The sequence below is a fragment of the Olea europaea genome, chromosome 1 (assembly GCF_002742605.1).
Source record: "Olea europaea var. sylvestris chromosome 1, O_europaea_v1, whole genome shotgun sequence".
In the NCBI taxonomy this organism is placed as follows: domain Eukaryota; kingdom Viridiplantae; phylum Streptophyta; class Magnoliopsida; order Lamiales; family Oleaceae; genus Olea; species Olea europaea.
Genome location: NC_036237.1, coordinates 17,161,933 through 17,234,021, shown reverse-complemented (window position 1 = coordinate 17,234,021; position 72,089 = coordinate 17,161,933). Strand labels below are relative to the sequence as shown.

General features: G+C 34.5%; 5 protein-coding genes and 1 pseudogene across 5 annotated transcripts; 3 read left to right on the top strand and 3 right to left on the bottom strand.

The window, feature by feature from the left end:
* The first annotated feature begins 4,751 nt into the window (after positions 1–4,751).
* On the top strand, positions 4,752–5,703 carry LOC111392490 (root meristem growth factor 2-like). The gene is made up of 3 exons (XM_023018137.1): positions 4,752–4,848; positions 4,968–5,014; positions 5,382–5,703. Exons 1-3 carry the CDS (start codon positions 4,767–4,769, stop codon positions 5,610–5,612), a joined length of 360 nt encoding a protein of 119 aa, XP_022873905.1. The 5' UTR covers positions 4,752–4,766; the 3' UTR covers positions 5,613–5,703.
* Positions 5,704–14,252: 8,549 nt separating this feature from the next.
* On the top strand, positions 14,253–15,128 carry LOC111391713 (root meristem growth factor 2-like). The gene is made up of 3 exons (XM_023017272.1): positions 14,253–14,351; positions 14,471–14,517; positions 14,887–15,128. The coding sequence occupies exons 1-3, from the start codon at positions 14,270–14,272 to the stop codon at positions 15,115–15,117; spliced, it is 360 nt and encodes a 119-aa protein (XP_022873040.1). The 5' UTR covers positions 14,253–14,269; the 3' UTR covers positions 15,118–15,128.
* Positions 15,129–35,410: 20,282 nt separating this feature from the next.
* Positions 35,411–36,091, bottom strand: LOC111405160. The gene has a single exon (XM_023033927.1). It carries the CDS (start codon positions 36,089–36,091, stop codon positions 35,411–35,413), a length of 681 nt encoding a protein of 226 aa, XP_022889695.1.
* A 9,450-nt stretch (positions 36,092–45,541) lies between these two features.
* On the top strand, positions 45,542–48,588 carry LOC111395922. The gene is made up of 5 exons (XM_023022153.1): positions 45,542–45,831; positions 46,756–47,387; positions 47,748–47,856; positions 47,933–48,253; positions 48,332–48,588. The coding sequence occupies exons 1-5, from the start codon at positions 45,679–45,681 to the stop codon at positions 48,395–48,397; spliced, it is 1,281 nt and encodes a 426-aa protein (XP_022877921.1). The 5' UTR covers positions 45,542–45,678; the 3' UTR covers positions 48,398–48,588.
* A 415-nt stretch (positions 48,589–49,003) lies between these two features.
* On the bottom strand, positions 49,004–54,567 carry LOC111395930 (annotated as a pseudogene).
* A 2,777-nt stretch (positions 54,568–57,344) lies between these two features.
* Positions 57,345–61,070, bottom strand: LOC111395916 (transcription factor bHLH49-like). The gene is made up of 8 exons (XM_023022141.1): positions 59,459–61,070; positions 59,143–59,352; positions 58,990–59,055; positions 58,832–58,900; positions 58,407–58,478; positions 58,103–58,297; positions 57,919–58,006; positions 57,345–57,842 (listed from the first exon to the last, which is right to left on the bottom strand). The coding sequence occupies exons 1-8, from the start codon at positions 60,281–60,283 to the stop codon at positions 57,820–57,822; spliced, it is 1,548 nt and encodes a 515-aa protein (XP_022877909.1). The 5' UTR covers positions 60,284–61,070; the 3' UTR covers positions 57,345–57,819.
* Between the last annotated feature and the right edge of the window lie 11,019 nt (positions 61,071–72,089).

Sequence of the window (72,089 nt, the reverse complement as noted above, 5' to 3'; positions counted from 1 at the left end):
ACACCACCACCCAATTGCCGCTTGCACACACCCAATCTCGATCCACCGCAACACTTGGTCACAAACACTATCCATCACCACCATTACACCCCTATCACGTCACAACAATCGGTCAACACCACAACACACTGCCCGAGCCACAACTGCACCACTGCACAGTACCACATCAATATTGCACGCACCCAACCACCGCACCATCACCTCCACCTTCACTACACACCTCACTGCACCATAGCACCACCAACGCACACAGTTAAATTCGACAGCGCGATGGATCTACTTCACCATCGTTAGCAGAGAGAAGAGGTGCTCACACGCCAAGCAAATGCAAAGGCTCTTGCCTATCACCTTGTACAGTAGCGCCAGGTCACTACTGCACATCGTGATAGCAGCGCCGTCGTTGTAATCAGCTTCGCTCGACGATGCTGTTGGGAAATCTCAGCCCTCACAGCACCACTTCTGTCACCGACGAACGTCTTCTCCTTGCGTACGACATTTGCTCGGCGATGCTAGAACAGAACCTCCACCACCGCAGTAGCACGCGCGACTGCCCAAAATCGGGGCCGGTGATGTCAAAGCGCCGCTTGTATCCGGGCCGCGCCACCACTGTAGAGGAGAGTTTAGGAAGAGAGTAGCGGCGCCACTACTACTGTCGTGTGTGTGTGTACTGTTTAGAGAGAGAGAGAAAGGAGAGTTAAGGGTTTGGCACACAGAATTTCCCTTAACATAATTTGGGGGTGGGGGGGAATATTTAATATTTAATAATTAAATGCAAACCTGAAATCTGAACAAAAAACTTCAGGCCTCACTTTTGCACTGCTATTTTTAAATGTCGGGAATTATGTAATTTCCACTAACTAAAACTTCTTGATTATCATTGTATTCTAAATTAGGTCAATTATGGCCCAAGCCCATCACAATTTTATTTACATTTAATTGGGCCAGTTCAACTATGGACCATTTATAATAGTGGCAAGGAAACATTACATAATTACGGGATTACAACATACTACCTCAAAATTAAGAAATTAATTTTATTATTTCAAAAATTATATATTAATTAAAATTTTAATTATTAAAAAATTAATTAATAATATCTTATTAACAAATATAATAAGGTCACAATATTATATAATTTATGATCATAATTAGATATTAGTTATGATTACACACGTTATAGTGACAAATAACAAATTTTATAGATCATAACTTATTTCTCAATCAAGAATTATCGAATTAGTTGGTTATGTATTATTTATCGATTATAAATCAAAAATTTCATAAGTCACAATTTCTATATTGATCACAATTTAGCAAATTAATAGGTCACGTATTGTTCTCCATTCACAAATCACAAATTTTATAAGTCATAATTTATTTATTGATATTTTTTAATTTAAGATTTGATTTGAACTCAAATTTCTCGTTGGTAAATTAATACAGACGAAAATTTTGAGAATAAGATATGAATTTGATAAAAATTTCATCTTTCAAATTTGAGAATAAGAATTTTTTTTTCTTTTTTTGGTCGTATTTAGATTATTTATTTATTAATTTTATACGACCCATAATAAATTTGATTTGGACAGGGTTTTTATGTTTCATGATAAGTTGGGCTTAAATGAAGTCCGATACTTACCTATTTATATAAATGCATTATGAGATTTGAAAGCAAACACGTTAAATCTTGCAAACAGAGGTAAAGAATTTTTTATTTTTTTTCTCTCTCGTTTTGGTGTCTCTCTCTCTCTCTCTTTTTTAATATAATATATTTTTTCTTTGTTTTCACCATGGCAGAAATGTGAAAACCGAAAAAAAAAAAAAAAAAAAAAAAAACAAACAAACAAACAAATGGACGAAAAGGGAACAAATTTAAAGTTTGGGGACTAAATTATAAGTTTTCAATAGTTGATTCAAACCACAAAACGTTGATTGAAGATCATAAGGAATCAATTGGATGAAAGTTGAAGCTAAAGGATGGAAATTGCACGAGAGAAGTACTTGAAAGGAATCAAGGATCGAATTATGGGAACCAAAACGCACACCACCAAATGTTACAAGTGGGGCGCATGCCTCCTATAACCTTGTGCGCACGGCTACCCTTTTCAAAAAAGCCCAATGCTTAAATACTTGTGTGACATGTGCATGAGGATTCAAGCGTACATGGGTATATTTCAGGTTTGACAAGAAGTTTTCCCTCGCAATCACATCTCTTTTGAAAACCAATTTTAATGTGATTTCTTGACATAAATTTGATCCTTATAAGTACTGAACGTGGGAAACATTTCAAAAGATCTGTCATCATATTTTCTCTCATTATTAAATCAAAGAGAGGCCAAATCATCAATCTCTTTGAGAATTAAGGGGCAATTACAATATTTCTATCAATTGAAGATTCAACATTGGTTTTTGGGCAAAGAAGAGAAGGCACAATTGGAGAATAATCAAGAAATTATTGAAAAAATTCAAGATTTCAATATTCATCTTCTTTTTCTCAATTTATCAATAATCAGGGTGATGTTCTGCCAAATGAATATGAGTTCAAGTAAATTTCTAATGTTAGGCTAAAATTTCATTTACTAAAATATAAATAAACCCTTGTTATAAAGTGTTAATATAATTTCAATAATTTAACATCCAATGTGCAAAATTTCTTGGATGATTGTATTATATTTAATGTCTTTCAATTAATTGATCACTATTTGGATTGAATTGTAAATTTTATTATTCATCAAGAGAGATAATATGATAAATAGTACTTATAATAAATAGGGCTTATATCAAGAGAGAGAATATGATAAATAACACTTATGAGGTCCAATAGAGGATAGTATATACCCATATGCATTGCATGATGTCAATAGATTTCTACTAATACATTTTTTCATGTTCATATCATTCATAGAGATATAAGAATATCACTTGAGAGGAAGATTTAATTTAACTCGAGAGACATTATTGAATAACTTAGGAATATTGATAAACAAACAGAAATATATTGACATGATATTAAACTTATTAAAATGAAGTGATAATGGGGATTCGAAGTCTTCGTAATCATTTCACATAATTTTACAATTTTTTTCATAATTTGCTCTTTAGAATAGTTAGTTAGTATAAATTCATTAAATAAATTTGGCTATTTGATTAAAGTTAACATTAATTGAAACTCAATTAAGTATATAGTTCTCGTGGAAATGATAATTCACCATTCAAGTACTTTTTCATGATACCATACACTTTTTCACGGACCACATATCTTGCATGTTTCCGCAACTCTCCTCCACGTTGACCGCTACGAAACTTTCTCTACAATTACAGTACCATCGCTGAATGGATAGACGTCTACAGTGCCCCCACATATCTTCCTGCAGTAATATGTACATAACACCTTCGACACCTAAGTTTATAGGATAGACTATTCCTTAACGCAGGCAGACGTTGAAGCACCCACTTAAATTTTCCTTCTGTGATTTTCACTACAATGCTCACCACTCCATGATACAAACGTACATGTAGGTAGGCTCAATCACCGGCATACCTTCAGCTTCCATCACCCCAAAGCAATCCACATTGATTATGCTTTCTTGCTCGCTCAATTTGCCACATCTCTTGTGGCTTTGATACATTTTCAACAGTCAAAATCGTTTTCATAGGAATGCATTGTTCGAATAGTCTCGTTTTGATACCACATGTGACAGATCGCCTGTCCAGGCCCCAAGGTTACTGAGGCCCCGAGGGCAGCGTCCCCAAAACACCAACCAACAAGCTCAAATGTTAGATATATCATACATGATATACTATTAGTGTACTTTTCAGTAATTTGGTTATAAATTAGCTGTCTTAAACTGTTTTTGTTTTTGTTATTTTTATATATATATTTGCCAACACGCAATGGTGTCGTAAAATCTATTGGTAATATTGTTGAATATTTTTATCAACGACAACAATTTAGCACATATAAATTGTCCCTATTAATTAAATTTCCTCTTTTAAAAATAATAAAATATTGTCAAAGATTCCATCCTTGATACAAACTAAAAAAGTCTTATCACTGATTGTTGATTGATGTTGCGTTTTCTAGTCGTGATATTCAAAGACAAAAAATATATTTTGTTGAATCTTTTTCTTGATGAGGTTACTAGTACAAACAAGCGAACTAGGATTAATACCTCATTTATTTATATGTTTATTACACATGTGCAACTATGAAATAGTTATTTTTAATGACAAAAACCCTAGTTGTTAGAAATGAACCTAATTATCAGCTAGACCACCTAATAAGGTAAATATTATCGAGTACTTATGTCATACAACCATCACAATATTTTCAATACCATGACCTGAGATTTCCTCTCCTTAAAAGTGACTAGAAGTATGAAGAATTTGGGAACCAAGGCTCTTTTTGAGAATTGAGTACAATGACTCAAGAATTTCAAATTCCCTGGCAATTAAGAAAAGGAGTCTCGAGATCCTAGTACTGGCACATGGATTAACACAGATGTTTATGCAAGTAACCCTATCATGGGAATGCATGCCACCAAAATTGGTCCCCTTAATTTTTGTGAAACGTGAATAGAATGTAATAATAATATTTAGGAACCCTAGTCTTTAGCTTCCACTTGGGAATGTAGAAGTATATTTAATATTTGAACCATATCTTTGACTTGTGTGCTTCATCTCTCTCTATAAATTGCAAGTTATATTTGATGGGATTCTCCTCTTGGACGCTCAACATGCAAGAAGAAGAAATTAACTTAAGAAGAATGATTTTGATTGGAAGAAGAACAAGCTTATTGCTACTGCTACTGATTTTGATTATTGGAAAGCTTTCAAATGCATATTCAGGTATATTCTTCTCATCACTTTTGGTAATATAAATTTAGTTCTTTGGGCTCGATAGATAGATCACATTGGATTATATATTCATGAGCGCCGTTGTTATTTATTCGCACAAAAATTTACAGGTGGAAGAACTGCTGTAGAAAGATGCAATACTGCTTCAAATAAAGAGGTATAGATTCATACGTAGATCGTACTTCGTTTTATTTCATAATGATTTATTAGTCATCAAATTTTATATTGTTGATTATGTTGGAAAATATGATAGTCATTTTTTTATAACCAATTCTTTTGCTTTGAAAACAATGTTTTTGTTATTATCTCGACTATACACACAGAAAAAAATCGTAAAAAGGTTGTTATTTGGTTGTTTCATTGAAAATTTTATCAAGGGACTTTTTCAGACAAAAATCATTAAAAGTGAAATTTCTTGTAGTTCGTATTCTGTTTGTTTTGTTAGGATCAATATAACTAGTGTTTCATGCGTGGGCGAAGGACACATGCAAGCTATATAATTATATGTAATTTACACTTGACAGGCAGTTTTGGCAAAAACTTCAACTGCTGCTAGAGAAAACACGATGACAGGAAGAAAAATGGTATTTGATCGGATAAAGATGGAGAAGGCAATGAAATATGGCGAAAGTGAAGGAAATATGAAAATTTCAGGTGCAGAAAAGGTGGCTACCCAAGATAAAGATGGGGCTGGATTTGTTGCCTTCAACGCAGATTACAAAGGACCTAGGCATCACCCACCTAAGAATAACTAACCATATAATTGAGAAAAATAAAGGCTTATCATTATGTAATGTCGTTCTAATCTTAATTTACTAAATTGTCTTCTATGAAAGAACTTTTGGTTGCTGCATGACACTCTTATTCCACTGAGTTCATCCTCTATTGTAATTCTCTGTTTTTGAAATATATATTTCCACAAGTGCATGTATGTGTAGTGCTGTTGATCGAACTAGGATTTTTTTGTAAGAATTTTCATAATTAGATTTTAATGATATATATTCTTTGTGTAATGACTAATGTGCATGTTATAAAAATTATAGTTATGGATGTTCATAATTTACAAGATTTATCCTCAATATAACTCTATTGATTCACTCTCGTATGTTAGAAATTATATATGAGACTCCTAACGAGGGTAATATTCAGATCCTTTTTTCATTCTACAATCATGTTGACTACATGTATAGATTTGATGTCATTGAAGTTGATATCACTGAAGATATTGGTGTTAGATTTTTTATACTCAATAAATCTGAGTGATGATGATAAAATGATGTCAGATATTTTATCGACAGCAAAGTGACGGCTCAACTTGGAAACAACTAATACACCTTTGGAGGGCCTAAGTTTGTGTCAAATTTAGTAGTGATATATGGTAGCCCATTTAGCCTTTGGGTAGTTGGTCCATGTTGTGGTTAGTTGAAGTTTTGTGTTGACCCAGTTAAGGTGAAGTTACTTGGCCCAAAGGAGTGGCCTAAACACCATGCCATATATACCATTTCCCTTTCCTCATTTTAGCCGTGGTGTGTGTCTTCTCCAATAGATGGAGAGAAAAACTTGTGGGTTCGACTTTAGAGGGTTTGAGAGATACAATCATTATTTCCTTTGATTTCTTCCTTCCTTCTAAAATATTGTAGTCACCACCTTAATATTTTTTGGGTTAGAAACTTGAGGCAACCAAGGTGTTAAGGGTTGTTGGGTCAGCTGGTTGATTTGTGTTCATTCGTTTGATTTTTCAAGCCCAGAATCAGGATTTTTTGAAGATAAAAAAATTGGAGTAGAATTTGCCTAGTTTTTTCCTTTACTTTGTAATTGCAATTTTCAACCAGACCATATGCCTGCTGGTCAATCTGAGAGCAAATTTGAGATCTGCAGGTTAAGGATTAGCTATGTGCCGACGCCTAGTAGACAATGACGGCGTATGGAGCTCATGTATAGAACACTGGTGAGGCTCATGACGATGCGTCCGAAGGTTTCAGTCGATGGTTCCAAAAGACAGTTTCTTTTCGATGATGTGACGGACCCTGCGGTATTGTCAGATCTTAGTTTTGAGTAATACAGATAAATTTGGATGATTTTTTCCCTTCGATGTTCTTGTGCCAGGCGCAATTTCGCTTTGCCATAGTTGCTATAAGCTGTGGGGTGAATTGTGATAACCCTAAGGTAGTCGTCTCTCATTATTTATGGACGCACATATGTGGTCTGTGTTGTATCTTGTCTTTCCTTATGACTATTACAGTTATGATTGTCGTACAGAGTAACAATTTACCTTTTGTATTAGAAGTCATCATGTGGGGTGACATTGGGATTGGGTTTACTGTGAAGGTGTAACCATTACCAATTGCTAGATCTAGGAATTACTTTTAATTTTTTGCCTTGAATTCTTTGTGAATTTGTTGCCAATTAATTTTTTCATTATTAGAATTGCATGTGATCTTAAGAAAGTTTATTTGACTATTCTATGTGAATTGCATCGGTATTTTGCATGTGGTCGTTGTTTGTTGCATTTTGTGTTTTGTACATTTTGTTGGTAAAATGACAACACACTTTGGTAAAACTATAGTAAATTTTGACATGATGAAATAGATTGTCCTAGGAATGATAATAAAAAGAAAGATAAGGAGAGTTGTGAGGTAAATTTTGTCCATTGAGAGTAAACATGGTTAGTGCATGTGCATCTGTGTGTATTTATTTCTACATGTGTGATCACTTATTTCTATTACAATGTTATATGTTAAACTTTTAATTTATTTGATGTGTGTAATTGTACTAATTGAGAGTGTTCTTATTACTTTGTGTAATTTGTTTGCATGCATAGTGGATTGAGATCTGTGGCGTACTCCTTTTACTCTATGAGTGGTATAAGATAGTGTAGTAGTGAGAAGAAAAAGGAGTAGGCATTTTCCCCTTTACCTTTATAACCCCATGTGGTTTGTGAGATAATGTGAAGCGGCCATATGTGAGTTATCTTATTTCTTTTTGTGGGCCTCTTTTGTAAGTATAATGAAGTAACCAACTCTTTCTTTTATTCTCTTTGTGAGTGTCTCCTTTAACCTTTTCTTTGTGGTAAAAAACCTTCGTAGATTTCTTCAACTTTGGTGTTGGAGTAACCTTGTGGTGCATGGATTTATTTAAATTGAACCTTAACCTTTGTGGTCACCAAAGGTATTGATTTGTCATATTGAGTTTGGAATGTATTAGCAGTAAGTGTGAGGATGTCTGTTGGTAATGTAGAGTCTAGGTGCTTAGGGGTACATTGTTGGTTTGTACCAGGAGATGCGGAGTGCGACATTTAGATCACAAGTCGAGAGGCAATTAAATGTTAGAATCCTTTTATCCGTGAACACCTATACAGGTGGAGTGTGAGAATGAGATTTTTATCACTTCTGGTTGGTGGAGACCCATTATTTGCTTAGGTTGGGAAGAAATGATGTGTTGATAGAGAATCATCAGTGGACTTAGGATTTATTGTAATCTACTAGTTAGATACAAGATTAGTGATTATCCTAGTAAGCATAGCGGGCAATGGAGGGGATATGTGTTCTCAAGGTATGAATAATAGAACTAGGATAGGATAAGCGAGGTGAGATCTTTTCTTGGGGCCATTAATGCGTTTGTTGCATATGTGTTAGTCATTTGATTGATTAACTTGGTGTTGACATAAAGGTTCTTCGTAAACATGTTTTGAAAAGATCTTTGTATTATCCTATGTTATATCTTTATCGCATTTTATATGTTCTTGATTAATTACCGTGATTACTTGCTTCTATTTAGGTGTTTCTTGATGTTAATCATGTTGATTATATAGAGCATGTATGATATGTGTTTCGATTTTAAGACACAAGGTAAGGTCTGTTATTCCATTTTTTTGGATTATCTTGATTATGTAAATATAAACATTGTGTTCTGTTTGCTTGCAGGTTGATTGGGTATCAATGTAGAGTTTTGTTGGGTTTTTGATACCCAATAAATCGAGAAAATGACGATATAATGATGTCGCATATTTTATCGACACCAAAGGGACGACTCGACTTGAAAATAATTAGTACACCTTTGGAGAGCCTAAGTTTGTGTTGGATTTAGTGGTGATACATAGTAGCCCATTTAGACTTTGGATAATTGGTCCATGTTGTGGTTAGTTGAGGTTTTGTGTTGGCCCATTTAAGGTGAAGCCCAAAGAAATGACCTAAACATCATGCCATAAGTACCGTTTCTCTTTCCTTATTTCAGCTGTAGTGTGTGTCTTCTACAATAGGAGGATAGAAAAACTTGTGGGAGCGACTTGGCAGGTTTTGAGAGATACAACCATTGCTTCCTTTGATTTCTTCCTTCCTTTGTGGTATTATAGTCACCAACCTAATCTTTTGTGGGTTAGAGATTTGAGGCAACCAGGGTGTCTAGGGTTGTTGGGTCAAGCCTATTAATTGGTGTTCGTTCGATTGATTTTCCAAGCTCGGAATCAAGATTTCCACAACAATTGACACAGGAGATATAAACAAGAAATTTTATTTATTTACATAGGAAGAATATCTGAGCTTTTTTCTTAACTCAATTTTTGTTCCAATGAATTATCCATAATAAGATATGTGAGTTAGCAATTTAATTACTCCAATTTTCATTCCACCTTTTTCCCTTAGTTTGGTATTTTTATCTCTCCAGATTTTCATCACACAAGGTGTTCAAAGAGGGCAGCATTGAATTACTCCAATTTTCATTTTACTCTTTTTCTTCCCACTGAAATTTTGTCAAACGAGATTTTTAATTAAGAAATTAATTTTATTATTTCAAAAATTATATATTAATTAAAATTTTAATTATTAAAAAATTAATTAATAATATCTTATTAACAAATATAATAAGGTCACAATATTATATAATTTATGATCATAATTATATATTAGTTACGATTACACACGTTATAGTGACAAATAACAAATTTTATAGATCATAACTTATTTCTCAATCAAGAATTATCAAATTAGTTGGTTATGTATTATTTATCGATTATAAATCACAAATTTAATATGTCACAATTTCTATATTGATCACAATTTAGCAAATTAATAGGTCACGTAATGTTCTCCATTCACAAATCACAAATTTTATAAGTCATAATTTACTTATTGGTTACAAATTATTAAATTAATAGGTCATGTATTATTTTTCTATTACAAATCACAAAATTTATCAGTAACAACCTGTTTCACGATCATAAGTTAGCAAATTAATTGGTCACAAGTTATTTTTCACAAATCATAAATTTTTTAGGTCAAGGTCTATTTATCGGTCACTAATTATCAAATTATTTGATCACAACTTAACACATTATGAGTTACAATTATAAATTTAGTCTTAATTTCATATTTTTTAAATCACATATTATTTATTTATCACAACTTACTATTTTATCAGTCACAAAATATTTATTAATTACACATTAACTATTTAATTGATCACAATTACTCAAATAATTGATTACAGAAACTTTTTATTCCACCCACCTTTCGGCACCTCACTACTAGCACTGCTACCATCGCAATCTCACCACCACCGTAGGGACTATCACTACCTACACATGCACCTCTAGCACCAGCACCACCTAACCATCACTACTAGCACTATCACTTTCACTGCCACCATCGCCACCACCTTCAAACACATCTAAAAATCTATTGCCACTTCTCCATAGTCAAACAGGTGAGAAGATTTAAACCTCCGCCACCACCTCCTCATCCACAGTCAAACCACCACCATCTTTACCTAGAAGTTACTTAGTTTAAGTAACCTTACCGTTAAAATACTATTTGAAGAAATGTGTAAGACTTGTACGGAAAGAGTGAAAAAACAAAAAATTCAAAAAAAGTGCCCTCGTCTCTCTCCATATATTGTTGTTGTTATCAATGCAAAAATTCTTGAAGTGGCCAACATTCATGTTCATAAAGGGAAGCAGAAAGGTTCAAATTATATAAAAACACACAGAAAAGTTAAAATTGATGCCATTTTGCACACCTCGGCAAAGTCAGCAAACCATTTTTTCTCGTTGAATGAATGACGGCAGACAGGCACGAAACACTTATATCTTCGTCTCAACGCTATATAGATATTGGAATTAACATGCATGTTCAGCCCACTGATTTACCACTCTCTTCACACAAAAATAAAAATCATATTCGTACCTCTCTTCAGCTCACAAGAAAATATTGGACAAGGAAACAAGCTTACTAATAAAACCCTAATAGAGCCTTTTTAGTGCCATGTTTGGTGACATGGGAGAGGTTGAAATAGAAAAATAGACTCATTTGTCATTTTGGAAACCGGAATGTTGAAGTCAATAGACAGTGGAAATGGAAATTTTCTTTTGGAAGATATACTTATCTACGTCTTTAAATATAGATATTTAGGAGTTTTATGATTAATTATGGCCTAATTTCTTGTATATTTTGATTGTTAGGTGCAACTCAATGACTGGAAGTGAAATTGAGAAAAAAAAAAAAAAAAAAAAAAAAAAAAGAGCAAAAATGGACGAAAAGGGAAGAAATTTAAAGTTTGGGGACTAAATTATAAGTTTTCAATAGTTGATTCAAACCACAAAACGTTGATTGAAGATCATAAGGAATCGATTGGATGAAAGTTGAAGCTAAAGGACGGAAATTGCACGAGAGAAGTACTTGAAAGGAATCAAGGATCGAATTATGGGAACCAAAACGCACACCACCAAATGTTACAAGTGGGGCGCGTGCCTCCTATAACCTTGCGCGCACAGCTACCCTTTTCTAAAAAGCCCAAGGCTTAAATACTTGTGTGACATGTGCATGAGGATTCAAGCGTACATGGGTATATTTCAGGTTTGACAAGAAGTTTTCCCTCGCAATCACAACTCTTTTGAAAACCAATTTTAATGTGATTTCTTGACATAAATTTGATCCTTATAAGTACTGAACGTGGGAAACATTTCAAAAGATCTGTCATCATATTTTCTCTCATTATTAAATCAAAGAGAGGCCAAATCATCAATCTCTTTGAGAATTAAGAGGCAATTACAAGATTTCTATCAATTGAAGATTCAACATTGGTTTTTGGGCAAAGAAGAGAAGGCACAAATGGAGAATAATCAAGAAATTATTGAAAAAATTCAAAATTTCAATATTCATCTTCTTTTTCTCAATTTATCAATAATCAGGGTGATCTTCTGCCAAATGAATATGAGTTCAAGTAATTTTGCAATGTTAGGCTAAAATTTCATTTACTAAAATATAAATAAACCCTTGTTATAAAGTGTTAATATAATTTCAATAATTTAACATCCAATGTGCAAAATTTCTTGGATGATTGTATTATATTTAATGTCTTTCAATTAATTGATCACTATTTGGATTGAATTGTAAATTTTATTATTTATCAAGAGAGAGAATATGATAAATAGCACTTATGAGGTCCAATAGAGGATAGTATATACCCATATGCTTTGCATGATGTCAATAGATTCCTAGTGTTATAATACTTTTGTTCATGTTCGTATCATTCATAGAGATATAAGAATATCAATTGAGAGGAAGATTTAATTTAACTCGAGAGACATTATTGAATAACTTACGAACATTGATAAATAAACAGAAATATATTGAAAACTGTATTAAAATGAAGTGATAATGGGGGTTCGAAGTCTTCGTAATCATTTCACATAATTTTACAATTTTTTTCATAATTTGCTCTTTAGAATAGTTAGTTAGTATAAATTCATTAAATAAATTTGGCTATTTGATTAAAGTAACATTAATTGAAACTCGATTAAATACACAGTTCTCGTGGAAATGATAATTCACCACTCTAGTACTTTTTCGCGATACCATACACTTTTTTGTGGACCACATACCTTATATCTTTGCGCAACTTTCACATTGCATTCTCCTCCACGTTGACGGGTACGAAACTTTCTCTACAATTACAGTACCATCGCTGAATAGATAGACGTCTACAGTGCCCCCTAAATATCTTCCTGCAGTAATATATACATACCACCTTCGACACCTAAGTTTATAGGATAGACAATTCCCTAACGCAGGCAGACGTTGAAGCACCTACTTAATTTTTCTTCTGGGATTTTCACTACAATGCTCACCACTCCATGATACAAACGTACATGTAGGTAGGCTCAATCACCCAACGCATACCTTCAGCTTCCATCACCCCAAAGCAATCCACATTGATTCTGCTTTCTTGCTCGCTCAATTTGCCACATCTCTTGTGGCTTTGATACATTTTCAACAGTCAAAATCGTTTTCATAGGAATGCATTGTTCGAATAGTCTCGTTTTGATACCACATGTGACAGATCGCCTGTCCGGGCCCCAAGGTTACGGAGGCCCCTAGGGTAGCGTCCCCAAAACACCAACCAACAAGCTCAAATGTTAGATATATCATGTATGATATACTATTACTGTACTTTCCAGTAATTTGGTCAAAAATTAGCTGTCATAAACTGTTTTTGTTGTTTTTATATATATTTGCCAACACGAAATGGTGTTGTAAAATCTATTGGTAATATATTTATGAATTTTATATATATTGTTGAATATTTTTATCAACGACAACAATTTAGCACGTATAAATTGTCCCTATTAATTAAATTTTCCTCTTTTAAAAATAATAAAATATTGTCAAAGATTCCATCCTTGATACTAACTAAAAAAGTCTTATCACTGATTGTTGATTGATGTTGCGTTTTCTAGTAGTGATATTCAAAGACAAAAAATATTTTTTGTTGAATCTTTTTCTTGATGAGGCATACTAGTACAAACAAGCCAACTAGAATTAAGACCTCATTTATTTACATGTTTATTACACATGCGCAGCTATGAAATAGTTATTTTTAATAATAAAACCCTAGTTGTTAGGATTGAACCTAATTATCAGCTAGACCACCTAATAAGGTAAATATTATCGAGTACTTATATCATACAACCATCACAATATTTTCAATACCATGACCTGAGATTTTCTCCCCTTAAAAGTGAGTTGAAGTATGAAGAATTTGGGAACCAAGGCTCTTTTTGAGAATTGAGTACAATGACTCAAGAATTTCAAATTCCGTGGCAATTAAGAAAGGAGTCTCGAGATCCTAGTACTGGCACATGGATTAACACAAATGTTTATGCAAGTAACCCTATCATGGGAATGCATGCCACCAAAATTGGTCCCCTTAATTTTTGTGAAACGTGAATAGAATGTAATAATAATATTTAGGAACCCTAGTCTTTAGCTTCCACTTGGGAATGTAGAAGTATATTTAATATTTGAACCATATCTTTGACTCGTGTGCTCCCTCTCTCTCTATAAATTGTAAGTTATATTTGATGGGATTCTCCTCTTTGATGCTCAACATGCAAGAAGAAGAAATTAACATAAGAAGAATGATTTTGAATGGAAGAAGAACAAGCTTATTGCTGCTTGTACTGATTTTGATTATTGGAAAGCTTTCAAATGCATATTCAGGTACATTCTTTTCATTACTTTTGGTAATATAAATTTAGTTCTTTGGGCTCAATAGATAGACTACATTGGATTATATATCCACGAGCGCCATTGTTATTTATTCGCACAAAAATTTACAGGTGGAAGAACTGCTGTAGAAAGATGCAGTGCTGCTTCAAATAAAGAGGTATAGATACATACGTAGATCCTACTTCGTTTTATTTCATAATGATTTATTAGTCATCAAATTTTATATTGTTGATTATGTTGGAAAATATGATGGTCATTTTTTATAACCACTTCTTTTGTTTTGTAAACAATGTTTTTGTTATTACCTCGACTATGCACAGAGAAAAAAAAAATCGTAAAAAGTTTGTTATTTGATTTTTTCATTGAAAAATTTATCAAGGGACTTTTTGAGACAAAAATCATTAAAAGTGAAATTTCTTGTAGTTCGTATTCTGTTTGTTTTGTTAGGATCAATATAACTAGTGTTTCACGTGTGGGCGAAGGACACTTGCAAGCTATATAATTATATGTAATTCATACTTGACAGGCAGTTTTGGCAAAAACTTCAACTGCTGCTAGAGAAAACATGATGACAGGAAGAAAAATGGTATTTGATCGGATAAAGATGGAGAAGGCAACGAAGTATCGCGAAAGTGAAGCAAATATGAAAATTTCAGGTGCAGAAAAGGTGGCTACCCAAGATAAAGATGGGGCTGGATTTGTTGCCTTCAACGCAGATTACAAAGGACCTAGGCATCACCCACCTAAGAATAACTAACCATATAATTGAGAAAAATAAAGGCTTATCATTATGTAATATCGTTCTAATCTTAATTTACTAAATTGTCTTCTATGAAAGAACTTTTGGTTGCTGCATGACCCTCTTGTTTCACTCAGTTCTTCTTCTACTATTGTAATTCTCTGTTTTCGAAATATATATTTCCACAAGTGCATGTATGTGTAGTGCTGTTGATCGAATAGTATTAGAGAAAATCTTTTGCCAAAAAAGGATTTTCATCTCTTTCTTGTCACAGTTGTTGATTTTTATCCTCCAAGTGAACGGATTGTGAGCAAGTAGTAAAGAGTAGACGAGAATCCAAGTATCGATCCCACGAATAATAAGCATTTATTCTCATTTTCAATTAACTCCAACTTTGATCGAACGTACGTGAGGTGTGGTGATATTAACAACCTAAGATCCTAATTAATTTAACACAGCTAAGTCATAAGAAGTGTTAGGACTGCTTGATTAAGTACTAGGATTCCATATCCCCTACGTTCACCCTTTTAGCATCAGAACAATTATATGATATGAAGATCAATATTCCTATCATGTGCAACAATGCCTTTCACGACAACTTATGCGAACCCCGTAGCAACGTTGACTACGAAACCCACAACGAGATTGACGGACCCAAGAAAGCCAAGTTAATCCAAAAGTTTAGAATTAATCCAAAGGAAAGTCGAACCAAAAAACTCAACAAAAACGACGCTTGAAAGACCTCTTGATCACGCAATCTAAGAATTAAATCCGGTTGTTTGAACGTCACAAGTTAACACTTGATAAGTTTGAAGTTGTTCAATGAAGAACGATGAAGAAAGACAATACGCCTCACACTTTTAATTCAATATCAAATATGTCAAAAGGTTTTTAACAATTGAATGGAAACTCCTATTTATACTAAACCTAAAAACTAAGTAAAAATCGTGCAAAAGTCGATCATAATCCCCAAAATATGGAAAAGAATAAAAAACTAACAAAATATGGAAAATTGCCAAAATTAGGAATTCGCCAAAAAAATGAACTATGTGACCGCATAGTGTATTTCCATGCGGTTGCATGATTCTACCAAAAATCACATTTTGAGTTTCGGTATGCCTCCATGCGGTCGCAAGCCCGATAAGCCTATGCGGTCACATAGGCTTAATTTCCTCCATCTTCGGCCTTCGATATTAAATTGATCCAAGTTGATTCGGTCTTCGACCCGAACATGAAAGTTGCTCCATTTTGAATCCCAAACATGTTTCCATCAATGGTTTCTTGAATGAGCAATCCCATCGCTTGTTTCACTTGTTTTGCCCTTGATCGCGTCATTGGTCCGTCATCGACTATCAATGGATCTCGTCTCGTACTCGCCTTCGTCGGGCTCGACTCCTGGATCATATCATCCCCTCCCTTTTCAAAAGGATTTGTCCTCAAATTTGAACCTGTATCAAACAGAGAGACATCAGATACATTAAAAGTAGCCGAAACATTGTACTCACCTGGAAGGTCCAACTTGTAAGCATTGTCATTTATCTTTTCAATCACTTGAAATGGATCATCGCCCCTCGGTTGCAACTTGGACTTCCTTTGCTTCGGAACTGCTCCTTCCTAAGGTGCACCCAAACCCAATCTCCTGACTCGAATGTCACGCACTTCCTACCTTCGTTCGCCTGCGACGCAGACAACTTACTTTTGTTTTCAATTTGCCCTTTTACCTTTTCATAGAGTGACTTAACCAATTCCGCCTTCTTTTTATCATCTAAACTACCACGTTCATTCACAGGTAAAGGAATTAAATCCAAAAGAGTTAGCGGATTAAAACCATATACAATTTCAAATGGAGAATATGACGTAGTAGAGTGAACAGCTCGATTGTATGCAAATTCAACAAATAGTAGACACTCCTCCCAACTCTTCAAATTTTTATTGATTATTGTGTGTAACAATTGTGTCATAGTCCTATTCACTACCTCGGTTTGTCCATCCGTTTGAGGGTGGCAGGTTGTGGAAAATAGTAACTTAGTGCCTAACTTACCTCACAAAACTCTCCAAAAGTGACTCAAAAATTTGACATCCCAATTCGACACTATGCTTCTAGGAACCCCATGTAAACGCACAATCTCTTTAAAGAATAAGTCAACAATGTTAGTGGCATCGTCAGTTTTGTGACATGGTATAAAATGTGTCATTTTGCTGAACCTATTTACAACCACAAAAATAGAATCCCGACCTCTCTTAGTCCTAGGTAAACCCAAAACAAAGTCCATTGAGATATCAATCTAAGGCTCACTAGGTGTAGGTAAATGTGTATACAAACCTTGTGGTAAAACCTTAGATTTAACCTTTCTACAACCTACGCATTGACTTTTGAACTCCAAAGTGCCCCATCAATCCACCACTATGTGCCTCCCTTACTAACAACTCCCGAATAGAATAATTAGGAACACATAACCTATTTTCCCGAAATAAATACCCCTCATGCCTAAAGAACGTATCAACCGCCCCTTTTATGCATGACAAATAAATATCCGAAAATTCAACATCTTTTTCATACAATTCCTTAATATGTTCAAACCCAAATAGTTTAGAATTCAGAGTAGTTAGTAATACGTACCTTCGCGACAACGCATCCGCCACTACATTTTTCTTACCTTGTTTATACCGAATGACGTATGGAAAGGTCTCAATGAATTCCATCCACCGTGCATGCCTCTTGTTCAATTTATCTTGTCCCCGCAAGTGCTTTAGTGACTCATGATCGGTGTGTATTACGAATTCCTTCGGCCGTAGATAATGTTGCCAAGTCTCCAAAGCTCGAACAAGTGCATAAAGTTCTTTGTCATATGTACGATAATTTAAAGCAGCTCCACTCAATTTCTCACTAAAGTATGTAATAGGCCTCCGATCCTGCATTAAAACTGCTCCAATCCCTATTATTGATGCATCACACTCAATCTCGAATATTTTGTCAAAATTAGGTAACGCCAAAACATGTGCTTCACACAATCTACCTTTAATAGTATTAAATGCAAGTTCATCTTCATCACCCCAATGAAAACCTACACTCTTTTTAACTACTTCCATGAGTGGTGCGGTGATAGTGCTAAAATTTTTCACAAAATGACGATAAAAACTAGTCAAACCATGAAAACTCCTAACTTCCGTTATGCTTTTAGGTGTCGGCCAATCTCTAATAGCTTTTATCTTTTCATCGTCTACTTCTACCCCATTAGCACTAACCACAAATCCAAAAAATATAACTCTATCAATACAAAATGTGCATTTCTTAAGATTAGTATAGAGTTGTTCTTTCCTTAAAACAATTAGCACACATTTTAAATGTTCCAAATGCTCCCCTAGGTTTTTGCTATAGATTAAGATGTCGTCAAAATACATTACAACAAATTTTTCTATAAAAGCACGTAAAACATGATTAATTAAACGCATAAAAGTGTTAGGTGCATTTGTAAGTCCAAACGGCATAACCAACCATTCATATAAACCATATTTAGTTTTAAAAGCCGTTTTTCATTCATCACCCTCCCGCATACGAATTTGATGATACCTGCTTTTTAAATCAATTTTAGAAAATATGCAAGAACCATGTAATTCATCAAGCATGTCATCTAACCTAGGTATAGGGTGATGATACTTTACCGTTATGTTGTTGATAGCCCTACAATCCACGCACATTCGCTATGTTCCATCTTTTTTTGGTATAAGCAAAATCAGTACCGCACAAGGACTCATATTTTCCCTTACGTATCCTTTGCTCATCAACTCCTCCACTTGCCTTTGAAGCTCCTTAGTCTCCTTGGGATTACTTCGATAAGTCGGTCATTTTGGAATGACAGCTCCGGGTATGAAGTCAATTTGATGTTCAATGCCTCGAATAGGCGGCAATCCACTTGGTGCATTCTCTAGAAATACATCGTCGAATTCCTGCAACAAAGACATAGCCAAACTAGGGAGGGGTGGGTTAATTTCCTCAAAATTGAGGAGCGGTTCCTTATAAACGAACAAGATCATCTCTTTTCTCTCAACTACCGCCCTCTTCAAATCACTCTCTTTTGGAAAGAAATTCACTTGTGTTTTCTCTCTTCTCTCGGGGCACTCTCTTTCTTTTCTCTCTTGTGATTGCTCTCTCTTTTTCTCTCTAAGATTATCTCAACATTTTCTCTCTTTTTCTCCAACTCACTATTTGCTCTCATTTTTTCTAACTCTTTTGCTCTCCTCTCTTCCTCACTTCTCAATTTTAATTGGTCTTCATAGACATGCGCAGGTGTTAATGGCACAAGAGAATGGTCCTTCCATCCTTAATGAAACTATATCGATTTTTGTACCCATCATGCATAGCCTTCCTATCATATTGTCATGGTCGCCCCAATAAAATATGTCCCACTTGTATTGGCACCACATCACACACTAACTCGTCCTTATAACTCCCAATTGACAAATTAAGTAACACCTTTCGATTCACCCTCACCTTGTCACTCTCATTCAACCATTGCAATTTATAAGGTCTCGGGTGTCTCAACAATGTTAAACCCAATTTTTCTACAACAGATACGCTAGCTACATTAGTGCAACTATCACCATCAATTATAACACTACATAACATGACGTGGCATCGAATGTGGAAAATGTTCTCCCGTTGCAAACTCCAAGTTATCCGCTTTGACGTGAGTAGTGAGAGCTCGCCTTGTGACTAGTAGATCCCTAACCGGCCCTTTAAATTTTTCTTCTTCATTAACACCCTCCAACGCCGGCATGTCATCAAACTCGCCATCACTATCGCTCACAATCTCTCCATTATCCCGCAACACCATCGTCCGTTTGTTTGGGCATTGAGAAGCAATATGCCCCGTTCCCAAACACCTAAAACATTTGATGTCCCGATTGCGCGACGGTTGTGCCTCCGATTTTAATATTGGTTTACTAGCATTTTCATCTTTGCCCTTTTACCAATCATTTTTACCTCTAGGTGTAGCCCCGTTTTTGTTGTTGTCATCCCACTTCAATTTCCATGTTGGATTAGGAGTCGAAGTACCTAACGGTTGCCTAGACATCTCCTTCCTCTTCAATTGCCTCTCGACCTTCATTGCTACATGTAACATGTCCTCGATTTCCACATAGTGTTGCAACTCTACAACATTTTCAATATCCCGATTTAACCCATTCAAGAACCATGTCATGGTAGCTTCCCGATCTTCCTCCACATTAGCCCGAATCATAAGAATTTCCATCTCCTTGTGATAATCCTCTACGCTTTTCGATCCTTGGTACAAACCTTGCAATTTTTGATGGATTTCCCTATAATAGTGACTCGGAACAAACCTCCTCCTCATCAACGTCTTCAACTCATCTCAAGTGCTAATTGGTCTTTCCCGACTCCTACGTTGTGACGTAAGTACTTGATCCCATCTAGATATCGCGTAATCCAAGATTCAAGCACTGCCAATTTTACCTTTTTCTCCTCCAAATAATTATAGCACTCAAAAATCATCTCAACCTTCCTTTCCCACTCTAAATATGCTTCTAGATCGCTTCTCCCCTTAAATTGCGGAATAGTTATTTTAATATTCCCCAAATTTCCATCTACTTCATCTCCCAAGTTATTTCTACCCCGTCTTTCCATCCTATCGCCCCTATGCCTCGCTCAACCCATATCAATGTCATTTTCATCAAAATCATCCTCATCACTACGATATTCATCCCGCCTTCCTCTCCTAAATTCACGCCTGCCCGGCCCCCTAGCATTAGACATCTCCACTTGTCCCCGGTTAAGATTAGCAATTGTAGTACCTATTTGCACCATCCATTCCCCTTGCCTATCCACCTTCTCCCTAACATCACCAAACACCCTTTCAAACCTCCTTATCATGTCCTCCGATACATTGTTGTCATTACTGTTTCGGTTTGAATTAGAACCTTCTCTTTCCGACATCATATCACACAATTTTTTTATGCCTCACAAAGATTTCACTCAGAAAACACTCACTATGGCTTTTTCCCTCTATTAAACTCACCACTCGACCTTTTACCACTCAAAGTCTCCCTCCAAGCACTTCAAAGAACCAAGTGAACTAAATCAATTGTTTTACCTGGAATTCAAACAAACCGAATATTAATCGAAGACCACGAGACTCAAATGACTTGAATCTCTTCAAGGCATAATATTGAGAATGTTCATTGAATGAGCAATTCAATAAGAGAGTTCGGATCGAATCGGTATTTTGCAATAGATGAATGTTTTGACACGAATATGTGAATAGACTCAAAAGAAGATTGAAAGAATCGAACCCAATTGAATATTCCAAAATCAAACACAATGTAGGAATTGTTGTTGGTAGAAAAACAAAATCAAACAATAATAATATCAATTTTTTTCTCCTTTTTTTTGTACTCTTTTTTTTTTTTTTACTCCTTGATGAAAGAAGATGAGTAAACTACCAACAACTCAACTCAACGACGAAAAGAAAACAAGAACGAAGAAGAACTAAGAAAGAACAATTAACGACCCAAACAAATAAAGAAAAGATATAACTTTCAATTAATTTGGAGCCAAAGCTCTGATAACAACTGATGCGAACCCCATAGCAACGTTGACTACGAAACTCACAACGAGATTGACGGACCCAAGAAAGCCAAATTAATCCAAGAGTTTAGAATTAATCCAAAAGAAAGTCGAACCAAAAAACCCAACAAGAACGACGCTTAAAAGACCCCTTGATCATGCAATCCAAGAATTAAATTCGGTTGTTTGAACGCCACAGTTAACACTTGATAAGTTTGAAATTGTTCAATGAAAAACGATGAAGAAAGACAATACGCCTCACTTTTAATTCAATATCAAATATGTCAAAAGGTTTTTAACAATTGAATGGAAACTCCTATTTATACTAAACCTAAAAACTAAGTAAAAATCATGCAAAAGTCGATTATAATCCCCAAATTATGGAAAAGAATAAAAAACTTACAAAATATGGAAAATTGCCAAAATTAGGAATTTCGCCAAAAAAATGAACTATGCGACCGCATAGTGTATTTCCATGCGGTTGCATGATTCAACCAAAAATCACATCTTGAGTTTCGGTATGCCTCCATGCAGTCGCAAGCCCGATAAGCCTATGCGGTCGCATAGGCTTAATTTCCTCCATCTTCGGCCTTCGATATTAAATTGATCCAAGTCGACTCGGCCTTCGATTCGAACACGAAAGTTGCTTCATTTTGAGTCCCGAACATGTTTCCATCAATGGTTTCTTGAATGAGCAATCTCATCGCTTGTTTCACTTGCTTTGCCCTTGATCGCGTCATTGGTCCGCCATCGACTATCAACGGGTTTCTTCTCGCACTCGCCTTCGTCGGGCTCGACTTCTGAATCATATCAACAATATTCCAATCTCGAATTCAAATATGCAAATATTCATTAGAAATTAATGAACATCAATTAGATCATGTACGAGTTGGACAATTATTTCTATCGCCTATTTAAGCTTACAATGAATATTATCACATGCTATCTTTCCTATAATTCTCCCCAACATCAATAGGAATCATACATCAATTTAGTTAGTGGACAATTAATTGAAATTAAGTAATATCAAAATATAGTTCAACATTAATCTAGCATCTAAACAAATTGCCAAGAATCATATTGATTACAATTACACCAATTAAAGGTATATGAAATCACCCAAAATTTAGAATCTGGCCGGGAAGAAAGAGGAAAAACTCTTGAATCTTGGATTCTTTCAATAGTTCTTGAATCTTTCTTCGATGTTCTATTTTTCTTCAATAATTCCAAGCAAGGATGTAGAATATGTAGTTAAGTTCCTTGTATCAAAAACTTCTTCAAAGCTTTCCAAGAAATAATCATTTAATCTTCAATTGACTCTCTTAATTGTGTAGAATATGTATATTTAAGCCTCCTAATTTTGCTTATAGGATGAGTTGGAGGAATGGGTTCATATGACAACTTAGAGTATCTCCAATTAAATGTGCTCTAAATTAAATTTAAATTGTGATTTTTTAGGTCTTCCAAGTGGTCGAAAACCTGTCTAATGGAGAGATGCAAAGAAAATGCTATGTGCATTTTTCTGATAAAAAAAATAAAGATCTAAATTTACATATTTTTTATATCTACTTATGGGACCAACAAAAGATAAAAAGTTACCAACCCACTTGCATCTAATTTTTTTTAGATCTTGTTGTTGAATAGGAATTTGAATTTTGATCAACCGAAATGTAAAAGTGGTTTTGGAGATGCAACTTTACACTCAATTTTACATCATTGGAGATGCTTTTATTACAAGCTAAGTGGAAGAGTGCAAGGTTTGTGCTGCTTCTCCATGCATGTCAACCATTGATATTAATCAAGAGTTGAGACGGAGTTTTGGTTCGATAATCGACTCTCTATTTGTCGTGTAGTCAATCAACATTTGAGATGGTGTTTTCGTTTGATAATCAACTCTCCATTTGTCGTGTAGTCTGGTTAGACCATTCTCATTCTCTTATCTCTCCTTTATATTCCTCTCTATTTTTTCTTTGGCTATTCTACAATCTCTTTTCAATTATTATTATTTTTTAGCTGATAGCAGTAGTGTTCTGTGTGTAGAGATATTTACAATTTAATTTTTGGGATTCATATGTTTTCATGGTGGTTTATTGTGATCTTAGGAATACTTACTGTCATTCCCTTTAAAGACCTAAGTTACTAAGTCAAAATGTTTGAGCCAAAAATCGCTTGGATGGTGCTGTTTTTTTATGCATGACAAAGTATCAAACTAATTGTTATTTTGCAACCCAAAGTTCGTTTGATGATTATGAATTGGTTGAAATAGGAAAGAGGCATGAGATGTTTTGAGGTAGTAATTGGGCACTTGCGCCATTTAATGTGGTTGAAATCAGTTTGAACCCTAAACGAAATGTCTAAGCGCCATACATGCAGCGTCAGAGGTCTATCGCTACCACTGATGCCCGCTTGCCGCTCGACTACTGCTCAAGCGTTGTCATCGCTTGTGTTTCGTTTGGTTGCAGCTCGAGCAGTTTATATATTCAGGAAAAAATTGTTTCCTTCTTTTGATGCAGTTTATCCTCTTTTCATCCAAAACATATTTATTTTGGTCCTATATATAGTCCACGTGATTCTTGACTTTTCATAAGAGTTTGTATAAGTTAGACAATATTGTAAACACAATATTTTGTTTTCTTTCTCTATTATTAACAGATTCTCCATTCGTTTGCAAATTGTTCTTGCATTCTTGTATTGTGATCACTACTTCCTATTTTGTCATATGCCTCGCTATTAGCACTCATAACTACATGGTTAGATTTGTTAACCAAGAATTATAGGATTTTTACCTAAAAATAGCACTTTTAATATCAACACAAATCTCCACCTGATTTTCTGTAAGTCCTAACTCATTTAACAAAACTTTCAACCAAAGTCCTTTTAACTGCTTCAGTAGCAGCTATATATTTTGCTTCAGTTGAAGATAATGTAACTAGTTTATAAAGTTATGATTCCAACTAATGCATGCTCCATCTATAACATTTATGAATTTTTCTGAAAAATTAGAATTAACATATCCTTTCAGATTAACTCCATTTTTTTTATTACCTATTTTGAATGTAAGCTCTAAGTGTTGTGTTCCTTTAAGATACATAATCAATTGTTTCATAGCTTCTTATAAAGTTCACCTAGATTACTTATAAAGCTACTTAACAGACTCCCAGCATACACAATATTAGATCTAATGCAAATCGTAACATATATTATAAATCTACAACATTAGCATAAGGAAGATGTATCATCATTTTTAATTCTTCTTCAATTTTAGTGAATTGCTCAACAGATAATTTCACAAGCATATAAAGGAAGACATATTGGTTTTGAATCATGCAATGAAATTTTTTTAAATACTTTTTCAATATAAGACTCTTGTGTTAAAAATAGTTTTCAGTTTTTTCTATCCCTTTTTATTTTGATTCCAATATCTTTCTAGCAGGATCTAAATCTTTCATTTCAAATTTTGATTTTTAAATTGTCTTTTATAGAATTATGTGTAACAGAATTATATCCGGCCAAAAGCATATCATCCACATATAAAAGCAAATAGACAATTTAGATTTTTCATCTCTTTTATTATAAAAAACAAGAATTATACTCAGATTTCATAAAATATAGACATTGAATATGAGAGCCAAATATCTTATACCATTGTCTAGGAGCATGTTTTAAACTATAAATAAAGATTTTTGTAATAAGCACACTAATTTTTTCTTTTATTAATTTCATAATATTTAGGCTGAGTCATAAATATAGTTTCATCTAAAGAACCATACAAGAAAAAGCGATTTTCACATCAAGATGTTCTAAACTAAATCAAATTATGTCACAAGAGCATGAAAATTCTGTTAGATGTATATTTCACAATCAGGTGAAAATATTTCACTTTAATATATCCCATCTCCCTATTTAAAGCATTTTGCTACAAGTCTAGCCTTATATCTTCTATCATCTTCTTTGATCTCACCTCTTTAATCTTATAAATCCATTTACAATGAATAAGTTTGTAATCAGTAGGTTTTTCCACTGAGGTCCATGACTGATTCCTTTTTAATAAGTTTATTTCTCCTTGTATTGCTGCAAGCCATTTAGTATATTCCGTTATAGATATTGCTTTTTCGTAGGAATTAGTTTTCAAACTAAATGGATTAGATTCAAGTTGTGCAAATAAAAAATCTATATATTGATACCTAGAAGGAGCTCTTATCTGCTTTCTTTCCCTATCTTTAACAAGGTGATAATCCTACAAATTTTTTGAGCAGGATCTAAATTTTGTGCACCAGTTATTATTTCATTATCAATTTAATCTTAGGTTTTGTCTCCGTCTTTTCCACCTCAAATTGAGTCTGATTAATTAAGTTTTGTTCATTTAGATCAATTTCTGTAATAACAAAAATCTTTTCTCCTAATTTTCTCTAGTTTCATGACTAAGCCAAGAAATATTTCCTCATTAAATATGACAAATCTACTTATCATGACTTTAAAACAACTAGATTTAGGAGTTTATTTGATTAGCATAAAACGAAGGTGTGAAATTCCTGGTCCAATATATTATTTGTAACAATTCTCTTTAAAAATTCAATTGCATCCCACTAACTCTTGATTTTTCTTTAATGGTATAGCAAAGCAGAGCTATTCATGTGCCTACCAATTAATTATCTCTAAATGATGTTGGTTACTAATATTCATGGGGATAAATTTGAAGTATTAGATTCAACCATGTCATACAGTTTGTATTCTTATTATGGTAGCCTGCGATCCGCACGGTTATAAGGGGATATACTGTGCTTCAGGATTTATTATTATTTTTAACTGTTCAAAATATAAGGAATACGTCTGAGATAAGGAAACCTTTTGATTCCTCTGTCATTTGGGTTAATTAATGCATACGTCTTTGTTCAAATCAGATTACTACCCATAACATCCGTGCATTTTAATAGAAAAATGTGAGCGCATCAAAAAGATTTATGTTGATCCCAAAGGAAATGGAAGATTGAGATTTAATGGCAATAATGAAATATTCAAGATCGCACAACGAAAACAAAATTAAAGTAAAGTAGAAAAAAAGAAACTAAGCAGAGTAACAATGAAATTTATTAAACTAACAATATAGAAAGAACAATATAGGACAGAAATAATGCTTCGTCTAAAACTGACAAAAGAGTCTCTAATTTATAGGCCACATCCATAAACCTAATGAAGTCCTAAACTGTAAGAAAATATACTAGAATTAGGTTAAACCGCATAAAAGAAAAAAATCTTGGATGTAATTTGATTTCTTTCCAAATTCAAGTCAAACGTGATCTTCCAAGATTTCAACCCAATTTTGAGGCATTAAACCTAAAAATCTCCACCTTGACTCAAAATTCAGGTGCAACAAATGAAACTCCAAAATTTCAAATTCATCTGCTTCGAAATGACTTGACCAACCTCTTCAACATAGTAACCGAAATCTCCATCACCAAACCATCGTCCTTTGCACAACATCCACAAGCGACACCCAAACCCAAATCCTGGGTTCCCAAAATTCAACCAAGGAATTACTGTTGACCAAATAAGGTCGAAGCACACCCTGTAGCAGAAATCATAGCATATGCTGGATTAGAAGGCCCCTTGCTAGAATTGTCACCTTCAACGTCCCCTAAAGCATTCCAAACATTATTGACACCACCATACCTATGCTCTATGAGTCCAACCCTAGCAACTAAACACAGTGTATCAGTTGAAATTGGTGGCAAAGTAGAATTAGCAACGCTTTTTCTAGCAGTGTTCTTAACTAAACCAGAGCTCGCCAAAAGAGGTACTGTACTGAACATGGGACTGAACGTGTCCAAATGTCTCTTAATTAGTTCTGCGTTCCCCTACAAGATGTATAACTGAGACTTCTTTTGTCCTTCCAGTGCAACCCGGACACCCCTTCGGACCTTCAAGATTCCACCTCTACTAGAGAATTTATACCATTTTGCATCCAGGGCACTCAGCGATATAAGATTCTTTGTCAAGTCTAGAACATGGCGAACCTAATCAAGTGCCTTCACTGTCGCATCTTGTAGTCTCAATCTGACTCGACCGATTTTTGTAACCTGACAAGGTTAGTTGTTTCCCATGACAACTCCACCTTACTTCACCATCTCATATGTCTGAAATAAAGTCCTATTGGGACACATATGATACGAATATGCATAATCCAGAATCCATTCCCTAGGTTTGAATTCCTCATTAGATATAGCCAACGTTACATCTCCATCATCCGAAAAATTTTCAACAATGTTAGCCTCATTACCTGATTGCCCCGCATAATTTTCATGTAAATCACTTTTACCCTACAACTTGCCGCAATCTTTCTTAATTTGTCATTTCCTCTCACAGTAATAACAATACATATTGTTGTACCTCACTTTCAATCTACCCCTCTATCGATCACCATGAGTAACTAGAGTACCCCCACCCCTAGATGTAGGATCTCCAACCAACAACTTCATCTTCTCCTTTGAGAACAGGTTGTCCTATACCTCCTCAATGGTCAGTGTGTCACGAACTATACAATATATTATCGCGAAATGACAAAAAAAGAACTGGTAGTGAACACAACAGGATCAAGGCCAGGTCCTCTTCACCATATTTTACCTCTAACGTCTCCAAATCTGCAACAATCTCGTTGAACACAGCAAGATAGTCCTGCAGTAACCCTCCTTCCGTCATACGATTGGAATACAATTTCTGCTTTAGAGTCAGTTTGCTCGTTAGAATCTTTGTCATGCACAACTGTTCCAACTTGAGCCACAAAGCAGCCATCATCGTCTCCTTCAAGACATTCTGCAGAATATTGTTGGATAAGTGAAGACAAATTTGTGCTAGAGCCTTTCGATCCCTCTGTTGTTTCTCCTCCATAGACAAATTTGCTGGTATCCTCTCAAAATCCAGTAAAACATCGTCAAGATTCATCTGCGTCAACACAACCCTCACCTTTACTTGCCACAGCAAAAATCTTATATTGCGATCCAGTAGCGGAATTTCATCCTTCAACAAATTTATCCTTGAAAAATCTCAACCAAATCACGAAGAGCCTACAACCCGTGCTTTGAGACCACTTGTTGATCCCAAGGCAATGCAAGATTGAGATTTAATGGCAATAATGAAATATACAATATCACACCACGAAAACAAGATTAAAGTAAAGTAAAAAAAAAAGAAACTAATTAGAGGAATTGTGAAATTTATTAAACTGACAATATGGAGAAAATAATATACGACAGCAATAATGTTTCGTCTAAAATTGACAAAGGAGTCTCTAATTTGTAGGCCACGTCCATAAACTTAATGAGTCCTAAAAGTTAAGAAAATATACTAAAATTAGGTTAAACCGCGTAAAAGGAAAAAAAATCTTGGATGTAATTTGATTTCTTTCCAAATTCAAGCCAAGCGTGACCTTCCAAGATTTCAACCCAATTTTGAAGCATTTTACCTAACAATTTATCAGTTTTCACGACAAGCACACACCTCGAATTGCTTTAAAACTGAGATGGGAAAAGGAATCTCAACGTACTTGGATTGTGAATTTGTATATCAACAACATTTCATAAGCGACCAAGAGAATTCAAAATGAATCAACATGAACGAAGAAATGAAAATATATTAGATCAAGAAACCAATAATAAAAATAAAAAATAAAAATAATTTGAATCGTTAGTTTGGAGATTGAATGAACATATCTAGGTTAGAGAGAACTAAAAAATGAAAAGGTGAAGTAAAAAAATGAGAAACACATCTTATAAAAAGATAAAGACATTGAAAAAAAAAAAAAAAAAAAAAAAAAATAAAAAAAAAAAAAAAAAAAAAAACAAAGAGGGAACCATGAATTTTCCCTCCAAATGCAAGAGCCAAAATTGATAATAAAATCTTGTAGACAATTAAATTTATTTATTTTTAGGAAAAAAGAATAAAAATATTTAAAAAGATTTATATAAAATTTCAAGTTTATTTAAGAGGATTCTTATAAAAAATTTATATAAATTTTATGTTTTAATCCTTATCAAAAAAAGTTTAAGCAAAAAGATAGCCAAATTACATAAAAATCTACACTTCCTTTTTTAATTTTCAAAAAATGGTCCATGAAGTAGTGGTTTAGTTTCGAAGAATGTCTAGTCCTATTATAAAATTGCTACTTTACCTTTTACAAACATGATATGAATTATTTAGATAATAAGTTTAAATATTTTAATTTTACAATCCAGAATAAGAAATAAACATTCCAGGCACAACCACACAATTCAATCTTTTAAAGTATTAGTAGTTCAATTAGTCATTCTTTTCTAGATAGATTATTTTGTAACAAAAAATAAATATATTTCATATTTTAATATTAATAATAAAATTGAGAACAAGATAATAAGACAATAAGATTTAGAATTCAAGTAATTAACAACGTATACACTACGTTATTAATTATCATATTCCTTTAAAATACATTACCAGGTCAACAAATTGACTATAAGAGATTTAATTCTTAGCCATGACATGAGTGAAATTAATTTGGTTGATTTAACAATTGATACCAATTTTTTTAGTGAGGTTTCTTTATTTTTACATAACTGTCCATTAGGCAATTATAAATTAGAAATATATAATGCTGCTCTATCATATTAATGGCCTATAAGTTTAATCGCGATTTGTCACTTCACATGTACGGTACATGGTATTGTTACGGTAGATTATTAGGATTAATTGTTGTTAATATAATTAAATAGAATTCATGTACACATCATTCCATTTTTAATTGTTAGGACTTTCCTTATTTAAACGACACATTAACTTGTTATCACCCCCACCCCCAACCCCCAAATAATAATAATAATAAAATCTTGGATTTATGCTTAATTTATAAGAATTAAAGGACAAATACTTATGTGATGCGTTTTTATTACTTGTCATCTTTTTATTTATCCGCATCAAGCATGTAATTAAAATCACCACATGAAGATACATCTCTCAATTTTTCGTAGCAATAAAAGACACATAAAGTAGCAAAACCACAAATTTATTGTAGATCATACTCAATATGATAATTATGTTTAAATTATTTTTTATTCGTACGGTTCATACTCGATGAATTTAATTTTATAATTCAAAAAAATTATTAATTGTTGTTATTCATACAGTTGAATTCAACAGTACACTTTTGTTTCTAATAGAAACGTAGCAAATTTTTTATTAGTTCAATTGAAAGATTACAAAATTTGGATTGTATCATGAGTGAGCTTCTCGATACCAAGAAAATGTCTATAGATAAATGACATTTTTTTTAAATACTTTATTAATAAGCCCTCATTGTGGCGGAGGAATGCCATGTTTACACACTCGAACAATCGACACTATACCAATCAAGTAAGAAAGCATGCAGACTCAAAAGACACCATTGCCCTAACCTCAATCAACTTCTCACTTCCTCCAATACGCCACTCCCATCATATCCAAATGATGTAACCCTCAGCAAGCCTTGGCAGCTCAGTCCAAGTATTAAAACGTTCCGACAGGCCTTTTGCTCCCAATCCAGCTAAACAATCTGCCACTTGGTTCCCTTCTCTCCATTGATGTGCCGCTTGATAATCAAATTGCTGTAATAAATTCAAAAGATTACCCCAGAAGTCCCATAGATACCACAAAGAGCATTTCAAAGAAGAAAGCCATGACACCACCAACGCTGAGTCACACTCAATGTTGATATGGTTTACACCAAGCTCAAGACATAGTTTTAAACCTTCAATGAGTGCTCTCAATTCAGCTTCATTGTTGGTGCCCTCACCAAAATAGGTACTAAAAGCTGAAATCAATTCACCTTTTTCATTTCTAATCACTCCTCCTTCGCCGATTTGTCCACGATTCCCAAGACTGCTGCCATCCACACTGAGTTTCACTCGATTATGATGTGGTTTTTTCCATGAAACCACTCGAATATGCTTCACTCTAATGGGTGCTTGAGGTATCTCCAACATTCGAAGCACATACTCATCATCACTAGTTAGCACTTTGGCATTTGACAGATTAAGAGAAACCTGTTGTAACCAAAATTTAATAGATAAAACCACATCCTTAACTGGTTCAATCTTACCCTCCATCCTTGCTTTACATCGTCTTGTCTAGAGCCTCCAAGTAATTAAACTTGGGAGCAAACCAATCAGACATCCCACCTTTGATGATCTTTTCACTCGTGTCCACCATAAATTGATTCTTTCCATCCAATTTTAACCTACCCTCCAGCACACACCAACCAATGTTCCAACTTTCTTCCACACCTTATCTGCAAAGTCTCCAAAGCTTAGAACATGAGATGCATTTTCCTCATGACCTGTAGAGCAACAATCACATTTTGATGCAAGGCTAATGTCGACTGACTTAATGCGTTCATCAACACTTAAACTCCCATTAAGAGCTTTCCACATGAGCACAGAGACACGCTTAGGCAAGGCGTTGTTCCATATCCAGGTCACCCATTCAACTTGAGCAGCTCGCACCCTCACCACCTCCCAAGCCGATTTTGCAGTAAATAAGCCTATTTATGTGGTTTCCAAATCAGCAAATTTGTTCCCCTTCTTCAAGTTCCAACCTGCCACCTTGTGATAGTAAACACATCGTCCAACCCGCAATTTTCTTCTGAATTTTACCAATCAGGAACTCTAAATATCGAGCACTTAGCCTTCCTTGAACAACTAGAATCCCCAAGTACAACATAGGAAATTGGCATTCTTTGAAGCCTATCTTCCGTATAGTAAAGCTTTTTTGTTCGATGGAGCTAGTTTTTGAGAAGAAAAAAAAAAGGCTGATTTTTCTTTATTGATAAGCTGCCCACACCAGTCTTCATACATATTCAACACCTCCATTAATCTTTTCATAGACCGTTTACTCCCATTAGCGAACATTACAAGATCGTCTGCATACATTAGGTGAGTAACCAAAGGAAAACCCCGAGGATGAGAAAAGCCCCCAATATATCCAGTATCAAATTTTTTCTTAAGCAATCTAGTCAAAACCTCCCGCATAATAATGAAAAGATAAGGAGAGAGGGGGTCACCCTGCCTTAGACCACGTCTAGACTTGAAAAAACCATGAGTGGTACCATTGATCATAATCGGAAACCAAGGCTTTGTTGTGCATTGATCAATCAACTGACAAAACTGTTTTGGAAAGCCAAAGGTTTGTAAAACATGCCTCAAGAAACGCCAATCCACCCTATCGTAGGCCTTTGCCATATCCACCTTAAACATTACATTTCCCCCTCGCATCTTTTTGTTCATAGATTGTACTAGCTCTTGTGTAAAAGCGATATTTTTAAAAATGCTTCTCCCAGCAATGAAAGCCCCTTGCTCCGCTGATATAATTCTTGGAAGTAAGGCAGCCATTCGTGAAACAAAGATTTTTGAAAAAATCTTATAGACTACAGAGCACAAACTGATAGGTCTGAATTTATCAAACCCAGTTGGTTTCTCCACCTTCGAGATGAGGACAATATAAGAAGCTGTGTAAAATCTAGTAAGCTCTCCTCCCCCAAAAAAATCTTGCGCCGCTTCAATCACTTCCTTTTTAACAATATCCCAACACTTCATAAAAAAGCAAGACTCAAACCCATCTAGCCCGGGGAAACTATCCATGGGAATTACAAAGGTGGCTTCTTTAACTTCCACCTCAGTCGGCATAGCACAAAGATATATCAAACTAGATAAATTTGGTACTGTCCCCATGTGTTCTTTAGTAAGAAATTTTCAAAGTATCTTACAACCTCCATATGTATTTGTTGGGGAGAGGATAGTCGAGTCCCATTCTCAAGTAACATTTGATCCAGCATCCTATTTCTGTGATGTTGAGCAATTACGGCATGAAAAAATTGTGTTGTTATCCCCCTCCCTTAGCCAACATTTCTTAGCTACTTGAGCGAGCCTGATTTCTTCTCATTTTTGCCATTTCGCTAGCTCAATGTTGGACTCCAAAAAATCTCGCTCCACCTTATCCGAGAATTTCTCTTGTAATGAATCTTCTAGTAACTCCACTCTCTCCTGTAGTTCTCATATAATGTGGCCAACCCTGCCAAAAACTTGTTTGTTCCATACTTTGAGGGCCGCTTTAGTCCTTTTCAACTTAGCGGCTAGCCTCTGTAGGCCTTCTAGCTCTACATCTTGGTTGCAATCTCTCCAAGCTTCCTTAACACACATCATGAAGGATTCATGTTCACACCACATACGTTGGAAGTGGAAAGGTGGGGAACCATATGAGATTTTGGGCTGCTTAAAATGTATAAGCAATGGGTAAAGATCAGATGTCTCCTTTGCTAGCAGTTTCAATCTCATATTCGGATACAAACTCGTTGCCATGGCATTAGTTAAAGTCCGGTCAAGTCGATCCCAACTCCTTGCTGTTCCATTTTGTCCGTTACACCAAGAGAACTTCCTTCCCTCCGAATTTAATTCCATCAGCCCACATCTATCAATACAATTATTAAAATCATCCATCACCCCCTACGCTCCAAATCATTTCTAGTGATATTAAAATAACCAGTCCAAGTTAAACCACTAACCATAATACTCTCCAGCTCCAACCATAACAACCTCATTTCCAAAGCATTACATTTAGCGTAAATGAAAGAAATCATCACTGTGCTTGACCCCTTTGTAAAGATGCCATGCATAGCTTGATTCGAAGCTCCTACCCAATCTGCTGTGAACTCTTTCCTCCAAAGAACCCAAATCTTGCCCTCTTCTAGCTCATTGGACATACAATTAGCAAACTTTAATTTTCTAGCCAACAACCTCATCTTACCTTCACTTTGAAAAGGTTCTAACACTACTAAAATAGCCACATTATGTTTTTGCACCAAACTACTTATCCTTCGCCTTGACGTGCCCACCCCCCGCACGTTCCAGATCAAAACTTCATCCATCATAAATCCAGTCTAGAAGGGCGTGCTCCCACCCCACCCTATGTGATAACCTTACCGAATGACTCTTATTTGTCCTCTTCAATAATTTTTCTAGTCCTGAATCAGATATACAATCAGCATATCCATCCTCATTCATCTCCCTATCCGCCCCATCATCTGTTACATTTCTAACCAAATTTCCATGTTTCACAATGTCATTCACATCCACCGTAATTAAGTCGCCTACCATTTCCATTTTACTAGAAATAGGGTCACTTGGAGTTGTATTTATATCCTCAATAAACACTTCCTGATATGAATTGGGTTGTTCTCTTATTCCATCATTCACTGGGTCTACTTCACCTTCTTCTAACACTTCAACTTGATTTTCTATTGAATTTTCCTTAGCATCCAAACAACTCTGTTCCCAATTTTAGACATTGAATTATCTAGATTTTGAGCTACATTGTGTGAATGTTGATAATCAACCTCGTCCTCACCAACAGTTGAATTCTTTATCATAGAACCATTCTCAATCTGTATCTGATCCCGGCCAGTAGCATGATGGCAATCTTGATTCTCCTTCGAATTAACAGAGTTTAATTTTCCTTCACCTGCATTAACATCCTTAATTCCATTCGACGCTGCATCATCGGTCTGTCCACTACTAACCATTTCTGCCTCATCGATTTGTTTAATGCCACTTGGCTCTGCAACATCAATCTGTTTTGCCTCCAACCTACTCCTTTTTGTATTTTTCGCCATCCCTGTTTCACCTTCACATTCGGTTCTTCTTTTTTATTTTTTCTAATAAGTATTTGTACATTTTACCCTACTCTGCAAACTGCTTCGAGATGTCCCTGTCTTCCACACTTCTTACAGTAGTAACCCATTTTCTCATACCTCACCTTCTGCCATATGGTCTTCGTGGATGATACCGATATTGGGAATCCTTTAACAACTGTATCCATTAAATTCAACTCCACACACATTCTAGCCCCTGTTGCCCTTGTTCGGTTCAAAGTGGCATGATCTGTACCCATATATCTTCCAAACAGAGTTGCAAACATCTGAAGACAATCCGGCCTATATAAATGCATTGCTAGTCTAGGGAGGAAAATCCATTGCGTCGCAATAGAAGGCTCTCTTTTCAGATCAAAATTCGGAGTCCGTTTGAAAATTCGAAACTTCATCCCCAGTAAGGATCTCCCCTCTCGAGCCCAAACATGAATGAAATCAGTTTCATTTTTCAATTGAATAAGCACGTGAACATCATCCATAAAACCGATTGTCAGTACCTCATTCAGCCCCCACATTTTCACCACCGTCCATCTCAAATCATCAATGTTTGGCCGAGTGCTCAAGAATTTCAGTACCAGAGCAAATCGCAAGTCATTCGCCAGTTTCTTCATCTCTTGATCTATAAATACAAAGCCCATCTGCCCATTAATCAGTGTTGGATATTTCATTGGAATAGGGGCTGATTTCATCACGTTTCCACTACTCATCTTTGCAACTTCAAGGAAAGATCTGCTCTGTTTATTCACCAAATCTATATTACCTGATCAGAAAGTGGCACCGACCCTAGATGGGTGGTTGTCACCATGGCAGACTCGGTCTGGCGTCGACGATTGGTTAGGTTTTTAGAGAGAGATAATCATCGAGTTTAGAGAGAGAAAAGATGTCTCAGTATGAAAATTACTTGAAGCATAACATGGTTTTCTGACATTAATGGGGTAGAATTATTTTTGAGTTGAAAGTTTTAAGAGTAGCAATATAGAGAATAAAAACAGCAGGAAAGAAGCAGAATTGCAGAATTTTTGCAAGAAGGAGAAGAGAAGAAGAAGGCTGCAGCAGGGGGAAAGAAACCCGGAGAAGAAGGAGAAATTAGGGATAAAAGGGAAGGAAAGGTTGAGGCACAAACATATCATTCATTTTCATCATTCATCAACTGTCTTTTAAAAAGCAATACAAGCATATAAATAACAAAAGTAAACCTAATGGTTATGGGGCTTGGCGGTGACCCATTAATAGAAGCCCAATGAAATAAAATATAAATAGTAATCCAAAACATAGATAAGAGTCCAAATAAGTGATGTCCTCATCAACTCTCTCGGGGTGGGAGAAAAACTCGACTCTGTCAAGTGGTTGAACTACCAGGGGGGACGAACTTTCTGACGAACCAAATATTGAAACTCAACAAATGATGAGAATGCCATTTGCAAATTATCCCCAAGCATATGATTTGACCAAGATGACCTGGACAAAAGAAGAGTTTGCTAATTTCTATAAAGTTCCAATGAATCTGGATCACGCTGTTGAAGTCTCTTTCTAGGGGTCCATGTACCATCAGAATCAAGTATATCCACCCAATGAACAAGAAAGCACTAAATCTCTCTATCATTGGTCAAAACAATCTGATCATCTAAAATAACATCAATCTCATCTTTGTGTGTTGTGATAGGTGATATTGGAGTAGACATAGCAAAAAATTCAATATAGGAATTCCCATGTGGAGGTAGAAAATGATCAGAGGGGTTAAAATAGCCGTTATAAGCAAGAAAGTCCTTAACATATAAAATAAAATGGTGGCCAAAATGTGAGGAAAGATCAATGACACATGTATTGGAACCAACATGCTTTAAAATTTCATAAGAACCAGCACTACGGGCTTGCAGTATAACATAATCCCCAATGTTAAATTCAAAATGTTGTTTATGCCAATCTGCTCGAAGTTTGTATAATGCATTACTTGTGTTAAGTTGTTTATTAATCTCAGTATGCAAGTCATGAAGATAATGTAAATGCTCCAGACAACGACACACTAGCATGCGGGGACATGGGAATAAGATTTAACGACCGCCTAGATTTATAACTATGAACAACTTCAAATGAATTTAAACCTAGAGACCAATTCATAGAATTGTTATACGCAATATGAACAGTTGGGGAGACCAAGTCCCAATTCCCAATATTTTTCTAGACTTGAGACTTGAATAAATTGCTATGACTTTGGTTAAAGACCTCATTTTGACCATCAATTGAGGTTGGTCAGTAGTCAAGAATTTCGATTTAGTGCTAACCATAGGCGACTGAGTTCTCCAAAAGTGACTTGTGAAATAAGGGGATATAGTATCTAGAGTCTCAAGAAAAGATTGGATGCCACCTAAGGAGGTGTCCTCACTATCATCATCAAAATCTTCAAGTGTAGGTTCATACACTAGATCTTCTAACGACTCTTCTATTACATCCTTTCGTTCTTCTATGACTAAGGCTCGGTTAGGACATTTGGAAGAGATGTGGCCACAGCTCTTACAGCTGATGCATAGCAAGTGAGAAGAAGTCCTTGGAGTTTCAAATATTTTACCCTTATTTTCTAAGATTGGAGGAACACTAAACGGGGGACATCCTAGAAGGGACTTAACGACAAAAAGTGGAGCCAATGAAACAGAAGAATGGTTGTCAATATGTCTTCTATATGGAGAATGGAGCCTTGGACTATCATGACCTTTACACTTTTTTTTTCCAAATGGGAGGGACACTAGACGGGGAATGCTCTATGACAGACTCGTGTTGAGGTGGTGCTAATGATGTGAGTGAATGATGGTGATCACGCTTTTCATATAGAGTACTAATAGACAACTCATAATATTCGGGCTAAAGAATAAGCGTGATCAAGAGTAGTAGCACCTCGAAGGAAAAGCTCACGCCTAAGATCATCTCTTTGACCTTGACTAAACCTATTCAAAGTCATGGTCTCATCCTCAATGACATGGCATTTGGTTTGAAATTTCTCAAATTGTGCAATATACTCAGTCACTAACTGACTCCCTTATTTAAGAGCATTCCATTGAGTAAAAACTTTAAAATCTAAGCAACCATCAAAAGTAGGAGTATCTAATTTAATGCCTCTAAAGAACTTCTCCTTATGACGAGAAAGTGAATGAGTACTATGACGATTACAACCTCGTTCTCGCTCACAAACCTGATCCCTATCACTACGATCGTGTCGAAAGCATTTTTGATCACTCTGTCGATGATGATATTGTCTATTATGGATCACTTTAGATTTATGAACATCGGTCGAACGAGGGGTTTGCTTAAAATGGCTCATTTTAGTAGCTAGGTTCTTTCTCTCCTCACGAATAGCAGCTTTATTGGATTGGATAGTCGTTAATTAAGTCTGAAACTGTTGTTGATTAGTGACAAGTTGGGCTAATTGTTGTGATAGTGCATCAAATTGAGAAGGATCAGTGGTCAAAGTATTAACATTAGGGATGACAAGATGACCACCCACAATTGCATATAATGTAGTAATGACTAAATGCAATGTATGAGGAGATTAATGAACAACAATTGCACATAAAAACGATATAGACTTGAGCAGTCATGATTTATTTTTTTTTGGGACTATGTAGATCCTATAAAGCAAGCTAATACTGCTGATCTATGTAAAATAACAAAGCACGGGTTAAATACTAGTCAACAAAGTAATGGCATAAAAGGTTAAAAGTGAAAAGTGAACAAGACAAGAGTTTGAATAGGTTTAGGGTGTTGGTTGTGTGAATTTTAGATAAAAGTGAAGAATAACACAGCACAAAAAAAATTAATCAATGCAATTTTAAAATGAACAATAATATAGACCAAATATAGATAAAATAGTAACTTTCCTCATTCATGGAGATGCTGTGTTGATTTGTCGAGATGTCAAGACAAAGAATTCCTGTGTTCCTTGAAACACGGTACTGATTAGTCAAATTAAAATATACCTGCAACACAATGTTACGAAATTCTCTCTCTCTCTTTTTTTTTTTCCTTTTTTTTTCTCTCTTTTTTCCCCTTTTTTTCACTTTCACTTTCAATTTTATTTATTTATTTATTTATTTATTCTCTTTTTTTTAACTTTTTTTTTGACACAAATCAAAACAACTAATAACTCTTACATAATCAAAATAGGGGACAAATTGAGGCCCAAAAGATACACTACCCACACATTAACAAATGGCCAACATTAATACATTGTCCACTACAATTGAGGCCCAAAAATCAAACAGGAAAGAAGGGGCTAAATTCTGGAAAAGACTTCGTGATTTTACTGTGGAAATTGCGGCGTATTAAACTCAGCAGTTGGCATCCTTCGGCGTTACAAGTGGAGGCGACGGTTGCGGGGTGGGTATCCCGAGGTGTCGCGAGTGGGTCGAAATCGAAGAAGGCGATGGCTTGACTTCTGGGTTACTGTGATGGCTGTACTAGTGGTGCGTTTGTATATATAGATTGTGAGAATGTCAGATATTGAAGTGGATTATGGGCCTCTTTGTGGCGGTTGATTGTGTGGGCGGTTTACTAAAATATTTGGCAAGGTTATAGTTGGTGGTTCACGCTGGCGGAGTTCTTGGAGATGGAGGATAGTGGGGTGGTTTTCAACACATCTTTCGGTGAAGCTATGGAGGAGACTGGTGCTAGACGAATATCAGATGTAATCGGCTTGGTTGGACAGCATTTAATGAAGGAAATCAAGGTTTTGGAAAGATGACAGGAGTGGGTTTTGGTAGTAATGTATTTGATTTGGTGGTAATATTATTGATATGTAGATTCCAGTAATATGTAGAGAATTTAGAGTGCAAAGCGAACTTCCTTTGACAGACTTGTTTAAGCAGGAGAGTGAAGTATTCTCAAGTTTTGGCTCTGATACCACTTTGATGCCGGATTAAAGGGTATGATTGGACAACGAATCCAGTTGCCAAAATCTCTGTAAGAAGCTCGTGTCATAACTTTGAATTTAACATATCGTGTTCTCTCAATTTCTTTAATTGCTACAAGTTAATTTCAATTATATCATATATTCTAGATCATAATGCCAAACCTTATAGAAAGATATTGATAAAGTGAATTTATAAGAAACAAAGGCGAACATTCTATAACAATTGTTGATTCTCTCAAATATCGATTTGGGTTGATTTATGATAAGAATTGGTTGGACTTATGCTTACTTAGGGGGTGTGAATTTGGATTATCTTGATCATCTTACTAATTTGGATATTATTGCGAACTGAGCTAATTGGAAATCATATAACAAAATTTCAATCAATAAAATGGTATGAAAACATTTAATTCAAGGGTTAGGGAATGAGACATTCTTCTCTGCCAATAATTCTTACAAAGCCCCCGTTTGGCTCTTTTTTTCTTCTCACTCTTACTTTCAACCACACAATCTTCCATAAAATAATATTACACGTAAATCGAAAATATTTTTTTTTTCAACCACACACTCTCCAACAAAAACACTATTCAATTAAAACATTAAAATTTAAAAGAAATGGGGCCAAACGGAGGACAAAAAAAAAAAAGGTAAAGTCATACTATGTTTACAAATTACAACGTATCAAGTAATCAAATTCAATTTGATAGACTTTATGTAGATCTCTAATAATTGTATAAAGAATATACTAAAAGTTATTTCAATTACATCAAAATAAAATTAAATATCACAAACTACACTTAAAATATGCTATAACGAAAAGTTTTGGGATTGAAATGTAACTTATAAAAAGTTTGGGCATTGATTTGAACACATTCGAAACTTGAAGATGTCAGTTTTGGAATGAATATTGAGATTTAGGAATCAATAGGGAAGTCTCTAATAGATTCGATGTCAAAGTCGAAGATTTGAACTGTGGAACGAAATATGATCAAATATGTACTAACAACTTGAAGTATGGACAAAATCACAAATATGTGCTAGCTTAATTCTGATATATTTTGTCATTATTTTTAGGTGGAGGAATTTTTATGTAGTTTGTGTTTACCATTGGTGTGAGAATTTTTGCCAAATAATTGAATATAATTCTAATTTTTTACTTTTTTTCACAAAGATTCGAAATTAAACCGATGAGCAAGATTGACAATTAAATTATTTGTTTCAAATACAACTGAATTAGTAGTGGAGAGTGATATTAGTTTCTCGGAGTGATAGAAAATCACAGAAGAAAAGAGGACTTGGAAGCTTGGCAGGCAGGTTATATTAGGATCTTGGTTTGGGAATTGCTGCTTGATTCTCCTTTATAGAATGCACAACGCAGGGGAAAATTTGTGGCTATTTATTTCCTAAGCAATCAAATGACTATTAATCTTGCTGCATTAAAACTTTGCCATAAATCTGTAGTTACAAACAACTTGTGGCGATTGAATCACTTGGATGTTTTACATCTTCTACTTTGTTAATATGAGATATTTGACATATTTTTCTTGAAGCTAATACTTCATTACTTTCTAAATGTACATGTTTGACTAAAGTTGTGGAGCTTTTTTTTTTCTTTTTTTTTTTTCCCTTTTTATAGGAATTCTCATTTAATAAAAGAGTGGATTGATGGTGAGTTGGAAGCATATTTTGGACCCAAGAATGTTAGTTTTTTGCTATTTCTTCCATATTTCTAGTTCTGTTTTCTAATTTTCAAGTTTGGTGAACAACCTTAAATAGTTTGACCTTGAAATTACTATTATAATTTGTTTGTATTTGTTTTGGTTTTGGAGGTAGTCATGTTTGTAAATAATACATTGGTCTATATTTATTTTGTTGACAGTAATATGATTTTTTTATCTATTTTAATATTATTTATATGTTAATAATTTTACTTTGAAGCATTCTTTTCATAAAGTCACGAGCTATTTCAATGAAGTTACATTTTCAAATAAATGTGTACTGTATTAACAATTCTATTGCGACGAAATAAATTGAAAATCATATGTTTAAAATAGAACCTCCAACATGGATAAATAAATGTAGAATAAATTAGGTAACAATTATAAATTTTTGAAGCGACAAACTTTTTGTGTTGCAAAAAAAATTTAACTACGAGCACAACTATAACTTGCGTAATAATTTTATATGTTGTAAAATAAAATATGCGACATATATAAATAATCACAAAATACATTAAACAACAACTACGCATCGTTGCACCAATGAAGACGCAATAACTTTCTGTGTTGCGAAATAAATTTAATTACAAACACGACTTGTTACATAATATATTTTACTAAAATGTTGAATACATTAAAATATATTGTGTGACATATCAAACATATTGTAAAACATATTTCTCGACAAATAATACTTGTCATTAAAAATATATTAATACGAGCACGTGTTGTTGCAAAATAAAATAGGTAGTGAAAATTACACCTTTAAAAAAATATTAGCAACAATCTCGTAAAAACTTTATTGGAATAATTGTTGCGACAAACTATCATGTAACCTTTTTTTTTTTGTTGCGACATATATGCATTCCGACGACATATGGCTACGAATATCATGTTGTTATTCTGTATTTTTTGTGTCAAATAAATAGTGTTATGATTTTGTTAAAACAATGAATGGCTAAAAGTTGTCACAGAATACATTCAATGACTCAACATTTGCAACAAATATATTTCACGTAAGAACTTTATTGAAATATTCGTTGCGGCAAATGACGTTTCGCCCTTTTAATTTTCTGTAACATATATACATTGCGACGACATTATAACTACATTTATTGTGTTGCTATTTTGGATTTTTTGTGTCAAACAAAAAAGTGTCATGATTTTGTTAATGCGATAAATGGCCGAAAGTCATTGCAATAGAAAAATGGTACACAAAATATTTTTCATATACAATTCTAACTTTTGGCAAATTATAGTTTTTACGTTTACCTTTTCTTTACCATTAGATAATTCTTTTGACGAAATATGATTTCCTTACATCTTCATTATACTATGTGGAGTGAAAGTGCAATTTTTAGTTCAAATTTAAGAAGAAAATAGTAGCGACCAACTTGCGAGTCGAATCCCACTTTTGTACAACAAGCCAACTCGTGCTTGCCTCATTTCGTTTAACACCCTTAGGCCTAGTACAACTCATACCACGGGTTAGGCCAACAAAATTAAAATAAGGTTCGACTTTGTAGCCCTACGGATGGACCCAGGCTTTGAGCTTGTGGTGACATTATGGCAATTGATGGTGCAAAAGCTCAGACGATAATATGATACCTGCTTAAGGTATTGGACAATGCAATTTATAGAGAAAGTGGTATTTGAAGAAAATAATAAATCATTTATTGCATTCAAAATTTTTTGTTACGAAAACATAAAACAAATTATTTTTGGTTTGATCATATATAAATTATGCAAATTAAACTAATGTTCGGGGAATAAAATGTTCTTTTTAAATGTTGGGGACAATTTTGCTAGAAATGCTAAAATTTGTGGAATAATTGACATCAAAAGAAATATAACGTTGGAGATATTTGAACCCGAGTCTGTCCGACCAAAAATTGATAATTTTACCACAAGACTACCTTGAAGATTGTTCATACATTTCTAATGTTCCATTTACATTTTGTGCGACTCGAATGTATAAATTTTCTCTACATAAAACAAAGATTGTAAATCATGGGGGCGGGGGCAGGGCAGTTGACAGCGTATGCTGTATCTTTATCCATTTCACTTAAGTTAAATTGAATTAACTAAGGACTAAATCTTAAGTGTGGTGTGCCCACCCAATGCCGAGACGCCACCTCGGTGGGTGGCCCACACACCTCGTGGATGTGTGGTGGGCCACCCGCCGAGGAGGCGTACATATGGTGCGACCACCTCCATTGAAATTTCTCTCCTTTATAGGAGTAAAATATTTTTAAAACAAAAAAGTTACATGTGTGTGTATATAACATATAAACCCGCTAAGGGAAAAGGAAATTGACATTCGAATTCAATTGAATATCTGCATAGAATTTTGTAATGATGTTAAGAGATTATTTGGCCGGCAATGGTGGCAATACATGACTTTATCGCCCAATTTTAATATTAATACAAAGAGTGTCATCTTATTTAACTGAATGTATTTGTCTTGAAGCAGTGTTGGTTCTAAGTTTATAATATTATAATACATATTTGTTTTTATATAATTATACAATTAGTCGTCCAAGAAAGTGATGCATAATTTGATTTGAAATAAAAAAAAAAAAAAAAAAAAAAAAAGAGAGAGAGACACTTTTCTATTTGTCTTGAATCCTTAATTGATTCAACTTTTTAGAGATGTGATGCATTACTTGAAGAGATAAAAAATAAAAAAATAAAAAAATTCCATTTTTCTTTAATGATGGGCAGCACCACCATCACACAAACGGTAGCATTTTTGTTGGAAATCTATAGTTAATGTCCTCTTATTCTCCTTTTTGACCCTATGCACTTTCTTTCTTATTCAAGTGATGGAGTCAAATCTTGAATCCTTAGCTCTCTATGACATGAATTCATTAGTTGATCCTGATACCAGCGAGTTAGATATATTAAATTGAACAAGATTTGACCTTGGAACAAACGTCTCGAATATCTTCGATCATTTTCTATTAGATATGTAATCGAGACCTAACCTTGAAAATAATTGAAATGTGAGCAAAAAATAAAAATAAAATATCTTTGCTGTTATTAGAAAGAGTTAATAAAATACGAAACTCATCATTATTTAATCAAAATATTGTAAGATAGAGATGCTGAAGTACAAATACTATGGACAAACAATAAAAAGACAGGCCAGCAGTCCAACAGAGGCTTACAGCTTGTTTGGATAATCTTAAAACTATGTCAAATTTACTTTTAAGTAAACATTTTGTTTCAAAACACACTTGAATATGTAGCTTTTTTCCTTCTTATTTTTCTATGTAAGAAATGTACCTATTTTGATTTATGAAGCACGAAATTACTTTCAAAATAATTAACATTTTCCCCAACAAAAGAAATTCTTGTTTTAGAACTCACTTATTTACTTATAAGTAAATTTTTTAAGCTTAGCCAAACATCCACTAAGAAGCAAACAAATAGTTCTCTCTGATGATTCAAGTAACCTTCTTTTAACTATATAAAAAAACAAGGATAATATGCAAGCATTATGCAAATTGTTGAGTCATTGACATTATCAAATTAGATGCATTGAATTCTCAAAACTAAAATATTTAATGCAGCAAGTTTCTTAGTTTTGTGTATCAGTCATTGAGTTAGGTTTGTTGCTCTCCATATCATATCCTCAACTCATTTAACAAAGAACAGCAGTTGTGAAAAAAGGATGGCTTCTTTCTCAGTTGAGGATTTTATTGGGAATGGATCTCTGAAAAAAATTCTCCCAAAGCTTCTGGAGGAAGGCTGGGATGATGTCCCAACTCTAAAGGTTATGAATTCCGAGGACATGGATGATCTAGGCATGACTCGACAGCAGAGGGTTAGTTTACCATCAGAATCTTCTTAATCTTATTATTCATGAGAATCTTCCCTTTATAAAGGAATGAAAATGACAGAGTCTATGTATCATTTTTCCATACGTGCAACTAATGCAATTTCAGTGATAAATCTATTTTCCCCTTGTGTTGAATATGTGACCCAAATTACGATGTTGGATCATGTTTTAGTTGAAAATGAGTTATAAAGGGGGATTAAAGTTGATAATTGGAGTTTAGAGTAGCAACGGGACGCCTAGGCGCCAAGAAAAGAATTTTGGATCCGAAACTCAACGTCTGAGCGCCATTGAAAGCGCCAGCCCGCTGCTCACTTTCTGCTTGAGCGCCGCATGGTGCTTGCCTTGCGCTAGGCTGCCACTGTTATTCGGGAAATATTTCTTTCCTTCTATTTGGTTCTTTTTATCCTCTTTCCAACCATAATATATTCTTTTGAATTCTATATATAATCCCAGTTATGTTATAAGTACAGAAAAACTTAACAGAATTTTTATGGATGAATACTTGACAATTATTCATTGGTTTTGGACCCAAATATGAAAGAAAATACACCACCACCTGTATGGATTCTGTACACAGGGAATAATTCATATAATCCACAAATTGTATGACTTGTATGAGTTAGACTATTAAAACACAATATTTCGTATTCGTTCTCCATAATAATAAAATCTTCATTCCTCTGTCAAATTTCTTATGTTCTTCTTACATTGTGATTGCTACTTCATATTTTGTGAAACACCTTGTTATTATCTAATAAGTAGTATTAGCATGCATAACTACTTTGTTAGATTTGTTAAAACCTTGTATCTTTTTTATTAAAGAAATCTAGCACGTCCTTTCTTTTGTCAATTTTCAAAGATATCAAGAATAGTCATCGTTCTAAATGTTGACTCTTTATCCAACCCAAGGATGCGCTAGAAATTAGGTCATACCTGCATGATCGGGGGCTGGTGCAGTACGGAGATAAGCTGGAGTCCTCGGAGAAATGTCTTCCTGAGCTTCTCAGCTTGTCAACTGTGGATCTTTCTTCTCAGTTCGGAATGAAAAGGGGCCATATTGCTCGTTTTATGGACCGAACCAGTGCATGTGGCATAGGTCCTTTACCAGCATCATATTCTCTCCCAGCAAGAAAACGAAGCACTATTCCTTCAAGAAATAATAGCATGTATAAGAGTGAACTTTCATCTGTTAATTCAAGAAAACTGCAAAGTGTGACCAAATCCCCTGGACGAAGCAGTGCAGGTTATGATTTATCCCTAGAGCAATCCAAGGCAAGTTTTAAAATAAAAGATGGACATGTATATAAAGGAATTGTGGCTGCAATGCCTGCAGAACCTAGAGCATGTGGATGTATACAACCTCCTGAAATAGTTGAGAACGTAGCCCCTTATTCCTCGATTGAGAATATCTCGATTCAGAAACTAACTCCAGAATATAAGATTGGAGTGGAGCGTTTGGTGAAAACTAGCACACCTCCGATGAAGGCTTCAGAATTATGGCGTGAGAAACCAGCTATACTCCTCTGCATCCGTCGACCCGGGTACCATTTTTATGAATATACTGCACTTGACATCAACTTACCTTGTTATCTGTGAATTTCATGCTTGGAATATGCCACAAGGCCTATAACCGTACATCACAAACAAAAGGGAATTTGTAAATATTTAGAAAGCAAGATATGTAAATAGGTTTAGCCAACATTTTGAGAACGATTCTTCTGCATATATCTTAGTGGATTTTTGGTCTTGTTATTGAACACGTGTACAAGATATTAGAAGACGAAGAAAATATCAGGAAACATGGATTTTAGAAAGATAAATGGCTATGCATTATATCTTCTTTTGCTGAATATCGAATATGCTATGGCAATGCTCATGTTCGTACTTATTTCGGTAAACAGGTGTATCATGTGCAGAGCCGAAGCCCACCAACTATATACCAAGAAACCCATATTTGATGCACTCGGGGTCCAACTATTTGCAGTACTTCACGAGCATATAGATTCTGAGGTATATTTTTCAACTCACATGATCATGCACGGCAACTGGCTTATGGATGCTCAATTATTTCATTCAATGGTTTCAGGTAAAAGACTTCTGGCCCAGATACTGGGGTGGTGCCATGCTGTTTGACAGAGGCATGGAATTTTTCAAAGCCCTAGGTGGGGGGAAGCTGCTGAAAGATAAGTTCATATCTGGTTTTCTATTCAACCGTAGAGCAATTGCAAATTATAAACGAGCAAAGGCCATGGGAGTGGACCAAAATTTTAAAGGTGAGGGTGAGATAAAAGGTGGCCTCTTCATAGTTGGTAAAGGAAAGAGTGGCATTGCTTACCAGTTCATTGAGAGAAACTTTGGCGATTGGGCACCTACTGCAGAAGTCGTAGAAATCTGTACTCATTTCCAGGTAGTTTTCTAATGCCTTACTGTAACTTCTTTCCTGTACAAAATGAATCATACTGAGCTATATTTTAAGCTCATGCAGAATCAACAGAGAAGTCAGTTTGAGTCGACAAAATCAATTCAAGGAGAAGAGGAGGTTGGTTTCTAAGAAGAAGAGAGTTATTAGGCTTCTGTTTCAGTAACAACGTCGTACTCATTCTGACTTTTAAGTTCTCAAACTCTTTGTAACTATGGGAACAATATACCAATCGCATATTTCATTTGTTGTATGATTTTCTTCTACTTGACATGAATTATTGAGTTGTATCAAAAGGATGCATGATTTGTTTATTTTATCAATTCAAAATGTCCAAGCTAAAGAAAGGTGAATGAATATGTATATTACACTGTTCTAGTTGGATAATAAACCTAACTATTGAATGATCGTCAAACCCACCATATGTTAAATTGTTAGATAGAAAGTAAAAATTGAAAAGATAAAAGTTCAATAAAATGACATCTATGATCTATATCAGTTTCCCTATGTGTACGTTATGATGCTTAAATGATTGCTGCATGTCAATCAGGAATTCGAAGATGATTTATCTGTATTACAATACAAATAAAAGATTATTTTGCAGTTAACTTCTTACAGGTATTAAAGTGAGCTAAATAAACTAGTAACAGTCATATGATAAAATAGACTATAATAAAAAATAAAAAATAAAAAATAAAAAATAAAAATAAAAATTTAAAAATCGAGGTGACATTTTCACACAGAATAGCATAGTTTTAGTTGCAAAAGGAAAATGGAATATCCAAAATGTTTTTCCATCATTATAACTAATGTGCTATCTACCAAAAATTCAATCTTCACAATCAGCTTATCAAACACATAATGTTTCACTCAATTTGATGTTGCAGAAGTTTGTTATAGTAGCACTCATTTATATCTGAACAGAGACTACTATTTCTCTCTCGATTCAGCTTGAGCTGGAGGAACCAGAAATCATACCTTGTCTAGACGAAACCACAATACCGCTAGTGAGAATCTTCATACGAGTAAATAGATGAGCAATTCAGCATCTAGTAAACTGATAACCTTTCATGAGAAACGGATGGAACTTGGCCGATGAACGTCGAATGTATACTTAAACAGGAATACAATATCACAGCTTTAGGCCTTTTTAATGATATATTTGGAGGTTTCAGCATCCTCCATGGTATCTTTAAAATGTTTATGAACCCCAATACCAGAAGTCTCCAAAAGAACATTTTCAGATAAATGGAAACATACAATTTCTCTTACGAAATTCTCTCTGTAGGTGATCTTTGCAATTAATTTAGTTGTATTATGGAAGTTAACTTGTCCACGGAGATTTTTCACTTCTTTTATAGGCACCCAGGAGGAATAAAAAGAAAACCAAATGCAATAACCATTTTTCTCTATGATAGTTCAACATATTGTTTTCAACGGTTCCTCAACATTGTGTAGAACAGAACTCGTGTCTGGAACATATTCCTCCTCTATCATTTTATAGTTTAGTTTCTCCACCCCTTCATATATCTGATCTGAAAATGGACTTGACTTATCATCAGCAGAGAAAATGGGTACTATGTTCTTATTCTTGATCCAACTAAATCCAAGATCCTTTTTCACGTCCTTATCTCTCATTCCTCTCCTTAACTGAGACGCATGAATCGCATGATCCAAGTTTCCCTTTGCAGCATACATGCTAGCAAGCAAAACGAAACCAGCAGAATCATGAGTCTCCAATTCCAGAAGACATTCTGCTGCCCATTTCTCTATTGCCAGGCTACCACAATTTCACAAGAACTCAGTAATATAGCCCATCCAATTGGATCAGGACGACAAAGCATTTTGAGTATGAAAGTTTTTGCTTCTTCTTACAGTTCGATTTGACTCCATAGATCAATCATGCAAGCGTAGTGATCAAGAATTGGCATAACTCCATATTTTTCTGCCATTGATGCCAAATATTTTCACCCTTGCTCCACAAGTCCAGCCCTACTGCAAGCCAAATGAACACCAATAAACATAAATCCACTGGGTTGGAGATCATGAGGTAACATTTCCTCAAATAAACTAATTGTTTCCCTAGCTTTTCCAAACTCTGCATAGCCAAAAACTAATGCACTCGTCTCATTAAACAAAAAATGAGATTCTTCTGTGCTGCCACATTTCCCATACAGTGTTACAATTGCATTAGAAACTGTAATGAAGGAAATTAAGCCAGAAACTAGTGGTTGACCATGAGTTGGGCTCCCTCTTCCAGGCTAGCAAGATTTGCGCTAGAGCTAATCACACTACCTAGAGTAAGATCATCTGACCTAATCCTATCTCTCTGTGTTTCGCAAAAATTCGAACATCATCATCCCTGTACCCATTCTGGCCATAACCCATCACCATTGCAGTCCAAAACACAATTCTTTGTGCATAACCCTCCTAAAAACTTTTCTGCATACTTAATTCTTCAACACTTAAAGAGTACATGTCAACCGGCAAACTGTTCTACAAAATATTATCCACATAATCAGTTTAATTATATAAGCATGAATCTGATTGCCTCCTCTGATTGCCACAAGACCTCCACAAGCAGTAAAGATGCTCCCGAAAGTAAAATGATCCATATCCAATTCAGTGCTTCTTTTGTCAACCCATTCTGTTTTAGCCCTGTGACCATTGTAGTCCAAGTAAAGTAATCGAGTTCTTCTCAAGCATAATCCTACATAAATGCTCAGGCTTTTCCACCTTCCCACATCTCATAAAACCCATAATCATAGTGTCAAATTCCTATCAGGTAACTCATCAAATATGAGTTTTTCCGCACATGTTGAACAAAATTTTGCATACATGTCAGCCAAAGGACTTCCCACAAAAACATATGACTCAAATCCCCATTTCACAATTTGCCCATGAATTCCCCAACCCAAATCAACCCACCCTGTTGGGACCGGTGGAAACAAAACGCAAGAATTGAGATTTACTGGACACCAATTTGAAGTATAATACAAGATCGCAAAATACCACTAACAAGATTAAAGTAAAAGATAGAGGAACGACGAATTTTATTAATATAGAGAGAATTACAACTGGACAGCAATGATCCTTCAATAAAACTGACAGATGAGCCTTGTTTTTATAATACACTTGGTCTAGCCCTTAAAAATGTCCCAAAAAAGGATTGAAATATATAATTCAATTAAACTCCTATTTGAGTCATACTTCTAACAATCTTCACCTTGACTCAAATTCCAGTACAACGAACAAAACTCCTAGATTTCAAATTCGTCTGCAACAAAATGAACTGACCAATCTCCTCAATGCAATAACCAAGCTCTCCATCACCAAACCATCGTCCTCTGCACGACGTCCACAAGCGACACCCGAACCCAAAACCCGAGTTCTCGAAATTCCAGCAAGGAATTACTGTTGACCAAACAGGATCGAAACACACACTGTAGCAGAAATCATACCACATGCTGGATCAGAAAGTCCCTTGGCAATATTGTCACCTTCAATGATTTCTAAAGCATTACAGACATCTCCAAAACTGCATCGACGCTCCATGAGTTCATTGGCATTACAAGAACACAGTGTACCCGCTAAAATTGGTGGCAAAGCGGAATCACCAACACTCCCTTGAGCAAAGTTCTTAACTAACCCAGAGCCAAACCCGAGAGGTACTGTAACAAATTGAATGTCCACCACGGTACTGAACTTGTCCAAATGTCTCTGAACTGGTTCTGCGCTCCCCTGCAAGATGTACAAGTGGGATTTCCTCCGTCCCTCCAATACAACCCGGACACCCCTTCGAACCTTCAAGACTCCACCTCCACCAGAAAATTTGTACCCTTTTTCATCTAAGGTACTCAGTGATATGAGATTCTTTGTCAAGTCTGGAACATGGCGAACCTGATCAAGTATCCTCATTGTTCCATCCTGTAGCCTCAATTTGACCCGATCGATTCCTGCAACCCGACAAGATTGGTTGTTTCCCATGACAATTCCACCTTACTTCACCATTTCATATGTTTGAAATAAAGCCCTATTGGGACACATATGATACGAACAAGTAGAACCCAGAATCCACTCCTCAAGTTTGGATTCTCTGTTAGATTCAGCCAACATCACATCTCTATCATCACAAAAATTTTCAGCAATATTAGTCTCATTCGAATTACCTGATTGCCCCGCATGATTTGGATGTAAATCACCTTTACCCTGCAACTTGTCGCAATCTTTCTTAATGTGTCCTTTCCTCTTGCAGTAATAACAATACACATTGCTGTACCTCACCTTCGATCTATCCTTCCGTCGATCACCATGAGTAACAAGAGCATCCCCACTCCTAGATGTAGGATCTCCAACCAACAGCTCCATCTTCTCCTTTGAGAACAGGGCGTCGTATACATCCTCAATGGATAACGTGTCACGACTATACAGAATAATATCACATAATGACGAAAAAGAATTGGGTAGCTAACACAATAGAACCAAGGCTAGATCCTCTTCATCATATTTTACCTCCAACGTCTCCAAATCTGCAACGATCTCCTTGAACACAGCAAGGTGGTCCTGCAGTGACCCTCCTTTCGCCATGCGATGAGAATACAACCTCTATTTTAGAGTCAGTTTGCTCGTCAAACTCTTTGTCATGCACAACTGCTCCAGTTAGAACCACAAAGCAGTCGCTGTCTTCTCCTTCAAAACATCTTGCAGCAAATTGTTGAATAAATGAAATTGGATTTGCGCTAAAGTCTTCCGATCCTTCCGTTGTTTCTCCTTCATAGACAAGTTTGCTGGCATCCTATCAAAACCTAGCAAAGCATCATCAAGATCCATCTGTGTCAACACAGCTCTCACCTTTACTTGCCACAGCGAAAATCTTGTATTGCAATCCAATAGCTGAATTTCATATTTCAACGAATTCATCCTTGAAAAATTTCAACCAAATCACAAAGAACCTGCAACCTACAACACCCAAAACTGAAAACTTCTGAACTTGCAAGGGGCAAAATTGTGGGCAGTCTAGAACCACAATTTTGCCCAAAACTGAAATTGGACACCACCACAAGGTCCGTCTCGTCATCCTGAGAAAACTGCCTAAAGACACCGTCGCCGGAAAGCCCCTCACGCGCCGCCACGCGCCTTGTCAAAAAGTTCCACCCGCCGGCGACTGTCAGGTCACGCGCCGGCAAACTGTGACCCTTTCTGGACCGTCTCTACCTGCTGAGTCCATTAGTAGTGTTCGTTTCTCCAAAAGGTAAGTAGTTTCACTGAAAAACGCACAAACAGATCCTGTAGAAAATCGAAAAACTGAACAGATTCGTTTTCTGATTTTCTGGTAATTTTTAGGCCAATTTTCGATCAATTTCAGGCCAGAAATCCACCAATAACCCCGCTCTGATACCACTTGTTAGGACCGGTGAAAACGAAACGCAATAATTGAGATTTAATGGACATCAATTTGAAGTATAATACAAGATCGCAAAATACCACGAACAAGATTAAAGTAAAAGATGAATTAAGCAGAGGAACGACGAATTTTATTAATATGGAGAGAATTACAACTGGATAGCAATGCTGCTTCAATAAAACTGACCGAGTTGCCTTGTATTTATAGTACAATTGGTCTAGTCCTAAAAAAGTCCCAAAAAAGGTAGAAATATATAATTCAAGTAGACTCCTATTTGAGTCACACTTCTAACACACCCCTTGTTTGCCAACATTATAATCATAGTAGAAAGCGTAATTCTATTCAAATTCACCAACCCATTTCTCAACATCAACTTATGAGCCTCCAAAACCTTATCACTCAATCCAGAATTCAAGTAACCCGAAATAATCAAGTTCCCAATCTTTCTTTGGAATAAAAATAAATACCTCGCATATTTATAAAATCTTCAGATTTCGAGTAAGCAGAGAGAATGGTGTTCCAGGAAAAGAGGTTTGGTTTGGGTATTTGATCGAACATATGGGGTGCATACTTCATCTGTTCAACTTATAATACCCATTTATGAGGTTGTTCAGCAACAAGTTTCTGGGTTTGTTACGGTTTCGATTATGCTTGCCTGTATCTTTTTTGCTTGGTATAGATTACGAGTTTCGCAGCATGTTTCAGTAGTAAACAATAGTGGTTGTAAACGTGAGTTATTGTGCTTGTCGAAAGGGAGTTTCTGTGGGAGAGTAAGTGGATCATATATTACGTTAGCTTCATTAAAGCTGAGGTTGTAGCAAGGGCAATGAAGGCAGCTGCGGAGGAAATTGTATCAACGAGGATTCAACAGTATCTTACCCTGGGCCGGGAATTTTTAGTGGCTGGCCTAATTATAAAATGTTGCCCTTTTGTGTAATAAAAAATATATTATAAAAATATAATTCAATAGTATCATTTCATCCCAAAAATATGACATTTAAAAATTTGTTTATTTTTTTACATACTGTTAATAAAAAAATTAAAAAAAAATAAAATAAAATAAAAAAAAATATATATATATATATATATAACTAAAATTCAAAAGCATTCTTCAAACTTCATCAAAATTCATGTCTTCAATAGAGAATCATCCAAACTACTAACCTCTTGGTATAATTTCACATGAGCAAACTTTGAAATCAAAAATAGCAAGTACCATGTGTAAATCTTGAAATGCGACAAATCATTTAAAAATATTTGTTCTCACATTTTTAGAAACAAACTCACTAATTAAACTTTTTGTAATCAATATGTTTTAGCAAATCTTTTTCAATAAATATCAAAACTAGCGCATTCAATCGTTTCTATAACATGGTTGATCGCAAATAAGATTTTAATAACTTTAGTTTTGAAGAATATTTTTTGATAAATGCAACAGTAATAATAATTATCAATACTACTATATAAGGAAGAAATATATTCAAAAAGCAATCTAATATTCTCAAATAAGTCAATATATCAAAAACTATTTTTGTTTGTTTTGGTAATAAAAAAAATCGCAAAAATTGAATGTAATCAACTATCAGTTATCACCTAACAAAAACTTACCATTCTAGAACCATAATAATAATAATAATAATAATAATAATAATAATAATAATAATAATCATCATCATCATCATCATCATCATCATGAAATAACAATTCACAAGTGGACTCGTTCTTGTGACCTGGTTAATCACTAATAAGATTTTAATAGCTTTAGTTTTGAAGAACATTTTACGAAAAATGCAACAATAAAAATAATTGTCAATTGTATTCTATAAGCAATAAATATATTCGAAAAGCAATTCAATTTTCTCAAATAAGTCAATATATCAAAAGCTAATTTGTTTCTTTTGGTAAAAAAAATTCACAAAAAATTGAATGTAATCAACTATCAGTTATCACCCAACAAAAACTTACTCTTCTAAAAATAAAAAATAATAAAATCATGAAATAGCAATTTACAAGTGGACAACGGGCTCCAACAAATAGATTGTACTATTATATAGTAAGTAATAAAGATTGACAATAAAGTTTCTTCTCTTCTTCATTTGATTATTCTTCATGGGTTAAAAGATGAGAATGAGAAAACTGATAAAAAGGGATATAGTATTAGCCTTTCACTCTCCATTATGATCATTTGAATTTTGGGCTATTTATTTTCTGTTTAGGTTAGTAATTGATTAATGAAGAAAATTGGACATTTGATATTAGGACCGGTGAAATAGACAATTTATAATATTTTTTGAAAGCAAGATAGTTTAAATTATAAATTTTTATTTTTAATATATGTTAAATTAAACATTTATTTTCAATAATATGTTAAATTAAACAAATATTAACATAATATAATTTTTTTTTTACTCTTTTTTCATAAATATTGTGTCCTTTAACTTAATATAATAATAAAAAATTTAAATCTAAAAATTAATAAAACAATATGTACCATTATAAATATGTACTTCTACATATATATAGACCTAAAAAAAATAAAAATTTGGTGCCCCTTTAATACTAAGGCCTTGTGCTGTCGCTCAACTTACACGCCCTCAAGGTCGCCTCTGATCTTACCCAAGTGCCGAGCATTTATAAGCTCTTTAGACATTTTCTGTTTTACTGGCAAGTTTTAAAAGCACATCCTTTCTTAGGAGATTCTTGTCGTGGATAGAATAATTAGGGTCAGTGAGCAGAACGAGAAAAGGGCTCGGCAAATAATACCAGGTGGTCGAAAAAGCGTGCTCCTTTCAGATAAGACGTACCAAAGGCTATCCTCGACCTTCTTTTCCGATGCAAATCAAATTTCGATCTCCAAAAGCGTAGAATATTGATTTATTTGAGCCGCCCAACACGAAAAATTGGGTCATTTTGGACGTCGATCTTGCAAAGAGATGACATGTAATAATTTCACTGTATATTACATTGCTCGTGAAAGATTTGCATTTGTAGGATTATAAGCACTTTGTGAAGCTCCTGCTACAAGTCAATTTTAAAGGTGAATTTTTTCCAAAATGATTGTACAATTTCATATCATTGCCAGTTTTCGGGTGATTATACAAGTCAATTTTAAAGGTAACTTTTACCAAAAGTGGTTGTACAGTTTCATATCAGTGCTAGTTTTCGAGTAATAAAATAAAGTGAATCCATACTTGTCTCATTGTATGACTCTAAATATACGTTACGTTGATTGTAATATTTAAGTTTTGTGTCATTGCGTGTTTTTGGGCGATAAAATGTCCCCGAATTCATAATGAGCTTCTTGAAAAGACTCTAATGGTATGTTAGATCCCTTGTGATAAACATATTAGGGATTTATAAGTACTTTGAACACTTCAATTTTAAATGTGAATTCTATCCAAAATAAATATTACATGTTGCAAAAGAGCAAGCGCCATTTTCTTGATACCCTCCTTGCGGACGGGACAATATGAAAAGGGTAACTTCTAGTAAAAATTCGATTTGGTCAAGTTCAAAAGTGGTTGTTACACTTGTATGAAGATGAGAGTGTGTCAAGGCTAGGGGCAATGGCCAAGCCTATTGGTTGAATCGTACACTTTGAACAATAAGCTTTGCTTGCCTTTGTACACTTCTAGTGCTCATAGCAAATCAAAATGCAATTACTCAGCAAAATACTTCTGAAACTAAAGAAATTTGTATTTATTTTCATTTGTTCTCACCTCATTAGAAAATTCTTCGTCTTCTCATTATACAAGAACAAATCATGATATCCAATTGCATTTTAATCATAAAAAGAATATTCGGCATTTTTTCCTCTGCTGCTTCTGAAGATAAACTTTCATTCTTATTAATCTTATGCTCTCGTTCATGGAGCTAGTTTTAACTATGAACTCGGCATAGGACATGATTCTTGAATAAGAAGCTGCTCTGTATAGTAACTGGCAAATGTTCAAGGCGCAGGAATACAGCAATTAAGCTTGGAACTTCAAGACGGGGCTTGTAATCTATAATGTGTTGTCCCAGAAAAGCTCTTGGAGAAGAATTCTATTGTGGGCTCATGAGCAAAGGGAGTGAAATAAATTTCTCTCGCGATATGATAGACCTCAGACAAAGGTTCGAGGCATGGAAATACAAATTCTAATGAAAGCTATTAGAGTTCGGATTTCAAGTGGCCTGCAAATGCAGCAAAGTAAAGACAGCAATCAGCTTAATATCTTTGAGCTACTCGAGATATTTTATGAGAATATACCGCCAAAGTTTTGACCGTTAAGATGATCATTTGAAGTGAATCCCATCTGAATAATGTTGCATAATTCATCTTCCCATGCACAGTGTACCTATGTTCGACAACATTTTAAATAAATCATACTTTTCCAGTCCTTACGAGGCCAGACATTTGAAATTCTAATTTGAAAAACATTTAAGAAGCTTACCTGAGATGTAGACTCTTTGAATCTTCCACCAACAGTAGTTAACTGGGGATTGACCGATCCCTGAAGTGGACCTGAAAAGCTTCCTAAGCCAGGAAGAACTGCTTGGATTATTCCAGTTTGCGACTGATGCAATGGAGGATAAGGCATAGTCACACACGATGAAAAAGCCAATGAAGATGGTGGACCAGCTCGTGGCTGAAGGATTTGTTGGAAAATATTAGTTGTACCGTGGCATTAAAAAAGAGTAACAGTTTTGCAGATAAACAAGCATCAAGTGCTGCTCGGATGAACGAGGATTTCTTACTTCTTTGGCTAGTAGCCCTTCAATGTTGAAGTCCAGCCGAGGATTTACCGTTGAAAGCTTCATTGAAAGGAACTGAAAAGTCATAGATAAATACTTGCATCAACAATCTATGTCTAATAAACACAAAATTCAAAATCAAAGGGTAAAGCATGACAGATTCCATTTCCCCCCCCCCCCCCCCCCCTTTGTGGGCAGGGATAAGAATCAGCTTGGCAAGTTACGTTGTGAAAACGAAAGATAAGGCTTGGATTTATCTCTGGTTTCTTAGAAGATGCATGAATAGGGAGACAGTTCACCTATTCAAGATCCCCTGACAAAATTTCCAAGAAAAATAGACTATGAATGGTACCCAAAACCTTGTTACTTATGCCATATGATTCAGAAAACAGGAGAAAAAATGAAGCATTAATTCACAATTTGCGTACCTCAACCTGTCGTTGAAGTGATTGTACGTAATTAATAATTTCATCTAGCATAACTGCTTTTCCAGTGACCTGCAAAAACAAAACTGATTTTTATTAAATGAACTAAAGTGGAGAAACAAATGAAAGTAAGCATATAATCAGCCATTAATTTAACGAACCTTGCTGCAACCAGGTACAAGATCCTGAAGAAACTTCATTCTTTCACTAATTTTTTCCCTCCTTACCTACGACAGAAATCAATTGTCTTAACTCCAAACCAGAGAAAATGTTACTTACTGCAGCCTATTAATAAACTCTCACAAATATCTCACTCTTTCTGCAAGACTGTGGCTATTTATTGCTTGACCTCTTCTAGCTCTAACATGTATGTATTCTTCTTTTGGTAGATCTGACCCTTGAGATCCCGGCTTATCATGTTTGCCACAAGGCTTACTCGATGCTCGATTTTGATACCCCTGCTGTTGAATTTCAGCATGGTCCATCGCAGTTTCATTTGCCGCCTGTCTGCTTCCGTTGTTACTCTGAGACAAAAACCGAGAGAGATCAGTAAATAAAGGTTAATAGTGGACATAAGGGATATGAAGCACCAAATTGATAGGATGAATGTGCAACCGGTCCGTGTCCAACCTGTCCGGTTCTCTTCCTTTTCTTAGAGCCAAGTTCTTTAGCAGAAGATTCCCCAGCGTCATCCTCCAACTCCCCTTGAATGCCGCTGCCACTAAATTCAGCCTCAGCAAACTCGTGAGCCGACAAACCAATGCCAAAAATCGCTTCATCGTGAGAACTAGGAAAGTGCTCGATCATTTTGTCATTCTTGATTGAGCTCCCTTCAGTTCCTTGCTCAACTGGTAGAGGAACCTCCATGGAACGTTCAATCGCATTCATTTCATGAGTCTGAGTTTGCATAACTGGCAGTGATTTGGATCCCTTACCTGCAAGAACCTCCAGTGGCCCTTCCGATGCCAAATCTCGAGTGTAAGGATTCAGAGATTCAGACATTCTAAAAGGGTTCATCATATCAACAAAATTTCCTCCACCGAAGCAAGAAAACCTGGCAGCTCTTTCGATGAAACCTGAATCAGCCGGTAAGTGAGGCAAGCTCGAAGGAAGTATCACTGGAAAGTCCCGTAAAAACGTACTCTCTCTCAGGATTGCATTAGGTCTTACAGGAATAATACTGCTAGTCCCGTTACCCAATGTGTTTGAAGTGCTAGTATTATTTTCGACAATCATGTCACAATAGCCTAGACTCTGCCCACTGACGGGCTGGTTCCAAATGGGAGGACAAATCGAATCTGCCATGGAGTTGGAGGAACAAGCCGAAGACTCGACATTTGAATTGCTTGTGGGATTGATTACAATGGATGTATTTGTTAAATTATTTATATTCAATTGCCATTGTGAAGACATAATTTTCGGCTCGATACTAGCATCCTCTCCGGCCATGTCCATCAACAAGAATTGAGAAACAACCCCCAGAAGAACAAGAAAAACTCTTTCTTGAAGTTTTCTATGGAGGATAAAGAAACGCCCTAATGAAAAAGCAAATTAGAAATCACTATAAAGAGCCCCAAATTTTTATTCTTACTCTAACGTAAAACAGGAGGGTCCAAAAATCGGTAAAAATTTGAAATCAATCAGATAATAGACACTAAGAACAGTAGATTAAACTGAAATTCTGAAACGGTTGAATTAGCCACTCAGAGACGGCTGAAAAGGGACCTTTATGGCTCGGCTGAAGCAAAACGAAATGCAGAGCCATTCCAAAAAAAATTCCACTGAAATTTAAGCAGTCCTTCAAAGGTTAAAGAATCAATGGCCATAATTTCCCAAGAAAAGACAAGTTCAGTAAATAAAAATCAATTTCATCATCATAAATACTACACTGATTCAAAACCCTTGTCAGATGAACACAGTGAATACTCTGAAAACATAAACTAAAAGTGGCAAAAAAGGAAAGGTCCCATTTTCAGATTGTCTGTTTCAGTTTCTCTACCGTACTTGTGAGGAAAAACCCACAAGAAAAAAGGCTTTATTTTCTTGAATTTTGGCTGTGGGTTGGTTGTTCGAAGTTCAACTGTCTAGAAAGCAGTAAAGATGGAGAGAGAAAACAGAGTTTAGAAAGAGCGAATGGGTGATTTGATTAGGAGTGAAAACGAAAGCTTAACGAGAAAGGCGTTGCACCCATACCCACGCCTCTGCGTCAAAAAGTGAGCCCTGATGATTAAAACCAGTAACCACCGGCATTGCTACCTGCTAAAAATATTGGAAACCACTATTTTTTTTTATGAAAATTTTTTAAGAATATTCAATTTTAAGTGTATGAGTTCAAAAGTATCCACTCATTTGAATTTAATGTCAATTTATCTATCATTTCCTTAATGAAAAGTTATATTTTGAAATGGTATTCTCGACATTTTAAATGTCGTTCATGACATTTGATTTTTTTTTATCAATTTGTCACGAAGTTTGAAAAGTGACTTTTATGAGAAGTTATATTAAAATAATATTTCTCAACATTTCATATGTCATTCTCGATATTTGAACACTGTTTCATTTGTGTAGAATGACATTTCATTTTGAACATAACATTTCTCTACATTTAAAAATGTCGTTCTCGACATTTCCGAATCAATGAAAAACATAGTATTTATTGTGATTTGACATGTATACTTTTTGAAATAAATATGACATGTTATGTTTCAAAATTTTATTGGTCAATAACAATATTGTAAAAATGTCCATTTTTTTGTCTTAGTGTGAAATTATAAATTGTTAATAAAGGTATTTTGGTCTAAATTCTTCCAAATTAGACATTTTTGCAATGATGAACATTTTTACAAATAACTAGGTAAAAATAGACATTTTGTGAAATTTCCTCTTTTTTTATACATCATTTTTTTATGGGTGATTATATGGACATAATAATTTTTATTTGTTACATTTTAATAGTAATTAAACTCTTCTATTTTTGCTTATTATAGCAATTATTTTCTTAATTTTTTTCGTCGAATTCTTATTTTCAACTTTTGATTAATTAGTACGTCTTGTCTTTGATGATAATTTATATAAAATAATTTGTTTTCATTCTTTGAAATAAGGGGGAAAATATTTTTTTGAACTTATTTATTTATTTTTTTAAAAAAAATATGATTGAAAAATAAATTGTTTTACACTATTTCAATAGATTTTTGAACATAAAACTGTTATAAAAAATAAAATATGTTAACTAATTGAAAGTTTGAGGATAATAATGACATAAGAATCGTTACGAACATAAGTACTATAATGATCAAAGAGTAAGAACCTTAAATACAATAAAAATGTAGTGCAAGAGATAAAAAGTGTAGTGTGATTATAATTACTCTTCTTATATATCTATCCACTTTACAACAAAAAAAAAAAGGAAAAAGGAAAAAATAATTATATATTACATTTTTAACTTCATGCATATTTACTTAAATAAACAAGAATAAAACAAAATAAAATTTATCAATATAAAGGGCTCAAAAGTATTTAATGAATTAAACATCCATTGATATATTCATTAAATACTTTTGAGCCTTTTATATTGATAAATTTTATTTTGTTTTATTCTTATTTATTTAAACAAAAATACTAGATCAAATCAAACCAAATCGCTCTATTCAATCAACTCTATCTAAGTTTTAAATAGTTTTATTACAAGAATCAAGAATTGAATGGTTTGTAATTCTAGCACTCGAAATCGAAAAAGCATAGAGAACAAAACTTTTATTTATCTTCAAGTATTGAGGCTGGAGTCACTCGAAGAATTACTCGTTAAACGCAAATCGTGTCCAATGTTCTTTATTTCTAAGAGAAGAATTAACATGTCTTGCTGAAATTCATGCAATGAATATTTCAAAAATTGTAGCATTTGTTCAAGAATTCAAATGAATTTTTTTTATGAACCGACCTGGAGCAAACGAAACTAAGCGGTTTGGTTCAATTCTAACATTTAGAATCATTATTTCACTTACGAGATTCTTACTAATTCTCGATTTGATACAATTCTCTTTATAAACTTAACCAATATCTCTGTTTGGTCTATACTAAAATCTACTAAAAAAAATTCAAACAAAATTAACAATTGATTTAACCACATATTTTATGGGATTCATAATTTTTTATGTAAATTGAAATCAGACTTTTAGTATTTTAATAAAAATTGATGAAAAGTGTGTGTACTTGAAAAGTTTTGAATCTATAAAATATGTAAATAAAATTAATTGTTGATTTATAAATTTGAAATTTTTAATAGATTTTAATTTATACCAAATGAACGCTAGACGGACCGCACCCTCTTCCTCTTAAAATGTGCAACACACTTTCATCTAGTATGGTAGTCAATCATGTCGGGGTGTCAGAATTATATTGACACTCCAGCTGACCTGCACTCACAGTCGACGTTGGTGGGGTGTCATTTTTTACATTTTTTATTTACATGAGTTCGGCACGGGACCCATGTCAATGTGAGGATCGGTTATCTAGGTGGGCAAAATTTATCTGGCACGCTGGCTTTATTCGTATGGTAGCACATTAGAGTACGGGCATACAGACACGCTTTTAACGTCGAGTTCAACCACTGTACCATAATAACAGTACCGTTCATGTTTACCTACCAAATAAGATCCAAATCGTGTGTGACTGAAACTTTTATTTAGCTGGCAAGAGAATTATACTTCCAGCTTCTCCACAGTCAAGTTGACAGATACTTGATCTTAATAGTATCTCATAGAAAAAGTAATCTAATCCGACGGCTTAGATTTTCATTCCCATTTAGTGTTGACTGACAACCCCTTTTGAAAGAGGAAATCAATTTAATACTGTTGCTAATCTGTCTATGGACTGTGCCTTTCTCTTATTCTTATGTAATTATTAGTTGGCCTCGGGACTTGTAATCACGGAGAATCTCCCCCCTGCTTTGCTTTACAATTTCCTAATACCAAATGCTTAATTAATAAACCTTTGGTTAAAATGTAAGAAGGGGCAAAATTGGTAGTTTGAAAATGTCAAAAACTTGCGTAACTTCATTAAAACTTTGAATCTTTCAACTTTAATATTGCAAATTGATGATTATGATAACTTCTATAAGTCGTTAGAACATGTTTCATCGAAAAAGCAATTATAAGAGACTATATAAAGATAGAGCGACAAAATTCGAAAATCCGTCTAAATTGGAATTTATGAGAAGAATTTTCAATAGAATTGGAGAACGTAATGAGTTTGTTTGCATGTTGTACATGAAAAATCAAGTTAATTAGGATTTCAGATCACTCAAAAATGTAGAGAATTGAGAGAGAATCATCATATGCAAGTTTTGACCGTAAAACAAGTTGAGGAAATATTCAGCACTTTCAGTTGTTAAAATAGTAAATTGCACAATTATATATGTCTCGTTGAACTGAATCCAATAAGGTTAACACATGAAAAAATTATATCATTTAAAAAGGATTGTAGATTGACTGTGGCGATAACTCGGTCGCACTTGTAGTGATAGTTTATAGTGGAGTGGAAGACATTCTTTAATTTTCATTCTTTGTGTTTATGGTGTGTTTCTTAAATACAATTACAAAATTATTCTTTTAATAATATTTTATCATGTTACTCAAATAATAGTGTAAAAATTGTCTTTTAGGATGAATCCTGATTATTACTCTAAGGTTGAGGATAGAAATATCACAAAATAAATGTTGGGTTACAAAATGCAATGAGAGTCAAAGATCAGGGACCAGTACTGTAATTTACCCTAATAAGAGGTGAAAATGGTATGTATTAGTTGAGATCTGCTACACATAGTTAATTATCCAACTTGCTATTTACCAATGATTCATCGAGACATTATTTTACACATATTTTTAAGTATAAGTCACAGTAAGAGAAAAACTCGACATGTTAAATTAAATCGATGTGTCAATGTATTATAGGGTTGACAACAAATTGGACGGTCGATTTTCAGCAGCAGATTTCAACTCTACGTTGGGTTGGTTCTTCTTGTGTAAAAGATAACTTCTACACATTTCAAATGAATTAAAATAAAAATGGCTTAATATTTAAATATTATATTATTATGTCGTATTTAATATTAAGTATCAAATATATTCTGAGCTCAAGGTGATATAGATTTCTCTTAATATCTCAGATTAAAATTAATTATAGATTAAAATTTTATATTTAATCCTCGCCAAAGCCGAAGTATAATATTGTCAAGAAATTCAAGGAATCAAGCGTTGACGTGTGGAATTTGCTCGTTTTACGAGAAGCAATTGATTGGAGTCGTACATGTAAAATGTTAAAAATGAACAAGTAGTAATAAATAATATGAAAGTGATAGTTGGTTCTTGGTTGGCTGGCATGGCTCTTCTTTTTGGAAAGCTAAAAATAATAGTAGAATACCAAATCCTCATAAGCAACATGGATTCGACTTTGCTTTGGGAAGAGAGGGAGGGATCATGAACGGAACTAGAATTGCATTCTAAGACAATTAAGATTTATAATTCAACTTGATATAGACGTTTGAAGTGAGTTAAATTTTAAAATGAGCTTTAGAATTTCATAACAATAGTTAGAAGTTATACAGTAGTTTACCAAAACAACAATCAATTGTTGGTACGAGAGGATGATCAGAAATAATGTCTAAACTCCTACGAGAGATTTACCTTTCTTCCCATCCGTTCGGGGTACTCTAAAGGCTGTACAATTTTTAGAGCCAGTTGACAATCATCTAGTTAGCCCCGCTCTTTGATGGATATCGTTCGATTTTTTTTGACTATTCTCTTTCACATACACAATCCTTAAAGATTTACATCAAAAAAATTAAAATTAGATTTTTATCGATTTTTGATAAAAGTTGATGAAATGTGTATTTGAAATACTGTGAATTCCATGAAATGTGTGATTCAAATTAATTGTTGACTTTGATTTAGATAAAAATTTAAGTTTTAATTTCTATCAAACAATAAATAGATTAAACACGTCTATTGCCAGGGTAGAAAGTAATTTTGTTAATTATGTCCTAACAATCCACTTGAACACTTTGCCATTTTTTCTTTTAGATGATACATTTAAAAATTGGAGAAATATAGTTCTTGGGGAAAATTGTAGTAGCGGTTCCAAACCTTTTCAATTTTTGCAGACTTTATTCAAATTTTCATTTTGTGCCACTCATAGTTTCAAACCTTTCCAAAATATGCACCTAAAGTCCAAATAGATCCGTTAGTTGACCAGATTAGTTAAAATTGATTACATTTTGACCAAATTAGAAAGGAAAATTGGTATATTTAGATTTTTTTTTTCAAATTATTAAACAATTACAACAACAATTAAAAAACTGTTCTTGGATTCAAATCAGAAATTGGCTCTATTGATTGAGGAATTGGTGCAATTGAAGCATGACCCATAGTTATACCAACATCAATTGAGGGTTAAGTGCTAGAATTGATGATTTGGAGCCTTGTTAAATAATTAATTGAAAGGGAATGAACCAAAATTTCCTGTACATGAACTGTCAATTCTGGTTCTTCTACATTAAGAAAAATTGATGATGACCCATGGTACCAGGAGATGCACCTTGATGAGGTGGACCTAGGATAGTGGGCCACGATCATGGGTTGCACAGTTGGTGTCGAAATTAACGTTTGAACAGTTCGATTTCGTTGTTTGAAGAATTGACTGTAGATTTGGATTTACAGCTTTGTTTGATGGTACATGGGTATCAGTAAGTGCATATTGAGGTGCTTGGTCGACATGGAGGGTGGGCTTGACATGGGTGTCGCCAGAGGTGAGGATTCTAGTCATTTTTGGGTGCATGGGCAACCTGTTTTAAGTCGAATTTTCAGCCAAATTCGTCGAAGTTATGGTTGGTCGTTGGATGGGTTGTGAAGAGGGAGGTGAAAGCTTTCCGATGGTATGGATATCCGGTGGTATGGGCGATGGTTTGTCGGCGTTTGAGTGATTCAAAATAGGCGGCTTCATCGGGTGAGTGGGGCAAATTTCTTTCTTTTCTTTTTTTAAATTGTTGTAATTGTTTAATAATTTGGGAAAATGTAAATATACTCAAATTTGATTAAAATTTGACTAATCTAGTCAACTAATGGCCTATCCATTTGAACCTCAGGTACATATTTTTGAAAGATTTGGGACTATGAGTGGCACAAAATAAAAGTTTGGGTAAAGTCTGCAAAAATTGAAAAAGGTTTGGGACCGCCATTGTAATTTTCCCTATTTCTTGTTTATTTATCCATGTTTTTCCATGCTACTACAAAATAATAACTAAATTGGATTAAAATCAAGCTTAGAAAGTATCCATAAAATGTCATACCAAAAAATCTCAATCAATGAGATCCAGCTCTTATACGAATTATTATCTCTCTCCAATATATATATATATATATATATATATATATATATGGACAAACTAAATTGATCCCCCTTAAAAAGAAGAATTGAAAAGGAAAAAAGGAAAAAAATTATAGGAGAAATCAGGTTAATTCATTCAAGGTGAAATATTGGCGCGTGCACATCTATAGAATTGCAAACCACAATTTGACAACATTTCCCATGCTACAAAGAATTAAAAATGATCACAAATTCAACATTCTAATTTAGTATACATTATATGGTATCAAATATATGCAATTATTCACAATTTTAATAAATAAAGTCTTAGCTAATCACGATTTCTTCCTTCTCTAAGAAATTTAGAAAGTTGCCATAACATTTTTCATCTACCTTATGTATAGTAGCCAAATTATTCGTGTCTCAAGTCGAATCTATGCCATTTATTAAGATTTTAAAAGATGGCCTATCTAAATCACATGGTGACAATTTCCATCGAGTAAAAGCACTCCATTACTAATCCAGCGAGGTTCAGTTTCATCAAACTTTCCAGCATTGCATTGAAGCTCTCAACATCTGGCTCAAATTACTTTCCGATTTCAATTCCATGACAATAAATTCTACCTTTTCGAGCAATCCATTGCATCCCAGAACTGTGACCATTTCAGAGTACAAAGAGAGATGAGCATTATGCCAGAACTTGTGCCGGACATCCTCAAAAACCTAAATTAGATGGTGACGACAGATAGAATTAGAAAATGACTGAAGAAATAATGCCAGAACTTGTTCCAGACATCCGCCTCTGAAGGGGCTTTCTGTTCTTGCTACATATACCGATATACGTCAAGTTTTACATAATGAATTACATAATGATACATGTCACTCTATCATTTGCCTGTTTAAAAATACAGTCAACATTTTCATCCAATCTTTTCCCTTAATATCATTTTATGTAATCCATTATATACCATTTTTATGTACAAATAACATAGTCCCTCGTTATTGTCATCATCTGACTTTTGGTTTTTCAAGAATTGGACCAAAAACGGGTGATTGAATTTGGTTTGATTGGAGGTACAGCCTCTACTCCCATTTGGATTGTAGATGTAAAACTCTACTCTATTTGGATTCTCGATGTACAGTTCATTGTAAGGATGTATCATGTTACCACGAGATGTTTTGTTAAAACCCTTTCAACTATCATCACTTCCTATAATGCTTGGATTGCCTCAGCTTAGACAATTCTACTTTTATTCAGAGTACCTGAGATTTCACAAGGAGTCCCTTCCATTAGTTTTGCAAAATATCAAGGTTCTCCCCATTTGAATTTTTTTATATGAATGCCTCAATTGAACTACCTAACCATTTTCCTAATTGTGCTTATATATATATATATAAACACAAGAATTAGAAAAATGAGAGGATAAATTTCTGTAACACATGTACGATCTAGGTATGTTTTTTTCTTATGGTAAGGATGTGGCACAATGATGTTGGTGATTTGGATGTTGATTGGATTGCTTAGTTGGTCAATTGACTGGATTATTTGACCGTTATTTTGCAATTCACAAAAACTTGTTTTCTATTAAAATGCGAATTCTTTAGTGGATCCTTTGGTGCATGAGATGATGTCAAGTGTCACCCTAATGATTGTTGGATGGCTGTCCTTCTGATGACTTCTTTATATGCCTCTTTCATCTGCCTAGGGTTAGATGAAGGGTTTTCTCATCATTCATTTTCTCTTTGCCTCTTGGGATTTTTGAAACTCTCTCATGTTCTTCATACACTTCTTGAGCGATTTGTGAATTCTGATTGAGTCATATGTTCTTAAGTGAACTTAGATGCATAGATCAAGAGGTTATATGATGTAATCTTGAGCGATTCATTTTGAGTGCATTCGTGGTGTACATTCTGAACAATTTCATGGTTTTGGTTTCCTAAAACAAGTGGTTTCTTTCGGTGGCAGAAGCTCAAAAGGAGATAGATTAAGAACTTTTGTTCTGAACTTCTTTCCTTATGACGAAAATTTTGTGTTCTTCGTTTATTGTTTTTGTATACTTTTGCAATTTTTTGTTGATGAAAGCATCTAATCGATTGAACCTAATCTTAACCATGGCATTAAAGCTATTTATATGGTGGTTCTTAATTCTAGTTGTTGTAGATTTGGAAGTTTTCTTGACGCTTGTCGAGCAGATCTCCTTTATTTTTTGAAACCCTAATAAAGGGATTTGGTGAGTTCGTTCCCGTTTTATGATTTACAGTACTAAATACGTATTTATACCTTAAGATCTCTACAAACGTGTTAATAAACCAAGATCTGAGACATTCTTGGCAATTCTTTTGTGCATAAACCCTTCGAGCTGTCTGGAATCTGAGGGTTGTCTTGATCTAAGTCGAAGATCTTGATTCTTATTTTTCTGCATATGATTCTTGGCCATAACACATAGCATATTGTGAAAGTTAGTACTTATTCTTTGTGATTTTGCACATTTATTACTTTAGGAATTACTTGCTGTGTCACCCTTGTGTTAAAGTTTCTACAACTTGTTTACAGTTTTGATTTTTTTTATTTTTTATTTTTTTTTTGGCCTGGTCACTTGTGTGTAGGGTTGGCAATGGTACGGTTTGATTCGGGGTCGGTTCGACCAAAATCATCACTGAACCACCAATTTTTTGGACATATCATAATCACACTATAATCACGTAAATCGGTTTCGTTCGTATCTCGATTTAGGCGGTTAATGACCACGAACAAAGACAAATCTAGGACTTCAACCCAATTAGGGAGGTCCTTGTCGTTGACTATCAATAGTTAACGGTCGTATAGTGATGTCATTTATTAATATCAAATTAAATAATATTAAAAACTATTCTATCTATATATAAATACACTAAAACATAAAAATCGTATATTTATATTAAATATAGTACAATGCAATCTGAAATAATATAAAATAAATGATACGTGAGACTTTTTTGTGTTATCAATGCTTAATAAATCATTTGCTCGATTAGATGACCTAAAATATCATATCATGAACAATAAGGGATACATTAAAATCTTGAGGGACTCATAATTGATTATAGAAGCCCCCAAGTGACATGGACTTTAAATTTTACAAACACAAATTTTTCTTGACTCTATTGCGACAGTAATTTTTGTTCCAAATGATAAGTCACAAGAGATTAGGCCATATTAGTGACAAAGGATTATAGATTTTGAAAAAATAAAGTGCCTTTAAAAAGGATAAACATTGAGAAACCTAGTTTCTGTGATTACTACATTTTAGAAAAGCATAATAGCTACCCTTACATGGAATGCATAAATTTTTGTCAATATTTGAATACTTGCATGCTGATCTTTGGGGACTAGCCTTTGTACCTACTCATACTAATTTTTAAGTACTTCGTTTTGATTATTGATGATTTCTCTAGAAAAAAAATGGAATTTTCTCCTAAAATAACATCTGACACATTTAATGTTTTCAAAGAATGGAAAATCTTGATTGAAAATCAAACTGAGAAGATGACTAAAGTACTAAGAACAGATAATGACTTAGAATTTTGTAACCTTGAATTTGATAAGTTGTGCAAAGTGCAAGGCGTATTGAGACACGGAATTGTAAAACACACTCCTCAACAACATGACTTGACTGAGAGAATGAATTGGATTATTCCTGAAAAAGTTAGATATATGCTCTTAAGTTCTGTTCTTTCAAAACTATTGGGGGAAGTTGCAAAACCTTCTAATACTTAATTAATAGATGCCCTGCTAGTGTCATACAATTTAAGACTCCTGAACGAGTATGGACTGGAAAACTAACTGGTCATAGTAATATGAGAATTTTTGGATGTGCAGCCATTGCACATCTGTCTGAAGGAAAATTAGAACTTAGGGCCCTCAAGTGTGTCTTCTTGGGCTATGGTGAAGGAGTTAAAGGGTATAAGCTATGGGTAAGGGAAACCAAAGTGTATACGATCATTATAATCAGAAATGTGGTGATTAATGAGAATGATCTTCCTTGTTTGAAAAAGGAGGAAAACCTAGACTATCTAAGTCAGAACAAAAATGTAGAGAGGGAGATTGAAATTGAGATGGTGCAGATTGAAGATGAAATTCAACAACTTGATGCTCAAATTCAAAATGAAAATAATGAGACCCATAGTGATGAAGGTTCTGAACATGAAACTAAGAATGATTTGGGAGCAAATCCACCCTTAAGTGATAAATTTCTTGCTAGAGATAGACAGGGAAATAAGATCTCCTGTCAGGTGTCATGATAAAGCATAATTTCTGACTTTTCAAGGGTTCATTGAAAATGAATCTAAGTCCTTTAAGGATGCTATAAGTAGCAAGGATTCCAAGCATTGGTTAGCTGAAATGCATGATGAGATGGAATCTCTTAAAAGGAATAAAACTTGAATTTTGGTGAAACAACCTGAAGGAAAAAGGGTCATAGACTATAAATGGATCTTTAAAATTAAAAGGGGGAGGAGGGGGAGAGGGAATGATGAGAATGACATTAGGTACAAGGCTAGACTTTTGGCCAAGTGCTCTACTCAAAAAGAGGGAATAGATTTCAATGGAATTCTTTCCCCAGTTGTAAGATGGGTATCTGAAGGGTGAAGTCTTAGATTGACAAGTTTGAAAGCTAGAGTTTAGTACCGTTCTAGGAACGGTTTGAAGCCTGTATAAAGCATTGTGTGATGCTCCCTATTAATGATTGGAGAGAATTTACTGAAAATTGAGAGATAGTGAAGGTTCTAACGAATTGTCTGATGCAATTCCGAACCCTTTATCCACAAATATTGTCTTCCACAGGAGAATATACTATATCGCCGGTAAGTTTGTAGATGGCTGTACTCGTAGTTCATCTCTACCAAAATGTGTAAGAGAAAG

Bases quoted from the DNA above. Each gene is read 5' to 3' on its own strand.
- LOC111395922 (XM_023022153.1), top strand. From the start codon at position 45,679: ATGGCTTCTTTCTCAGTTGAGGATTTTATTGGGAATGGATCTCTGAAA. The intron at 47,388-47,747 runs GTACCATTTTTA...TTCGGTAAACAG, and splicing joins CTCTGCATCCGTCGACCCGG to GTGTATCATGTGCAGAGCCG. The intron at 47,857-47,932 runs GTATATTTTTCA...CAATGGTTTCAG, and splicing joins ACGAGCATATAGATTCTGAG to GTAAAAGACTTCTGGCCCAG.
- LOC111392490 (XM_023018137.1), top strand. From the start codon at position 4,767: ATGATTTTGATTGGAAGAAGAACAAGCTTATTGCTACTGCTACTGATT. The intron at 4,849-4,967 runs GTATATTCTTCT...AAAAATTTACAG, and splicing joins GCTTTCAAATGCATATTCAG to GTGGAAGAACTGCTGTAGAA. The intron at 5,015-5,381 runs GTATAGATTCAT...TACACTTGACAG, and splicing joins ATACTGCTTCAAATAAAGAG to GCAGTTTTGGCAAAAACTTC.
- LOC111391713 (XM_023017272.1), top strand. From the start codon at position 14,270: ATGATTTTGAATGGAAGAAGAACAAGCTTATTGCTGCTTGTACTGATT. The intron at 14,352-14,470 runs GTACATTCTTTT...AAAAATTTACAG, and splicing joins GCTTTCAAATGCATATTCAG to GTGGAAGAACTGCTGTAGAA. The intron at 14,518-14,886 runs GTATAGATACAT...CATACTTGACAG, and splicing joins GTGCTGCTTCAAATAAAGAG to GCAGTTTTGGCAAAAACTTC.
- LOC111405160 (XM_023033927.1), bottom strand. From the start codon at position 36,091: ATGAGTAGTGGAAACGTGATGAAATCAGCCCCTATTCCAATGAAATAT.
- LOC111395916 (XM_023022141.1), bottom strand. From the start codon at position 60,283: ATGGACATGGCCGGAGAGGATGCTAGTATCGAGCCGAAAATTATGTCT. The intron at 58,479-58,831 runs GTACGCAAATTG...ATGACTTTTCAG, and splicing joins CACTTCAACGACAGGTTGAG to TTCCTTTCAATGAAGCTTTC. The intron at 58,298-58,406 runs GTAAGAAATCCT...CAAATCCTTCAG, and splicing joins AAGGGCTACTAGCCAAAGAA to CCACGAGCTGGTCCACCATC.